Below are 57,067 nucleotides of genomic sequence, written 5' to 3' on the forward strand. Positions count from 1 at the left end.
GGTTCTCCTTTTGCCTCAATACCCTGTACTGTGGAAGGTGGAATTTTACATCCCGGGGGCAAAGATTGAACTGTTGATCTCTCAGCCCCTGTATCTACAAGGAAGGTTATGGGGGTTTTCTGGGGACCCACCTTAAGTTTTACCAAGGGCTCCGATGACATTTGGGTCCCCAATAGATAGAGCCCTTAACCCCCCTAATCCTCTTTGAACATTTTCTCATCCCTAAGCCTCTTTCGGCATTCCCTCTTCATGTGTCCTTTTCCACCACAATAATAGCACACTGTTCCTTCTCTCCCTCCAGTTGGGGGTCCTCCAAAATCCCGGGGACCTCTCCTCATGCCATTTCTTTCTCGTGGTGGAAGGTTGTTTCGCTGTCCCTCCCTGACTGCTGCCACCATCATCCGAACTTGTCTTTTGTGTGCCTCGTCTGCCTGTCTAACATATACCTTCTGAGCCTCCCTGAGCAATTCATCAAGTCCTCTGTCCTGCCAATCCTCTAACTTTTCTAATTTCTTTCAAACATCCTCCCATGATTTGGCTACAAACTGTGTTTTAAGGAGCGCTTGCCCCATTGGCGTCTCTGGGTCCACCCCTGAGTATAACTGAGAACTCTTCCTTAATCTTTCCAACCATTCAGTGGGGGTCTCATCTTTTCCTTGGCACTCTTTGAATGCCTTGCTTATATTTTGTCCCCGGGGTACAGCCTCTCGTATGCCCTGGATTATGATGGTTCTCAAGTCCTGCATATGACCACGATGGTTGGGGTCCCGATTGTTCCAGTTGGGATTTTGCAAGGGCCATTTCACATCAGCCGCGGGACCTTGAACATGTTGGGTGTCCCAAATCCTCATTCCTGCCCTTCTAATCGTCCCTCTCTCCTCTGTTGCAAATAGGATGCCTAGAATGGATTGCATCTCTACCCAAGTATATATGTTTAGCCCTAGGAACTGATCCACTCTTTCTGCTACTCCTATAGGGTCTTCTAATAATTTTCCCATCTCTTTCTTAAACTCGCAGACATCTCCCGAGTTCAAGGGAACAGTGACAAAGCCCATCCCAGCTTGAGGTCCTCCTAATGCTATTTCCCTGAGAGGGAACAACCCACTGCTCTCTCCTTCCTCAATTACTGTCCTCATCTGACTCCGAGTACGCCTCCTGCAATCCGGGGAGTCCGTGACCTGCTGTCTATTAGGGGCCGATGCCAGGGGTGCCTTTGGGAGGGGTTCAGGGGGAGCTGGTGGTATATATGGGGGAGGATAAATAGGAACATATTCCTCCGGTCGAGACTTTTTCTTTTTTTCCTCCTCCCCTTGACTTCCCTTAAGGGGGAACAGCCTAGCTGTTTGCTCATTACTTCCTACCAACCATAATTTAGCATATGCACTCTCCTCCGGGTTCACTGGCTCTTTAGAATTCACATAAATGTTCAGGGCTTGACAGACCCAATCCTCAAAGGATCTGAAAATGGGCCAGTATATACTCCCTGAATCCAGATTCTTACCTCCCCACACTACCATACAATAATTTATCATTTTTGCCTTATCCTTCCCCTTTCTGGAGGGAAAATCATCCCAATACTTAATCATTAATCCTAACGGACTGTCCTTAGGTATTGGGGGTAACTGGGGACCTTCCCCCATGGGATCAGAAGGCTTGCTTTTCTTCTGCCCCATCTTCCAAGGCACCTCCACACACACACACACACACAAAACCCCTCGGTCGTGGCTCGCTCCCTCGTGGGCTACAAGAACCACACTACTAGAGGGTCCCTCTCACGTCGTCCACAGGTGGACGTCTCATTCACCATGCCCTGGGATCCCAACCCCAACCGAGCGGTTCACCTCGTATACTCACGTGTCCTGTGTCGTCGCTCGGATCTTTGTGCACAAAGTTTACAGGGTTACCGGTGTTTTCCTTGCATATTCCCGAATTTAGGTTCGTCAGTCCAGATGAGGGGTTGGGTGAGAAGGCCAGGGCCACCAGGTGGTGGGGCGCCTCCCCAGGATTCTTGAACCAACCCCGTTTTCTGGATCCGAGTCACGGCACCAAATTGTGATAAATGAGTCCACTGGATTTAAGGATCATATAATTATTTTTATTATTATGCAAGTGAGAATAAGCAAAGTTCAGCGCTGGGCGGCCGGGAGTCTCCGCTCCTCTAGGCTTGCACCGTTCCTATCCCCAAAGTTCGCCTTTTATTGCCTTCTTCTCCCGGGTCCAGGGATGATGTGGTCTGTCTTTTGAGCTTGCTCGTTCAGTTGCTAGGGGGTCTTTTTCTGGTGGTCATGGGATGAAGGCTCCAAGTCTTCCTCTTTAACCGCTGAGTGAACTTTCCCTTATAAGGCATATCTAGACAGTGGAATTTTCAGAACACTGTACGATTCCTGCAAGCCTTAGCAATTCTTGCGAGTTTAAGGATTGTTACAGCCTTCCTCTGTGACCTCTGGGTGAACTTTTCCTTATAAGGTGTATCTTTACCATGGAATTCCCAAAGCACTATACAATTCCTGCAAGCTAAGCAACCATATGTGGCTGCACATTTAAGAATCAAGTGGTTTTAGCTATTTAGTCATTGCTTTTATATTGTATAATTATTTAGCTATTGATTTAATTAATGAACAAACATATTGCTACTTATTACAGTCAGCATGATCCTCTGTGCTCACACAGATGCTCCAGGAGGAAGACCTCAAGATACCCAGCGCCACCACCCTGAAGCTGGCTGAGCCACTCCTGCCACGCTTGGAGAATGTAAGGCTCTGTGCCCCCAGCCATGGGCACTGGACGCTGCCCAGAAATGTTGTGCCTTGTGCACTTTTGGGCCTCTGCCCTGATGGACCTGGAATACTTGGTGCTGAGGTCTTTTCCTTTCCTCCAGGACAACAGCCACGTGCAGCTGCTCTCCATTCAGCTCTTCTGCAAAGTGATGGAGCTGGTAGTGGAAGAGGGGGAAAAGCCTCTCACGAGAATTGTGAGCCGGAGCCTCCTCCCTCTCTTCTTGCGTTGGTACGATGAGAACCGGTGTGTGGCAAAAGTCGGGAGGAGAGACCCTTTGTCATCATGGAAGAAGAGAAGAAACCTGAGTCGATGACAAGTGGGGAGATGTTGGGGCCCGAGAGCTTGGCCTGAGGGAAGAGGCCACAAGCTGTGAATTCTCCCAGTCGGTGCCAGCAATGGCAGCGAAGGAAGCGTCCCCACGCAGAGCAAGGAGTGCCCACGAGCTGCACCAGTGGAAGGCGGCTGTGAGGGTGCTGTGGGGAGATGGGGCACAGCAACAGCCCTGCCAGTGGCAACAAAGGGCAACAGTCCAGGAGCGGCCCCCAATGGAAAAGGAGGTGACTGAGCCAGAGCTGAGCCAGCGAGGGGAAGGAAGTGTGAACAGCTGGGAGAAGCAGGCACATTCTCCTGCTCCCAGGGAGGATGATGCCGATTTTTGCCCCAAAAGGCGAGAAATTACTGCTTAAGAGACTCAGTCAAATAAGCAGGAGGTATTTTATTACGACGTCGGAGAAATCCTAAAATGGGATTTCTGAATCTTTACAGCAAAAGCGTACCTTTTTATACAGTTTTAGGTTTGGGATTACATCATATTCATGCATATACATATGGGGAGTGGTGTAGGCGGAGCGTGGGCGGGGACTTCTCTTTTGAGGATCTTCTCAGGGGTCGTTCCGGTCGGCCTTCATCAACTTCGAGGAGTCTTCCTCTTTAAACTTTTGAACCTCTCCCCAAATTTGGTCAATTCCCGGTGTAGTTGGCTTAGTCTCCAGGCCTTGGCAAGGGTCTCAGGGTCAATTTGACATGTTGGCCCTAAACGTGCTTTACCCAACAGTTCTTCTTGACTCTGAAATGCACTGAACTTATCACTGTCTGTCCTTATCTCTTCCCTGTCATTGTGTTCCATACCTTACCCAATTTATTGCTCTATGTGGTTTCCTAACATTGAATATTTCCCATAACTGCTTTATATTCTATGCTTTAACCCATCATCTCTTGAAAGTAACTGTTTTAGGGGCTTCATTTCCCTCCTTTTCTTATAACTTACGAATTCTTTCGTCAAGTTCTAATCCTTCGGGGCGTTGATACGCCCGCACCATCGCCCAAATCATTTGGATCTTACTCATCAAGGATTTCAGCCTCCACCACAAGCATAGGTTCATAAAAGTCAGTATGATACAGGTCGTAGTCTGCATTAATTAGCTGCTGGGTGGTTACAGGAGCGGTATAGTTAAAATCACAACCTATAATCTTGGTAAAATTACATACACAAAAGTTAGTATTGTTAGTTTCCTCTTGGCAACTATCTACAGTTACGTTACTGCAAGTTGTTCTGACGCAGGCGCATCCATTCCCTACATAATAAACCTGCGACCGTGCTCTATTGTGTGGAAGCATTTCAAAAGTGCATACACTATTTTCAGCATCTAAGCATAAATCTTCTGTTTCTACTATAGCATTTTCACATATGTATCCTAGTTGCCCCCTAGGAATACATGCTTCTGTACTAACAGACTGCCACTTATTTTTGGCGTCATCATAACTCGCCCAAACATTATGATCTACTGGCCTAACAAGGACATTCTGATGTACGGTCCCTAAGGTAAGGATAGGGAAAATCGCCCTTTCCTCTGCAGCACTGATGGTAAGAACATAGGCTTCAATGTGCTCATGCTGTGGTACATAAGTAAAGTTTACTAATTGCCACCAGGCTTGATGGTCCCTTTCAAATTGTGTAGTATGACTATCCTTCAGTATCGTTTCTCTTATTTCCTGGGACAGCGTCCCTGACGTTCCTTCTCTTATTATCCCTGCTGCCACTGACTGTACCCACTGTTGTGTTTGTGTGCATTGGATAGCAAGCGCAATTTCCTTGCTAATGTTTCCTGTATAGCCGGCAATTCTAACAAAATCTTCAGCAGTGTGATTCGCTACCAGGGTTAGTAACCTAACTACCAGTGATTGTGTTTCTGCCAATGTAAGCATGGATGAACTCAGGGGCACTTTAAGTTTTCCTAAGTTGGTGGTGACAGTACTCAATTTGTTAACCAATACCTCTTGATCTATGGTATTCAGTATTCCAAATCCAGTGCCGACCCATCCACTTATATCCCTTTGCGCCCGCCTGTGATAAGACCTAGTAGCTAGCCATGCCTCCCATCCTTTAAGGCTTTGTTGTATGAACGGTTGACAGTCCTTTTGCAGATGGGTGATGTTAGTCTGAATATTCATCTGCACCCTTTTCAGAGAGTACGTGGGATCTAGCAGCAGTTTCAGTTCATTTGACCTCCTTACTACCTGGGGCCCGATAAAGGTTAAGTTATGCACCTTTCTACATTCAATTGGTGGGGTAATTTCTTGTGGCAAGTCTAAATTTGGATATAAGGAGATCACGTCTTCCGGTGATGCCACTTCGTATCTGGTAACACGTCTGGGGAGACTAGTACCCTGTTCCAGCGTTTTCGACTCCCTTTCACATGCGAACGTCATTGACTGATCTAATCTAAATGCCATCTCACACTGTGCTTTCCCTTCCTCGGGGCCGCTAGATGCTACGATCTTTCCCACAGGAAAGAGGAGAGGGTGAGGGTCAAAGGTTATATTTTGAGGATGTAGTTCCCCAAGTGAATCTTCTCTATAAATTACCGAGTTTCGGGGTTGTGATCCAGGTGGGTCTTCCCTGAAGTCACTCCACAGACATGAAATTGGGCCTTTTTGCTGGATCCAAACGGTGGGCTTGCCCATTTTCACTGGACTAAAGGTAATCAGATTATGTTTAAAAGTTGGCATCAAGGGTTGGATTGTTAATACCAGCCGCCTTGTTTTTCCTTCTACTGGGTCAAGTTCCCGGCACCCAATTTGGATTTGATCTCCCTTCTGTGCCACTAGATATGTCCGCTTATCCCATTCCTCTTTTGGGTATGGCTGATTGTTACGTAAGGCATAAACCTCGAAATAGGGCCCCTTCATCCCTGACTCCGGGTGAATACACTGGTGTGCATTGGACCATGGGTCTATTGGGGCAGAGTTTCGAGGAAAAACTACATTCTGCCCGAATTGTATGGATGTTAGAAAAATAACTATCATAAGTATGGTTTCCCCCATTGATCTTCCTGCCATTTGTATTTCCTTAGTGTGGGTGGTGCTGGATTCTGACGTCTATATTGCCTAAAATAAATTTGGTTAACTCGTGTAATAACCTTTTCTAATTCTGAGTCCAAATCTCTCTGTTTCTTAAATGGTCCTATTTGTTCAATTGTAAGAGAATGTTTTGGAACAGATGCATGACATCGGGCTGTTAATACTTTAGAGCGACTAAGCTTTAAACACTTTTGAAACCAGCGTTGCGCTTTCCAAAAACACCACCCTAATACCACTTGTTCAGGGGCCTCATATAATTCTCTGGCATCCAAAATAGACTTATCAGCAAACTTTTCCAAAGCTAAATAAGGATCATCATCTCCTATTTCTTTGGAAATACATTCATAACATTGAAGATCCTCTAAATTGCTTTGCACATTCCAAAATTTCCTATCACACCCGCCACAAAGAAAACCAATCTGTCCAACACAATTCTTTTTACCACAGCAGTAACACGGTTGGTCGTAGACGGGTTCCTGTGGGTCCGGCCCCTGATGACTGTATGTTTCAATCCACGTTGTCCACGATAGCGGTGCGCTGTCTAGTGCAGCTCTAGCTTCAGCATTAAATTCTGCTATGGGAAATAAAAGTTTCGGTAAGGTTAATGTCAGTTTGTGCTGGATTCTCTCGTGATCCCGAGGGGTCAGCTGATTCAGAAGGCTCCACATCCAAGGCAGGTCTTATCCATTTAGCTGGGATCCAAAGAGAACTTGGCTGGCATTCATATGGAACCCCAAGGGTCTGATGATCAGGTTAGTAGGGGTCTGGAGTGGAATCCGGGTCACGGTGTCTACTCCTCTTGTTTACTCCCCGGTGCTTTCTTGACCCGTGAGTAATGGATCCACGTAGGTCGCTCCTTAATTCGAACCGCGGTGAAGGTGGTCAGCAGCACTTGGAAAGGTCCCTCCCACTTTTCTTGTAGGGGTTTTCCTAAAAGATTCTTAACATACACCCAATCACCGGGATTAAAAGGATGCAACTTACAGTTAGGTTGTTTAGGTTGGTGGTCAATCACCACCGCAGCATTCTTGTCAAATTGCTTCCCTACCATAATCACATAGTCATAAATATACTGATTACCTATTTGATCTACAGCGTCCCCATTTACAGTTTGCATAGCATAAGGTCTGCCGTACAGAATTTCAAACGGGCTTAGCCTTTCTTTCGATCTTGGCTTGACTCTCAGTCTAAGCAGAGCAATAGGCAAAGCTTGATACCAATGCAAATTAGTCTCCTGGCATATTTTGGCAATCTGCTGCTTAATAAGATGGTTCATCTTTTCCACCTGGCCGCTGGCCTGTGGGCGATAGGGCGTGTGTAATTGCCATTTGATTTGTAGTGCTTTGCTTATTGCCCTTACCACTTTTGCACAGAAATGTGTACCCCTATCCGAAGAAATGCTCTTCGGTACCCCAAACCGTGGAATGATTTCATTCAACAGTACTTTGGTCACTTCCCTTTCCTTATTTGTTCTGCAAGGGAATGCTTCAGGCCACCCAGAAAATGTATCAGTTAATACCAGCAAATATCGAAACCCTCCTTTTCTTGGGAGCTCAGAAAAATCAATTTGCCACACTTCACCTGGGAATTTACCTCGATTTATGGCCCCTGGATGTATCTTAGTTCCTGTATTCGGGTTGTTCTTCAAGCACCTCTCACACTGGGATGTGACATGTTTTACAGTGGTGAACAATTTTGGTCCTGCTATCCGAGCCTGCAAATACTGATATAGCGGGTCCAAACTCCAATGGGCTTTCTCGTGTTCTGCTTTCACAAACTGCCACATCGTATTCCCTGGTATTATTAACTGTCCCGTTTCCAATTGACCCCAACCATTCTCTAACATTTTACCTTTATTTCTCTGAATCCACCTGTGATCTGACTCCTGATATTCTGGCCGAAAATTTGTGTCTAACTCACCTGGTACTAGAGCTGCTACTTTTATTTCTTCAGTTCTTGCAGCAGCTGATTTAGCCTCTGCGTCTGCTTTTCTATTCCCTACCTCCGGGATAGTGTCCCCCTTTAAATGTCCCTTACAATGCATTATGGCCACCTGTGCTGGGAGCTGGACTGCTTCCAGCAGTCGCAGGACCTCTTTTGCGTGTTTGACTGTTTTTCCTTGAGCAGTTAACAGTCCCCTTTCTTTCCAGATGGCCCCATGAGCATGTACGACGGAAAAGGCATACTTAGAGTCTGTCCATATGTTGATCCGCATGTTCTCCGCCAATTCCAGGGCTCGAATCAGAGCTATCAGTTCTGCCTTCTGGGCTGAAGTCCCTGCGGGTAAAGGGTTCGACTCAATTACCTCTTCTGCGGTGGTAATTGCATAGCCGGCCATTCTCACTCCCTGCCTCACGAAGCTGCTTCCATCCGTGAACCAGTCGTCCGCATCTTCGAATGGTTCTTCTTTGAGGTCCGGGCGGCTGGAGTAGACGGCCTCAATTGTTTCCAGGCAGTCGTGCTCGATCGGCTCTGCTGGGGCTCTCCCTTCTAGGAATAAAGCTGGGTTCACAATGTTAGTGACCTGAATAGTCACGTCATCTGACTCAGCCAAAATGGCCTGGTATTTTAAAAATCTGGAAGGTGACAGCCAGTGGTTACCTTTCTGCTCCAACACAGCTGAGACGGTGTGAGACACCAGCACCGTTACCTTTTGGCCGAGCGTGAGTTTCCTGGCCTCTTCGATATTAATGATTACTGCGGCCACCGCTCTCAGGCAGCCAGGCCATCCCTTGCTTACTTCATCCAACTGTTTGGAGAAGTAGGCCACAGCTCTCTTACGTGGTCCTAACTGCTGTGCCAGGACTCCTAGGGCCATCCCCTGTCGCTCGTGGGAGAACAGCCAGAATGGTTTTGATACATCTGGGAGACCTAAAGCTGGTGCTCTCATTAGCTCCTGTTTCAGCTTTTTGAAGGCCCCCTCTGCTTCGGGAGTCCAAACTAGGACACTCTTGGTCTCTTTCAACAAATCATACAGCGGTTTAGCGAGCATCCCGTACTGGTAGATCCATAGCCGACACCAACCTGTCATCCCCAGGAAGGCACGCAGTTCTCTCACCGTCTCTGGTTTAGGCATCTGGCAGATGGCCTCTTTTCTGGCTGCTCCCAGGGATCGCTGTCCTCTGGAGACTTCGTATCCCAGGTACACCACTTCTTTTTGCACCAGCTGCGCTTTCTGTTGGGAGACTCGATATCCACTTAAACCCAGAAAGTTTAACAGGGAAATAGTCCATGCAATGCACTCTTCCTCTGTCACTGTTGCTATTAGGAGGTCGTCTACGTACTGTAGGAGAGTGCCATCTCCCAGCGGCCTTTCCCACTGTTCTAACTCTTTGGCTAACTGATTCCCGAAAATCGTGGGGGAGTTACACCATCCTTGGGGTAATACTGTCCACGTAAGTTGGGTCTTTCTTCCTCTATCCACAAATTCCCACTCAAAGGCAAAAATCTTTTGACTCTCAGGAGCTAAAGGAAGGCAGAAGAATGCGTCTTTCAAATCCAATACGGTGAACCATGTCAAACTATTTTTCAGTTTAGTTAAAAGCGTGTATGGGTTAGCAACTACCGGATGTAATGTCTTGGTTATCTCATTTACTGCTCTCAAGTCTTGGACTAATCTATAAGTTCCGTTAGGTTTCTTTACTGGCAGAATTGGGGTGTTAAAATCTGATTCACATTCTATCAATAATCCTAATTCTAAGAACCTTTTAATTATGGGCTCGATTCCCTTTCTATCCTCTAACCTCAGTGGGTATTGTTTCCTAACCACCGGCCTTGCTCCAGGTATAAGTTCAATAATGATAGGTGTTGCTTGTTTTGATTTCCCAGGTGTATCAGTAGCCCATACTAGTGGGTATACTTCACTTAGGATTCGCCTGATGTTATGATTCTCAGGCTTGGGTTCCACACAGCTGATTGTCAGGCTTAGAGCTGTGATCAGCTGTTCCTCATTTACTTGGAATTCCAATTTGTCTTTGTTGAACTTTATTATGGCTCTCAAATTCTCCAATAGGTCTCTCCCCAATAAGGGCTTTGGCGAATTTGGTAAATACAGGAACTGATGAATTCCCATTTGTTTCCCAATTTTGTATTTGATGGGTTTCAAAAAGTAAGCTTTTTCTGGTTGGCCTGTTGCTCCCACAACTTGCACAAATTCATCACTTTTAGGTACCAATTCCTGATTTAGAACCGAAAAGGTTGCTCCCGTATCAATCAAAAAGTCCAATTCCTTTTCACCTTCCCCTAGCTCCATTTTAACCAGTGGGTCTGCTAGGGAACGGCCCACCGGTCCCCCTCAGTCGTTATCCTGTTGTGTGGCCATAGTAGTGCCCAATAGTCTCTCCCTTAACTGGGGGCATTCCTGCTTCCAGTGTCCCATTTTCAGGCAGTACGCACACTGGTTTGGCCCCACTCTAGTTGGATGGGGTTGGAGTCTCCCCCCCCCTCTTGCCGGATTGCCTCTACCTCTTCCCCTGGTTCCAGGTCCCGAGTAACCTGTATTCTGAGCTGCCACGGCTACAGCCACCACTCGAGCTATCCTCCTGTCCTCCTTTTTCTTCTCCTCAATTTCCCTATTATTATACACCTTCCATGCTTCATTTAGCAGTGTCTCCAGGTTTTTATTTGCTGGATGCTCAAGCTTTTGCAATTTCTTCCTGATGTCTGGATTACTTTGTCCCATCATTAATCCTAACAGGTGTTGTTTCCCTTCTTCCGTCGCTGGGTCCAGGGGTGTGTATTGTCTCATGGCTGCCCTAAGTCTATCCAAGAACTCTGATGGGGTCTCATCCTTTCCCTGCCTGATGTCATATAGCATTGACCAATTGATAGCCTTGGGGATCGCGTTACGCAAGCCCATTGCTATCAATAGCAATAGTGCAGTTGCTCCCTGCCTCGCTCTCACATGTCTCATTACTGTTCTCTTCACCGTATCTCAATTTGGGGACATCACCTCCCGGTGAGTTGCTTTCGTCCCCAGTCTTTGGTGTACTGGTTTCTATTTTACGAGCACTTCTATTCCTGGGTGTGCTACTGTCTCCATACAAGCTTAGTTCGGGGGGCTACGCGTCTCCCCTCGGCTCTCTGCTCCCGGCGGACTGCTTTCCTCTCTCTCAATCTCTAATCTAGGTGGGCTTCCAGCATCTCTGTAGCTTCCCGACCCCTGCGGACTATCCAATCCCTGTGGGCTGCCTTCTCCCCTGTTATCTTCCGACCTTAACGGGCTAGCCTCCCCCCAACTCTTGTCTAACTTATCAGGGCTGCACTCAAACTTAGATTTCTACCATCGTTCCAGTTCTTTTAATGGGGTCGGATCTTCTCGTTCCTCTCCTGGTTTGGGGAGGGGCCCTGGATGGTATTCCCACAGGCTTATTTCACTCTCTTTTCCACTGTCCCTCCTTGTTAGCTTAAGACATCGCTGCCCAATGCTACATGCATCGCAGCAACGTTCTTTAGGTTTTGAGCCTTTCTTATCCTTTTCCAGGGCTAGTACCAGAGGGTCTTGAGGGGCTGCATTAATTCCACACTCTTTTTGCCACTCAGGTTTATTCTTCAGGGTGAAGAACATGTCTGCATACATCACTTCATCTCATTTATTGAGCCGGCGGAGGAAGAGCATTAGTTGTAAAATGGTATTATAATTAATTGTCTCCTTTGGTGGCCATTTCTCACCATCATCCAATTTATACAACGGCCACCACTGCGTGCAGTATTTAAGGAGTGTCTTTTTACTTATATTTCTTCCTGGAATCCCCCCTAAGTCCTTCCAATGCTTCAGAATACATCCTAAGGGGGTTTTCATATTTATATCTTTGCTCGGTTGACTCCCCATTGCTATTTTCTGGGTCGGTGTTTCTTATCCCACCAAGTAAATCTCCTTCCCACAAGCACTATATACCAGTTTATCTTAGCACCTCATTCATACAATATCCAAGCACTTCGTCCTTTTCTGACCTGGCCTCTCGCGAGGGACAGGAACTGCAGAGCCGGACTCCCACTCGCTTCGCAGCCGGGCTGCGTCTCAGACACACTCTCTCATACACGGTGCCAATTCATTCAAACTGTCCTACCTTTCCGTTCTATCAGAATACACTGCTTTACCGTAAGATGTCACCGGCAGACCGTAAGATACCGATATTGGTCGGCTCCAGGCCGTCACACACTCGCAAAACTGTAAATCAATAGTACGGTTTTGCCGATAATATCACAACAAATTTCAGACAACATAAAAACTACTAAACTCGTCCCTTTGCAAAAATCTTACAGTCAATACATCAAAGCATACAACAGGGTTAAACAAAGGTATAAAACGTATACACTCCTTCCAAGTTCCTCCAAGGGAGTGGAGAAAATTGGACCGAGTCCCGGGATTTAGTTCAGTTCAGATAAAAACAAAAACTGACCACTCTTTTTAACCCTTAAATCACAGTTTCAAACAAACCAACAAGATCAATACAAGAAGAACAAGTGCATCAGAGTCTTGCCTCTTTTTTCTTACTCTCCTTATTATTTTTTTTTCTCTTTTTTTTTTTTTTTTTTTCTTTTTTTTTTTTCTTTTTTTTCTTCCAATTACCAAAAGGTACCCACCAAAGGCATCAATTACTGGTTAGCAAAGACACCAATTACCAAAAGGTACCCACCAAAGGCATCAATTACTGGTTAGCAAAGACACCAATTACCAAAAGGTACCCACCAAAGGCATCAATTACTGGTTAGCAAAGACACCAATTACCAAAAGGTACCCAAAAATACCAATTAGGGATTCTTTACCAGAGCGTCCTCTGGTTTACCCTCCGGTGGTCACGTCTGACCCCGTGTTCCCATAAAGCGCTTTATCCTAAAACCAATGAACAATGATAAAAAATACCTCTTTAATTTGGAGCAGGAGAAGCAGGAGATGCAGGGAACTCTTCGTCCACCAAAGAGCGCTTGGTCCGAGGGGGAGTCTCTTCTGACAAAAAGTCGTCAGGGGCGCCCAGAGGGTCCCAGCCCCGGACCCAGCGAGGGGACTCCTCAGATCCTGGATCCCCTGCTTCGTCCCATCTGGGTCGCCAGAAATGATGCCGATTTTTGCCCCAAAAGGCGAGAAATTACTGCTTAAGAGACTCAGTCAAATAAGCAGGAGGTATTTTATTACGACGTCGGAGAAATCCTAAAATGGGATTTCTGAATCTTTACAGCAAAAGCGTACCTTTTTATACAGTTTTAGGTTTGGGATTACATCATATTCATGCATATACATATGGGGAGTGGTGTAGGCGGAGCGTGGGCGGGGACTTCTCTTTTGAGGATCTTCTCAGGGGTCGTTCCGGTCGGCCTTCATCAACTTCGAGGAGTCTTCCTCTTTAAACTTTTGAACCTCTCCCCAAATTTGGTCAATTCCCGGTGTAGTTGGCTTAGTCTCCAGGCCTTGGCAAGGGTCTCAGGGTCAATTTGACATGTTGGCCCTAAACGTGCTTTACCCAACAGTTCTTCTTGACTCTGAAATGCACTGAACTTATCACTGTCTGTCCTTATCTCTTCCCTGTCATTGTGTTCCATACCTTACCCAATTTATTGCTCTATGTGGTTTCCTAACATTGAATATTTCCCATAACTGCTTTATATTCTATGCTTTAACCCATCATCTCTTGAAAGTAACTGTTTTAGGGGCTTCAAGGAGGTGCCATCAGCAGGGACACAGAGCCCAGTCCCTGCTCCAGACAGCCCCTGCTGCCCCCCCAGCCCCTCACCCAGCCCACTGGGAGCCCAAAGCCCCAGTGAGCAGCTGGAAGAGGCAGAGCAGGGCTCAGTGCTGGCAGAAAAGGAGAGTGAGGAGGGCACCTCAGCTGGCAGTGATGAAGACTGGGAATCCTACAGCCAGACTGAGCTGTCCCCAGAGTGCCAAGGTGAGGCAGAGCCAGAGCTGTCCCAAGGAGAGTTCAGCAGCTCCCAAGACCTCTCCAGCTGGGAAGACTGCAGCGAACCAGAGCTCAGAGAACTCCAAGACGATTCCACGGAGGAAGACAGCAGCAGCACAGACCTGCCACAGGACTGCTGTGAAGGTAACAGCATCTTCAGCTTTGGGCCCACTCCCTTGCTGTGGGAGGAAGAGGAGGACAACAGCTGGCATGAAGTCTACGTCCAGGAGCTGTACGAAGATGAAGGCAGGGCCCAAAGGCTGGCAGATCTGGCAGCAGATGGGCTGCCACTGCCCGTCCCTCAGCAGGTCTGGGTTGAGGGGCAGGCAGCGGAGTCCCTGTGTGCCTCGCTTCCCTCGCTGTGCAGCGAAGGCTCCGTGGGCCAGCAGGGGCCCGAGGCAGGGCCACAGAGCCCGGGGCCTGCCCCACAGAGCCCTGGCGGCACCTCAGCTGGCCAGCCAGGGAGCGCAGGCCCGCAGGCAGCAGCGGCTGCCCCAGGCAAACGGCCCGGCCGCCTCAGGCGGGCGCTGCGGGCGCTGCTCTGCGGCCCTGCCTGGCGCGGCAGCTGCAGGAGCAGCGCCCGTGGCCCTGCCCAGCCCGGGCCGGCCGATGGCGGCTGCTCCCTGCGCGGGGCCCCAGGGAGCCACACGGGCGGCCTCGGCCTGGACACGGCCCCGCAGCCTCAGCTGCCCCGGCCAACCTGGAGCATCTCCCCAGCACCCACAGGCACTGCTGGGGCCAGCCCTAAACAGCACGCGTGGCACACGATTGGTGCCAGAGCGCTCAGCAGGGAATCCCAGAGTCATCGAGGTGGGAAGAGACCCTGATGCTCACCCAGTGCCACTGGCACCCTGGCAGCACCATCACCACTGCAAAACCACATCCCCAAGGGCCACATCCTCACAACTCCTCAATGCCTCAGAGACAGCGACTCCACCGCCTCCCTGGGCAGCTTCTTCCAATGCCTCACCCCTCTGTCAGAGAAAAATTCCTTCTGATATTGAATCCGAACCTCCCCTGGTGCCATCAAAGGCCATTTCCTCTCATCTTGAAAGGATTCCACGCTGGTCCTTTGGGATTATATCCCTGAAGAATGGGCACAGATGGGAGCTATTGCTCCATGGATGTGACTGCAGGACTTTGATTCTTCCAAAACAAATTAAAGTTGAGTTTAAGAAATAGTAGTAGTAAAAAAAAAAAAAAGAAAAAAGAAAAAAAACTTAGACCAAAAGTATTTTAAAAATTTAGAAAAAAGAATAGAAATAAGAAGATGAAGAAGATGAAGAAGAAATGGTAGTAGTAAATTTAGTAAGAATAATAAGAATGAGAATAGGAATAAGTTGAAGAGGAAGATGAACAACTAGTAATTAATATCAGAATATTAAAATATAAGAATGACATAGTAAGTGAGCATAACAAGTGAATAAGATTACTTAGAAGGAGGAGAAGAAGAATATTTTAAAGAAGAAAGAATACTAGCAGCAATTAAGAAGAAGAAGGGGAAGAAGAAGATGAGAAAGAAGAAGAGAAAAAAGAAATAATAATAAGATGAAGGATATTAAATCAAAATGCACATCTACATGTCTTCTAGAATCCCAGAATGCAGGAAAGGACCTTAAAAAGTATCTACTTCCAACTGATCATCCTCTGAGCTCTCTCTCTCCAAGACCTCTTTTGTACTTCGATCTCCCTAGCTCCCATTTCTTGTTCAATAAAATCCATGTCCAAAACAATCTGGTTTTGTTCTCCTATGGTCTCATTTGTCCCTTTACTGGGGCAGAGGCACCTCTCCCTCATGGCACCTTAAGCCTGGATGGAAGCATGGGCAAGTTCCTTCCAGCCACAAGCATTCCAGCATTCTGTCAGGGACTCCCTTCCCTTCTTCCCTGCTTCCAGCTGCAGAATGTGCAGCAAAGCCACCTTTGCTGTCTGCTCAGGGAGCCCAGCCAGCTGCTGGAGCTTGACCCTGCCCCTGCACAGCTCCCTTGGGAGGCACGGCAGGAGCAGCACCCTGGCAGCCTCAGCAATTGCCCTCTGACAGCTCTGGCACACACTGCAATGGGCTGCAATTCCAGCTGCCAGCGAGGAAAAGATGGTCCTGCCCTTCAAGGCAAAATTCTGAAGGGGCCAAGACACAAACGGAGCGAGATCTTACAAAGACATTTCACTGCCAGCCTCCATAACTTCATCCAGGGCTGTTTGAGCACCTGGATTGGGAAGGAAAAAAAAGAAAAATCAGGGGAGGGTCTTTGGCTGGGAGCTGCCACAGGTAAAGAGAGACACTAGAATGGAAAAGGAGCAGACAAAGGAAGGCAGGAGAGAAAGCAGGACACAAATGGCAACCAGCTGAGAAGGTGGCACTCTGGAAACCAAACCTGGATTAGGGAATAGGAATGGGACAGAAAGGAAGAATTCTGAAACTTTATTTACTATGCTTGTCTGAGCAACCTGTGCCAGGACTTCACCACCCTGACAGGGAAGAAGTATTTTCTGTATCAAACCTGACTTTCATCCCTGTCACAGGGACATTTTATGAAAAATCCTTTCCTTAGGATTTTTTTCTCTTGAGAAGCTGAGAGGCCTCAGGAACAAAATGTAAACAATGATTATCTGCTGCTGTGGAATGCAACAGGTGCATCTGTGATTGGTCTCATGTGGTTGTTTCTAATTAATGGCCATCACAGTCAGCTGGCTCAGACTCTCTGTCTGAGACACAAGCCTTTGTTATTCATTCCATTTCTTTTCTATTCTCAGCTAGCCTTCTGATGAAATCCTTTCTTCTATTCTTTTAGTATAGTTTTAATATCATATCTATCATAAAATAATAAATCAAGCCTTCTGAAACATGGAGTCAGATCTTCGTCTCTTCCCTCATCCTAAGACCCCTGCGACCACCGTCACAATTGGTGACCTCGAGTGACTGAAGAATTCCTCATTTGGTGAAATCCCACAGGAGCACTGCTACACTGGGTAAACCCCGAGTGTGTGGCATTGATGGTCACCACACAAGTGACCACAGAATTGGATTCTAGCCAGGAGCTGAAGAACTGAAGATCCTGAATTTGGACAGAGTTCACAGCAAGGCTGACCACAAAGAGAACCTTTTGAAAAGTGTTCCAGACAAGATGTCCGGAAACCTTCGAAGCACAGAGCAGCCTGCTGAAGCCCAGAGGACACTGTCACAAGGTACTGTTAACTCTTCCCTTCCTGACAATGCTGCCATTCGCAGAATGCGGGAGGACATTTGGGAGAGGGTTCCTATGGAGATGCAGGTTCCATTCTCCCCCTTAGAGGAGAAAATTATTACCCTCTGGCGAGAATGGGGTCATGAGGACAGAGCTCCTCTGGTGACGAGACATTTCTATGAGTTTTTTAGTTGGACAAAACACCTTGGGTTTTTTGTTGATGTTCTGTATGCTTTTGATATATATATATATATATATGGGAATGTATGGAATCCATTTTCGATGACACTCGTTATCAGGGTTTTGGATATCCTCAGATTTATCTGTCATTCAGAACTCACTACCCAGTTTTGAAATGGAAAGCAGCTTCTTTTCAGTGGATTGCCGACTGCAGGGGTCAAGCTCCCTTCCCGCCGGCCCCGGCAGGAGTGGACCCGGTCCAGGAACACGACCTGCTGCTTCCTGGCCCGCCTGAATCGCAGCGGGGGGTCGAGGCTTTGCCCGCAGCTGAAGGAGAGGTTTTTTCTGCGCCTTTGGAGCATGCTCAGACGGAGCCGCTTTTCCCCCCGCCTCGTTGCCCTCAGGGGAGATCTGAGCTGGGCCTCCGGGTCCTGCCCCGGCCACCCCCGCAGACCCCGCCCTGGCCAGCCCCACAGACCCCGCCCCAGCTGGCTCCGCAGGCAGCGCCAGTCCCCGTGGTGCCGCCTCCCGGGCCTGCGGGGCCTCCCTGACCAGCCCCGCGGGCGTGGCCGCCTCCCTGGGCAGCCCCGCCCGCGGCTCCGGCTGTTTCAGCGACTGCGCCTGCGCGGCCGATCCCAGAGCCAGGGGCCGACCCCCCGGCCCTGCCTCCCCCCCGGCTGTCCCGCTGTCTCCCGTGTTGGCTCCGCCGGTTTTGCTGTTTTGCCCGTGCTGCAGCTTCTGGAACCCGGAGGAGACACAGCTGCTGCCTTCGGCCCAGTGGGGGATGCACTCCCTCTGGCCTCGCCACCTGCCGCCGGCCCGGTCCCAGTTCAAGATGATGCTGAAAATGACGCCGAGCCTGCGGAACCATCACCAGAGCTGCCCGCGGTCCCACCGCCCCCAGTGGCAGCTGCTGTGGCACCTGCAACCAGCGTGACTTCCCCCCCATGTTTTTCAGGCTGTCCTGGGGCTGCCCCTGCAGGGGAGCTGGGACAGGGGAAGGGGGTGTCGGCCTCTCTTTCCATGGAGGAGGCATGGCCCGACAGCTGAGTGTGGGCACAGCCCGGCTGCCTGCTTTCAAACTCAGCGTTTTTCACGAGCCAGTTTGCGTTTGGTTGGCAGTTCCCCCTTGGGGCTTGCAAAGCTCCCTGCCATCCCTCGTGCGCCCCAGTGGCGTGGGGGGGGTGGGTCCTGAAAGTTCTGCCTCTGGTCTCCAGCCCGGAGGGGCTGGGGGTGGTAGCGAGGGGCAGAAAGTGGGAACACCTTTTGCATTTGCATTGCAGGGGCGAGGGAAACAGCGGAAAGCGACCATCGCTCGCTTGCTGTGGGGAAAAAACATCCCCGGATCCGAGATGAAGATTCTCGGGACAGCTTCTATTCCCCCACTGCCGGTATGGGCCGGTGGTTCGGGGGAAGGAAGCGTTTGGTCACTCATCTGCCATTGCATTGGCAGCAGGGTGCTGGTCTGTGACAACGCAGAGCCCACCTCGTGGGTCGGGTCTGGGCCGTTTGGCTCGGTTCCCCGGGCCAGGGCCACTGCCCGGCCGGCTGTTGGGTTTGGGGGCTTTGCTTCCCCCGTCAGGACCTGGGCCAGCATTCTGTGGGCACGGTCTGGGGTTCCTGATCCTTCCAAGAGGGCCAGGGCCCCCTCAGGGCCTCAGAGACTCCTCTCTGCTGCTGCTGCTCTTTCCAAAAATGAAAATAAAATTTAAAAAAAATTAAATAAAAAGAGTTGAAAGAGCTAGCAGCAGCTCAAAAGCATTGAAGAGGCAAAAATTAGCCTCAGCCCAAGTGGTTCAATAACAGGCTGTTGCCAAGACATTCTAGAAATTTTCTCAGAATTGTTTGATGACTATGAATGGATTTTTGATAACTATTGATGGATTTTTTTTTATCAATTTGTTGTTTCAGGATTCTGCAAGCCTGTTTCAGGACCAAAAGAAACTTTCAGAGATGTCAAAGAGGAACATCTTCACTCCATGGACTTTCTCCTGAAACTCGGCTGTTTGGACTTGGAGCAATGAACTTTCTTTGCAATTGTTTTTTGCATTTTCTTATATTGTAAGATTGTTTTAGTGATATGATAGAATTTTATGTTCTCCAGGTGAAGAATTTCCCTGATCATTTCACATCAGCACTTGATTGAGGTTTTGCTTGGCAACAGATAACCTGTCAAGTGTTTGTTCTTTCCTCTGCATGAGCCCAGCAGAAAAAATTACAAACACTTTTCTTTCTAATTTAACTAAAATAAAAAAGGGTGATATGTCACAGACATCTTTTATGAAAAATCCTTTCCTTAGGTAGGATTTTTCCTCCTGAGAAGCTGAGAGGCCTCAGGAATGAAATGTAAACAATAATTATCTTCTGCTGTGGAATGCAACAGGCAGATCTTTGATTGGCCCATGTTGGATGTTTCTAATTAATGGTCAATTACAGCCCAGACAGGGGCTCGGACAGAGAGTCTGAGCCACAGGCCTTTATTGTCATTCTTTCCTATTCTATTCTTAGCTAGCCTTCTGATGAAATCCTTTCTTCTATTCTTTTAATATAGCTTTAATGTAATATATATCATAAAATAATAAATCAAGCCTTCTGAAACATGGAGTCAAATCCTCATCTCTTCCCTCAACCTGAGACCCCTGTGAACACGGTCAGAGGGGACACGCAGGGTCCTGCTGCCGTTCTCCTCCGCGCTGCGTTCTGGGCCCGGACATGGAGGAGCAAGGGCAGCTCAGGCTGCAAAGGTCCCTGTCCTGCTGCTCCAGCTGCACAGCACCATGGAGTTAAAGGTCGTGCTGAGCATGCTGAAGGGAACAAGGACCCTGGGTTTTAGAAGAGCCAGCTTGAGGATGCTGTGAACCCAGCCATGTGGGATTCCATGGCAAGCATCCACTGAGGGCAAAGGAGCTTGCAATGCTGGAAGGTTTCACAAAGAGCTTCCTCAAAGCACAGCAATGCTCCATGCCTACACACGGACAGGAACAGGGCAGAACCAGAGACCACCATGGCCTAGCAGTGAGCTTTGGGTGTGCCTGAAAGCAAATGGAGCAGCAGCAGCAGCAGCAGCAGGGAGTGGCTGAGACTCAGAGGCGCGACCGTCCCAGCGGCCACAGCGCTGTCAGGCAGTGCCTGCACACTGGGTGCGGTTCCGGCGGCTCTGCTCTCCCCACAAGCCAGGAATCGCAGCCCCTGCCTCAGATCCAGTCAGAAACCCAACCAAGCGAGACCAGAGGCAGGGGACCCTTCCCATCTCTCTTGGGCATGGCTGCAAAACAGCTGCTGCGTCTTCCTGCGCCTGTGTTTGGGCTGTGCTGAGCCCAGAGCCGGCCAGCTTGTGCTCCGCTGTGCCAGGAGCGTTCTGGGCGGGCAGGACAAGGGCTGCGTGCACAGTGGGGAAGGGGCTCACCAGAGCCTCCTGTGGGAACAGGGCTCCACTCCCAGGCTGGGAACAGCCTGGTTTTGCTGCCCTGAGCGCGGGCAGGAGCTCAGGCACGTGCAGAGGCAGAGAGCAGCTCTTGTTTATAGGGGCCCTGGGCTGCGTGCTGCAAGGGACACGTGGAAACAGACTTGGGGGCAAGGAAGATGAGCTCCAGCTGGAGTGCCTGTGCTGCAAGAAGCAGAAGTAATTCAGCCTTGCCAGGGTTTCTTAAGTGTGTGTTGGTGTTCCCTGGGCAATGTAGGCATTTGGGGAAATGCCTTTGGAAGAGAGGGGCTTGCTTCTCAAGCAAAGTGCTTCCCCAGGAGCCCCCAGTGAGATCGGTGCAAGTGTCTCCATTTGACTCCCTGTGTCTCCTTCAGTCCTTGGGGCCCCTTGCACTTTGCAGAGGGGCATGCAAAGGGAGAAGGCTGTGAAGAAATACGAATTATGTTCTCTTGATGCAGAGTGTGATTTTATACCCTCTCTCCTATGGTGCAGATGCTCTTCATTTCTACTGTGTTGATTATTCTTATCAATACATATTTTAACTTGCTCTGGCATTCTTCCCATAGAAAAGCTTTCCTTGGGTATTTGATTTACGTCTGCAAATGTTGATACGTAACTTCAGGTATCTGAATTTAGCCCATTTCTCCTCTCGCTTTCATTTCAGAAAATGTCAGAATTACAGACGTACACACTAAAGTATCCAAGATTTCTGTGCAACAGAAAGATGAGTAAACAGTAGTACAGCCCAATCTACATTACCTTTAGCAGTTACCAAAGCCAGTAGGTATTTAGAAAAGTGTGCCTTCTTTCAGCAATATTACAAATCGATTGTTATATACAAATTATAATATTATAATATTATAATTTTGGCTTTACACAAATATTAAAATGGATTCTATATGTGTGATATTAAAGTTGTGATCTTTATAACTTTATTATAAAGATATAGTTTTTATTTCTGTTGTTAATTAAACTTAGAGAGCTCCCAAGGCCTTGAAAATACTTGAGACTGATTTTGCAGTAAACTATCTTTTAAAACTCTGTTTGGAAAGCAGAAGGTAGGAACATCAGTCATCTGTTGTGTTTGCCTTTATTGTTATTTGAGATTGTAGTAAATACTGAGCACGAGCTGGGATGCAGATTGTAATTGCTCATCTTTCCAAAGACAGATATGGATACTATTAAACTGTGCCCTGTTTATTGTTCCTAACTGACTAATTGACTGCAGTAGTTTTATAGCGCTTTTTTATTGTTGTAATGTCTAAATGTAGTGGGAGAATATATATTTGACTTGGGGTAGTTTGGCTTTTGTTTTCGAATAATAAAACCACTCTCTTCAGCCTGGTGAAGAAGAAATCGGCTTCTGTCCTTGTATACAGCTATGGGTTTGTTTACACAGCTTCTCCTTCCCTTCTCTGCCTAGGCTTTCTCACCTGCAGTTTTCAGTAGAAAAGCAACAAACCTTTGAAAGGCTAAACCTCAACATAACTGTGACCCTCAATCAATACTTCCTTCTTCCAATTTCTTAAGATCTCTTTGTCCTGGGCACTCAGTATGGCCTTTTTCCTCAAAGTTCTTTGGCTGTCTTGAATGCTTACAGCGTAACAGGTAATCCCTGATCTATTTTCAACTCTCTGCTCAGATGCAGACTGCTGGAAGGAGGTAGGACTGGTACTGGAGACCTGGCAGCTTGTCCAGGAAGCAAAATTTTTGAAAGAATGGTAATGTGGAGAAGCATGCAAGTCCGGGTGGTGAACTCATAGATGCAAGCACTTGCAGTTTCCTGTCAGGGTTTTACAGTTCAAGGGTATGGTCTCTTCTTATTTCTGTCCCTTAATGCTCAATCCTTGCCACACTTCTTCAACTTCTTTTGCATTGTCATCTTCCGTGTTTTCTTCCTCTCTTCTTCTTTCTGTGACTTTCTGTGCAGGATGGATAACCTGTCATACACTGTCAGCTTGCTCAGTGACCGAGTAGTGAGTGATATGATGGTGTGGAAATTGGAGGTGCACAGTAGGCAAACGTGTCATGCTTCTGTGTGCCCTCTGCAGGCAAACCTGCTTCCCAAACCTTCAGTCAGGCTTGGAAAAAAGGCTTGTCACCACTACTTTGTTGTGGTTTATGCATTGATGAAGAAACACTTCCATCTCAGCCCGCTTAAGCCACTGCAGAGCAGGAATTGTTGCTTTGGTAGCAGATGTGCTGGCAGGGTCCTTACAGCTCCACAAGATGTGCCTCTTCTGGAACAGATTTCTGCATCTTGGTGCAATAAAATCTATGCTTTAAATTGCACCAGGGCAAGTCATGCACTCATGTAGATGTGTTTTCAGACATAGATATTTATATATATGCCTAGTGAATGGCCTCCTGGGGAGCAGGGACAAATGAGGAAGGGGGCTGATAAAACATGCTTCTGCTTCAAGAAAAACCCCCGTCTTCCCTTTCCAGAGAAGGATATAAACTTTTTCTTGATTGGCCTAAAGGGGATAAACAAGTCCCTCCATGTCCTGATCTTTTACTAGTCTCAAATTATTTAGAAAAGTTGTAATTTTTTTTTTTTTTTTTTTGTGGTTGGGGGTTGGTGGTGTTCGGGTCTGCACTTCAGACCTGTTCTCCCAGCAGCCAGGGACCTACAGCTGCTGTGGGTGGGGCAGGTGCTCAGGTAATTACCAACAGGTGCTTGGTAATTGCTAACAGCAGTTGAGGTGAGAAGTTGGCTTGTGCCTGGCTGAGGGCTTGAGGACTGTGGTGAGAGAAGGGATAGGGAGTGGAGTGGAAAATATTAGTTACGCAAGCAAATCTGAGGTGTAGGTGGCATTTAACTGGATTAGGTACTGCATTTCATGGACTTGATCACAATTTATGAAGAACTGAACATTTAACTATGAGATAGGACTATTTAGTTGCTATTCTAAATGTTGCATTTACTAATATGTAATGTAATTTCTTTGTATTTTGCTCAGAAGCTGTCTCAAAAACATTGAAGTCCAAATAAAGTCTTCATAAACACAAGTTAATAGCTTACTTTTTGTTAAAAAGAGAAGCTGAAAGGGCCAATGGCTCTTGCATTCAGTAATTCACACATTTTAAAAGAAGTGGCTCTCTCCTGTTCCTGTGGCTAGCTTGTCTCTTCAGGCTAGGAACCATTTCTGGGAGCATTTCCTTGCTGCTCCTATATCTCTATCCCTGTGGAATCTGATGCTAATACTATATTTTTCTAAAATTAGAAAATTTTAAATTTCTGTAGGCCCTTTCACTTTGTCATTTGCACCTGTCACTTGAGGGGGAAAAAAGGTCTGATAAGGTTTTTTTCTTGTAGGCCTCTCAAATTGCAGCCCATTGCATTTAGCTGCAAAATTCTTAGTCATGCTAACAGGATGCCTGAAATGGAAACTGGTGGAGAGTAAAAGAAATTGCCTGGTGCAGATGTTATCAACTATTTTTAGTTCCTGACAGTCCAGTATTTCCCTTACCCAAGGACTGTTCATATTTCTTTCTCTTTTTCTTGCAGCTCTCAGTTCTGTGATGACCGAGAAACAAAAGTACAAAGTAAGGGTATCCAGAGTAGATGGACTTTATGAGAATTAGGGGGCAATTTGACCATACACTGATCTGTATGATTGCCTTCTTCTGTGAAAGATTGTAGTGGTGTTGTAATATATGTTGGGAAATAATTCATGCTCTAAAAGCATGTATTTCATCAAGATTGTGAAATCCAAACAAGTCTCTTACCACAAGCAGCCCGAGAGGCAGACGTCTATTCAAATTCCGAAATTCCTGAAGGCAGCAGGAGAACAATCAGCACTTAGCTTATGAATAGAGGCACCCAGCACAATGATCACCATTATCCCGAGTCATGGGCAGACACCTCAGAGCGATCATTGCCCTGTTGATAACATCGATCAAGATGGCCAAAGTCGCCAGAAAGGTACATGTGAATACCCGACTTCCCCGATCCATCAGCGCTGGCTATCAACAAGGAAATGGCGATGGTCCAGCTCTGCACAGGGAAAGAACCAACTATGAATATGCAGAATTACAAAAGAAACTGGGACTCCTTCGCCTCGGGCATAATAAACTGTACAAAGCATCCCTGCAAGAAGTGGCTCTCATGAACAATGAACGGGGCAGGGTCCGATGCGATAGAGGTGGGATCCAGGTTCCCCCAGCGCTGACCCCGGGCTCGACGCTGTCTCTTTGGCTGTGGTGGTTTTGAGGACCGTATTTTGGTCGCAGAAAAAGATAAATAAATCTTTTCTCATTTTTGATAATTTGGATTTCGATTGATCATTTAATAGAGTGTGATTGCAATCATTTCTGCTGGTCAGTATTTTTAGTGTTAACACAGCTACCCAGGGAGCCAGACAGGTTTTATGACTCTCTTTGGAACTGAAAGAAAAAGAGAAGAAAATGTGTCTGTGGTATTTTCCTACAGCAGTTCCACATGCTATTGGTGGCATGTAACAACTGGATTTCACCTCTAGTAACTACTTGTGGTGCAGTCTTAAGCGCGCTAGTTGTGAGAGCTGCTTCTGTAGAAAGGTGATTTCTACTACTGCTGTGTTAATTCTTCCTATAAAATTTAAACAACCCAACAATTTCCTAGTTGCTTCTAGTTGTTTACACAAGTGCTTGTATTTGTACCCCTGGTCTTGGATCTTTTAATTCTGCACTCAAGATACCCAAAAGGTGCAAGAGCTGTATGTACCCAAGCCAAGGGTGTGTTTGGATGGTGGTCTGGGACAGAGAGTATTCTCCTCTGGAGTTAAAACTGGCCAAGTTTCAGCTTTGTATTGGCAGGCATTTTTAACTGAAAAAATAACAGCTTAGAGTTTTGAAATCCCCATAGTAGATAATGTAAACATAGAGCATCATTTACAAGCTCACTTTGGGAACTGGTTGCAATTAAGTGTTGCCTCCTGAGGTGTCTCAAGTTGTGGGTGTCTTAAAGAAGAAGAGAAATAGGAATTTACGAGACAGGAAACAGAACTCCAGAACTTTTCACTACACCAGGTCCTGTACTGAAGTGGCTGTTGTGAAAAATGCAGCCAGGACCATGGAACCTAGCAGTCTGAAGAAACTGCTGTACAGCAACAGCTTAACTTCAATGTGCTTGAGCCAGTGCTGCTGGCAGCATTATCTCTGCATCCTGGGACACTTCCCGGTTCCGGTGCCTTGACACTGCCTCCACATGGGCTGGGGATGGAGTTTGGGTCTATGAACTGGCTGGTGGTGAGAAACAGGTTCATTTTTGTCAGATGAGGTGATGGTGTGCACGTCTCCCTGGCTTAGTGCCCTTTGTGAGCTTCTTACTTCAGCCAGAATCTGTGGAGTGTTTAAAGCTTGCTGCTTTTTTGGGGGGGTGGGTTTTTTTGGGTACTATTAAGAGAAATGAGTTGTTGATGTCCCTGAAATGTTCCATTTTCATCCTTATGCAAGAAAGTGAGGAATAGACTCTTTTCATCCCTTGGGTAATTATTTGCTTTATTATTGCACTGAAGTGAGATAGGATTAATGTAGGTTACAGGTAGTAACAGAATATGAAATAAGACAACAAAAAGCACAAGAGCAAAAGATAAAAATAGTCTCAGGAATTAACCTAGTACTTTGAGAATTTATGAATTTTCATAATGCTTGCAATGATGCCTAAATCTATTTTTCCTTTCAGATAAAGAATGTGTTTTCAAGTATTTTGCATACAGGATTCACCGGGGATGTACAAACTTGAAGAATTTCAAGTGTGCAGCTTCAGGAATGAAGTAATAAACTTTTGACTCAAGTTCTCAACCTGAATAAACTGTTGAGTACCCCACAGCAATTGCAAGTTATATATTCATATATATATATATATATATATATATATAATTGCAAGCTAATAACAGTGCAATGAAAATACAATAGCCCCCTTAGCATTTTCTCCCTGGCCTTGTAACATTTTTTTTGTGCCTTGTTCCTTAGTTTGCTTTCCAAACCATTCCATATCCTCAGGAGACCTTGAGAACAATCTCATGAGTAGATCTGGAAAATCAGTTTTGAATATAGGAAATTAAATGAGGAATCACACTTCATAAGCTTGGGCTTCTGGATTGAAAACTTCAGATAATTCAAGCAGACATTGCTGAATGCTCATCCTGGTCTGGCAGGCTCCAGTCTCTGAAAGGTGGGCAACTGAAACCTCTGTGTTTGCACAGAAAGGCAAGTTATGGGATAGCTAGTGAGAGGCATAGTGCATTTGTCTTTACAGACAAGCTGTGGGTCTGCTGGTAGATAAAACTAACAATGGGAAGGGTTCCACTGATTGGTGAATGGAAAAAGAGATTTGCTTTTACAAATAAACTTTAGGTTTGCTGATAAATGAAATTGGACATTGAAAGATAAAAGAAACAATGGGGAAGAAAAACCCCTCCATTCCATAAGAATTAAAAATGAAAAGGGTGGGTTATACATCAGAGGGAAATCTTCAGTATCAGGCATATTGGGGAGTCTGTCCCTCTCAAGTACCTCAGCCAGTGGGGAAAGAGAGAAGGGAAATGGGGCCGGGAAATTGGGATAAAAAGGAGGCTGTGTCCTCCAAAAATTCGAGAGATCCCAGGGGAATGCCCCATGGCCTCTCCCTTTATTCAAATAAAGTAAAAGGACTCCTCTGTCTCCTTTTTGGACATAAACCTCTGGTGTTTGTGGATTAATTTTCCTAACGTGCTGCTGCAGATTTTGGAGACCATTGTGCATAAGAACGGGCACAGGACCAGACTTGGGGCTGGCATCTCTGCATTTCCAGGATGGCCCATGGACAGGGTGAGGTGGTACCCGTGCACTCTGCATCAAGCTGTGATTCTATGGAGACTTCAGCAAGAGAGGGTTTTTTCAGGCTGATTAAACCTTCATCCTTGCTATGCTTGCTGTGACATTTGCATCTCTCTTTTGTAAAACTTCAGAAATCTTAATCATCTTTGGCCCTGTGAAATGTTACAAACATCAGCAAAAGTCATCATAGTTTCCATGCAAAAATACATACATACATTTTGACATTTGGGAACTGGAAGGAACTAATTTCTATTGTTGATGATACACAAAGAGGGCAGGGTGGTGCCTTGGGGCCTATGTCTGCTACTGTTGAGTGGAAAATACCTTTTGAAGTGGCACCCTATGGCCCTGGATGGCCAGAACGGAGGTCCAGGAGGCGAGACAGGTGTTTACTACTGAGTCTTTGACCCTTTAAGCCAAATAAAAGTTATAAATTCTTAGGCCTATGTATTTATAAAACAGAAGTATAAAGAAGAGATGTTGTAGTGTGTGTGTGACACCTTGAACATACCACATTATACTAACAGACTCTCCAAACATCCATTCTTTTTTATGACCATTATCCATTAGGAAATGCCATGTAAAACTTATTTCTTTGTTGAGAAGTACCTCACCTACTGACAACAATTAGAATTGCTTACAGGGCCTCAGCTGCAAATGCAAAACATTCAAAACTCAAACGAATTGGTTACATTAGAAAACACACTTTGCTTTTCTCCAGAGGTTGATTGTGAGCAATTTTGTGAGCTATTCATGAAAATACTCTGGGGCTGTTTGCATCAAACACTGGGATCTTGGTAGCAGTGAAAGAGGGAAAGTGCACCATGTGTGGCAAAGTAATTCCCTCACAAAATATGTGCTTGGAGGCTACTTAGGTGAAAAGAATTTCTTTTTAATTCCATGGGCTGAAGAACTGCCCATCATCTGCTTTTTCAGAAAAAGAGGGTTGAGTCTTTGGGCCCTTTCAGAGCCTTGAATGACTAAAGCTGAAGGGATTTCCCCCAAAAAGCAGGGAGTGTTTTGAGGAGCGGGGCCGCACCTGCCTGCAGAACTGACCATGGGCCAAGGGAAGGTGCTGCTGCCCAGAGCCAGCCCGAGGTGTCCCTGAGGATTTGTCACATCCTCTGCCTCCCCTGGCAGTGCTGCCACAGAGCCCAGCAGGAGGGATTCCAGGGATTTGTCAGCACGGGGAGGCAGAGCGTGAGCTCCTACTGATATTTCCATCCAGGGCTGGCACTTTCAGGCCAGCAATGACAAATTCTGCAGCTCTGGCTGCACAGTTGCTGTTGGCACTGCTGTGGCAGCCTCTGCCACCAAGCAAGAGCATCTGCAGGGGCAGGATGGTGCAGAGATGCCTCTCAGAGAACGGAGAGAACACCTTCAAACAGCATCTGGCAGAGTTAATGAAGGGCTGGTAAATCCCTTTGAAGGGGACGGCTCATAAAAACCTCTCTCTGTGAAAAGAAGAGACAATAGGAGTGAAGAGGGAATGAGAAAGGGGAAGGGAAAGGTCAAAAAAGAGGAAAAGGAAAGAGAAAGGGAGAGAGGGAGAGGATAGAGGCCTTGGAAATTCTGATTTGATCTAAAGGACATTTTCTGACAACATAGATGTTTGCTACAATAAATAGTGCTTTCCCACAGGCTTTGGCTTTCTAGCTCTTGATATTAACTGAGCCCAGTGAGTTTTAGAAGAGAGAGGAAAAGAATTAGTAAAAAGTTTTCCTTCAAGACCAAATATCTGCCAGAGACTGAATGCTATGGTTAATGGCTTTTGAACATTGACAGGAACGATCAAAGCATTAAAGTAATTAAACAGGGCTCTCAGTATCCAGCACAAGTTGTACTGGTGAGGAGATTAAACAGAGATTCTCATTGCCCTGTGTGTTTTATACTCTTGAAAACAGAGGCTTAGTAACAGTATTTCATGCACACACAATAACATAAAGAATGACAGCTCATGCCTTTTTGTCCTGGTAAGTATTTGCTGCAGCAGCCACCTTTCTTCCAAGTCATGATGTGTTCAATGCCATTTTTCCCCGTTTTCTGTTGAAAACTGTTTCCTATCAAAAAAGGATTAGTACCATATGTAGTCTTTTCTTCTTGTCAAGGAACAAGCTCAAATCTCCAGGCAAATATAAAAGGCTACAAGATTTTAGAAGTATCTAAATTACAGTGTTAATGAACCTGACTTGAATTCAGTTTTGACTTCTGAAGAATTAAAACTCCAAATGGGAATGACACAGCCTCACCTTTCCTTAGTGATATGTGAAAGGCCAGAACAAGAAGAGGGAATCTGGTGCCTGCTGAAATCAACATGTCCTGAGAAATTATTGTTATTATTGAAAGAACAGTTTAAATTACAGGAGGGTCTCTTGCCTTGCTGAGCCCTCAGCCCTCTGTGGTACACCTCACCTCAATGCAGACTTCAGGTGGTTTGGGGTTTTCTTTTTCTTTCTCCAAAACACCAAGAGATCAAAATTCTTGGTAAAAACAGGACTTCTACTTTCAGTCCAAGCCAAAGAGAAGCTCTGCAGGGCTTCTTCCTAGATACAGATAAAATACTCTGGTGATCTTATCACACCCTGTTTCTCAAACTTTTGGCACCAGCTTCTACTCTGGAACACCATGACTTCCTTGTAATCTGAAAGAGGGAACAAATCAAACCTCAACAGCTGGTCCTACCTTGAAAACCAGTGTTCCTCCCACCAGAAACTTCTTTTCCTGTTGTGACAGATGAGTAATGTGATGACTGACTCTCACAATTAATAGACAAATATCATGTATATAAGTTAAGAAAAGTTTTATAGATTTATAGTTATGCTGCACCCCATGCCCTGGTTATCAAGGGAAAACTGGGGCTGGGACATCTGGGAGGGCTGGCTTGTCACTATGGCGACACCTGAGCCCCAATCAGAATTTGAGGAAGAGATCTCCACCACTGGACAGCGAAGAAGGGGTTGATGGACAGAACCTTGGGAGGGCTTAAAGGGTTAGAAAGGGAAAGCCTCCAGCATGAGGGGGCTGAGCACATGGCGAGGAAAATCTTTTGCTGCTGGTGCTGTAACCTTTTTTCTTTATTCAGTCTTCTGTTGTATTTTTGATAAGGTTTAATAAACCTTCCTAAACTATGAAAAGTGAGTAGCTATTTCTCACACTGTGGTCTGCAACCCTCACTCTTTATTACAATAAAATGCTTCTTTTTATTAGGTTGCCATCAGTTCCATATGCTTTTATGAGCTTTTTATGCCTTTTTATCTATATATGTTTAAGACCACTATCTGCTTATTGCAACATTCCAGGAATCCCTTTTGACTCTTCTCTCCATACTCCTGCAGAAGGTCAGGTCACTGTGGGTTTTACACCAATAACAATCCAGGTTGTTCAGATCCTAGGTGTGACGGGCAGGCACAATTTCCCTGCTGACACAGGGACTGAAGACAAACCCCTCTGTTGTCACTGAAAACAAAAGAAAGGAGGAAGTTTCTGCCCGTTGCAAAGTCCCCGTTTGCCCTGAAGGACTCTGCCTCTTCTTTCTCAGCAGCAGCTCAGCAGCCGGACGCCAAGAAGGACAAGAGAGGGAGGGGTGGTTGATTTGTGTGACAATTTAACAGCACTTGCACACAAGAGCTGAGTCTGTCAGCAACATCTCTGCAGAGGCAAGTCCTTGCTGAGGATGCAGAGCTGTGTCACTTGTGTTTAGTTTGCATCGAGTTAATGGCACGGTGGCTTTTCATGCTGCAGGTGTGGCCCCTGTGACAGCAGCCTGTTCATCCTTCAGGGGGTTTGCACCCACAGGGACAGTGCGGCTCCTGCCAGCACACCCCAGTTTGTCCTCATGCCAAAAAGCCCAGGCAGAACTTACTTCTTAAAGGAATGTTTTCCGTTTGCTCTCAAACCAAAGATTTAGATGTAATGGTATAATAGGAACAAATCTTTTCCCCTGCTGTCTCTTGGGACAGGAGGAAAATCCTATCACATCCAGATAGCAAGGCACTGATTTCACTTCCACTCTGGAAATGACTTGCAGGAGCAAGTGAATAAAATTCTCTGCTGGAACAGTGAAATCCTGCCACTCTAAATCAGTGTGGTGTCTGAAGGGTTTTGTAGCAGGTTTGCACCTAAGTTGATGCTCAAGAAGTTTATGAGGTCCAACATAGACCTAAGGTTTGCACAGCAGAGTTTAGGCTGACAGCTAAGGGACCATAAATTAAATGGTCTTTCCAGCCCAGAAGGCTGATGAGAATTGTTGGTATTTGTGCTCTCCTTCCTTGTTTAAAGGATAGCAACATATTTGATGAGATTTTGGCATTGCAGCTAAAGATCATGGCCAGATGAAGTCACCTGAGTGGTTGTTGTGCATTTCTAATTGTGGAGGTCAATAATCAGTGTAACTGCTTCTGGTAATCCGGCTCCAGTCTCACACAGAGCATTGCTGGTTGGTCACTCTTATCTCCACAGCCCAGCAGAGATCCTGTTTTGGATGGCTCTCACTGCTCCCAAGGCCCCAGGGACCAGCCACTGCCTCTCCTCCTTCTGCTTTCCCTTCCAGGATCAGAGATTTCCTGCTGCTTCCTCCACGTCTGAGACAACTGGAGGAGATGAGGGGCTGAGGATGTGGCTTCTGACAGAGAGTTGATAACGCTCAGCTGAGTATTTTATTCTCCTGCCACTAAGCTGTCAGGCTGCTGCTGGAATTCCTCCTGCTTGGAAAGGGCTGGTGTGAGCAGCAGGAATTGTTGCTGGCTGGAACTTTTCCAAGAGCTGGACAAAAGAAGCATTTTGTGGAAGGCCACCAGCTGCCCTTGGTCAGCAGCACAAGGTGTGAGGTGCCCTTTGAAGGCCATCCCTGCACAAGGACAGCCTGGCCTTCTCCAGTGCCCAGAGCACCTTCCAGGCTTTTGGGCTGGCCTCGTCCCTCACCCTGGAGAAGCAGGTTGCTGTTGGAACTCTCATATCCACAGTTTCTGGCTGGATTGCCGTGTCTTACCACAGACAGCCCTGGAGACACCAGTACACACTCCATCTGCAATAAAAGGGGACTTTGTTCCAGCTTTTCCCTTGGACCAGCATGCAGCAAGCCCACCTGGGCCTCATTCAGCTCTGTGTGGGCTGGTAGTCAGCTTCTGCTGGGAATTTAAAGCTTTTACCCTACTTTCCACAGCAAATAGTGGAGCAAACCCAGCCGCACCAACCCCCAAATTTCACTCTAAAAACCACAATTTTCATTTTCCTCTATTCAAGCCTTGAAGAAAACAAACTTTACTTGAGTAAGCTGGAGGCACAGTGTCCTCCAGGATCATTCTTGAGTAGGACAATATTGCAGGAGAAGACTGGCAAACCCAGAGGTTACTGGTGCTTAGGAAGCTTTGCAAAACCTTCCCACGTGCGGTGCTCTTGCAGCCTCCTGAGCTCCTGGAGCCCTCACTCAGCTCAGGCACAGTTGGGACAGAAGGGGATGGTTCCGTCTGTCAGATGTGGGGACAGGAGGAGGGAAGACTTTGCAAACGCTGCCATGAGGGCAGGGCTGTTTTCATTGATGGTGCCAAGTGGTAGTACATCATCTTTGATTAAATGTGAGGTGCTGAAGGGCAAAAATTCTCAGTGCTAAGGAGAGAGTGTCTCCACTCACGCAGCAAGGTAAGTGAAGGGGAAAGTGCAATCTGTATTTCATGGGAGGTGTTCAGTTTTTAACCAAACATTTTTGCAGAAGACGTGCCCAGGCAGGGGTGATTCAGAGCATTTTATCAGCCTCACAGAGTATCCCCACATCTGCTTGGCCACATTTTCTCTCTTTTTTCATTGTGAACGATTTCTCCTGCCAGGGTTGCTCCTGCTTGGAGTTCTGCTCTCAGTGGAGCCCTGGAATTTTCTCAGCAGGCCTCTGCAGCGAGTTCTGAGCCAAGGTGGGGCTCTGCTGCCAGCCCAAATCTGCGCTTCCCCTGCCCAGCCTGAGTGCAGGTGGGGCATGTGCTGGGCATGGCCGGAGACTTGCATGGCCAAAATCCTATATATATATCCTATACAGAACTATACAAATCTCAATTTAGGTTAAAAACAGGAATTTATTCTATTATTACAACCTTTCTATGTAATAATATACAAATAATAACTTCAGTTAATTTATATCCAACCTCCACAACAACGCACTATACACAAAGATCAATTAGGTGTTTAACAACTTAATTTATTACATATTACTACAAGGATTAAGCCCATCTAGGAATACAAAAATATCTCCATAGATATGTAACTAGAATTACATCCAGAAACAGATAAATATGCATATAAAAATAGACTTATATACCTATACAAATACCAATATTCCTATTTTAAAAGCCATATAACAAAAATTGTATCAAAAGAGATACCTACACAACTTTACCCACAGGAAATAGAAATTAACACAGATATAACAATATCCATGTCTACATACATAAATTTATACACATATATGTAATTTCAAAAATATATATATATACATAGCATACATTCATAACAAAATAAATACACATAAATATAAGAATATACACATGGAAATAAACACATACAAATAGCAGCCCACATATGGAAATACACATATAATAAACTATGGCTACGTTCAAGTCCATGTATCTTTAAACAGCACTCGAAGCAGAGGGATCCCAGCTGCCCCATCTTCAAAGCCTCTCGCTCGGTCTCCTCCTCCCGTGCAGAGCAGCTCTCCTGGACAGCGACAGCAGATGGAACACCTGGCAAGCAAAGGGAACACTGAGTGAGTATGGGGACGTTTCCCTTGGCAGCAGCTGCACTTCCATCAGGGAAGAGGCAATGTCAGAGCCTCCCAGGGGGGTCAGAAAGAGAAAGCAGCCGAGCGGGCCAGGCTGTGGTGAGCGCAGCCGCGGCGGGACTGTCCCGCAGCCCCGGCAGCCCGGCAGAGCCGGCACAGCTCCCGGCCCTGCCGGCACAGCTGCCTTGCCCAAGGACAGCCCCTGTGCCGGCCGGGGCAGCTGCGCTGAGCAGCCCCAGCACGGGCAGGGCCCGCTCCTGCCCCGCCGGGCAGTGCCCACGGCCACAGCCCACGGCACCCTCAGCCCCACCTGCCTCCCCGGGCCTGTGGCCTCACCCGGGCTCTCTCCAGGCTGGCAGCAGCAGGTCCCCGTTCACTGCTCTGGCTGCTGGCCTTCAGCTCCTCCCTGCTGGCTCCCGTCAGTCTCCAGCTGTCCTCAAGGTCTTCATGGCAGCTGTGGCAAAAGTGGAGGCTCTGGAATTGCTTCCAAGGCCTGGCAGAGCTGCAGTCCCGGAGCCCTCTGTGCTCCCTGCTGGCCCCCTCCATCCCCTCAGCCCCGCCATGCTCTCGGTGAACCCCCAGCCCCCTTCAGTTTCTTCAGCCCCTCACAGTCCTCTCACCCCCCTCAGTCCCTTCTGACCCATCCCGTCCCCTGAGACCCACCACCCTGCCAGCCTGTGCCACTTGCCTGTCACCTCAGTGCCACCATGGCCCTCGGCTGCCCCACAGCCCTCAGCCCCAGCAGCAGCTCAGGGTCACCGTCCCTTCAGCGCCCCCTGAGCCCCCTCAGCCCCCTCTGTCTCACCGTCCTTCAGCAGCTCCTCAGGGGACAGTGCCTGGGGCCAGCGGCAGCTCCCACCGCTCCAGGGACAGCCGGGGCTGGAAGTGCTGCTCCGCCCGGCCCGGCCGCCAGCTCGGACCCAGCACAGGGACGGGGGACACAGGGGGCACCGGGGCAAAAGCAAGAGGTGAAAAAGGCAGCCGAGGGGGCAAAGAGGTAAAAATGCAGCCTAGGCCTACACAAACAGCAATCTATCCATCAATCTCTCCACCTAAACATTCCTATTCCTCTTACTAGATAACTATACACATTCATAAATGTAACTGCATACATATGCATATATATATATATAAATATTTTACACATATAAAAATCTAACTCTGAAAATCTATAAATGTAAATATATAGTAAAATATAATTATATCACATCTATAACTATATACATATCCACATTTAACTATACAGATCAAGCTATGTCCATATAAATAGAACACTATCATCTATAAATTGAACTATAACCACTAATAAATAGAACCATAGAAATCTATAAACATATCTACAAACAGAGGAGTTCTACCTGCCCGATGGTCACAGGCTCTCCCCTGTCTCTTCCTGCCGTGCAGGGCAGCCCTCCTGGAGATGTTGGTCAGATGGCATCTGGGAAGCAAAGGCAACGCCCAGTCAATATTGGCCCTTCTGCACCTTTCCCTTGGGCAGCAATTGTCCTTCGACCAGGGGCTGTCAAAGATGGCCTGAAAGGCAGACTCTCACTTGGCAATTTGAAGCAATCTGCCCTTAAAAGAACAGGGACCATTCCAGGTGTTCAAAAGGGTGTTTCAAAACACTGAAGTATCTTGATAAAGTCTCAGCCCCCGCAGTGCAAAGGGCACCCAGGAGAGCTTGAAACACAGACAGTCCCAGCTGCCACAAGGAAGCCCAGCCTTGTTCTTTCTCTGTGCTGACAGAGAGACCTCAGCCCTCACTGAAATGGCTGAAGCTGAAGGTGCTGGGAGCTGAGTCATGAACCAGCTCCATTACCTGGCATCTACAAACTGCCCTCTGCAGTGAGCAGCAGCTGCTCCAACTCGACCATCAGCTCTGGCAGGAAGGGCTGGGAGGGACAGAGCTCCCTACGAGGCCTGCAGGCTGCACCAGCTTGGCTAAGGAATGGTCCACAGTGCTCCCTCTCTCCTCTTAGGCCTCCCTAATCAGGGGTCATTCAAGCTTTTCCTTCTGATACTGGAGTTACTGTGATTTTTCTATTGGTTGGCCTCTGATGTTGTGCTCCTTGTTTTTCTTGTGGGTCAGGACCAGTACCAGCAGAGTGGTATTACATTTAGTCAGTGATTTGGACTTCTACCCTGACTTTTTGCTCTTTTTTTCCCCTGTTCCTTCAAGAGTCGCTCAGCCTGGCCTCCCCTGGCACCCTGCAGCAAATTTACCCACCCACTTCAGCACAAAACTGGGACACCCGGCTTGGTGACACAACTCCCACAAGGTCAGGTTTATTCCCTGCTCTCTTGCCACAGCAGAGGACTCAGTGTCAGAGCCTCTGGAGAAGCGTGGAGGGCAGGGCTCAGGGAGGTTGTGCCAGTGCAGGATTTGAACTAAAGGCACCAGGAAGCACCAACCCTGCTCAGAGCAGCCATCTCACAGCTCTCTAAATCAGTGTGGGCTCTGTCCTCACCAGGCTCCTGGGGCTCCTGGGAACTGTTCCTGCAGCTCTCGGTGCCAGATGAAACCTCCTCTGCTGCAGCTCTGTTCACAGGCTCCCCTCCTGAAGAATCAGGGGCAACACCAACATTGTCCTGAGCAGAAAAACAGAAAGAAAGGAACCCAAAGATCACTGTCTATTTTGCTGGAATCATATAAGGGATACAATAACTCTCCTTCTCCACTCCCAAAGGACATGGAGCACAGAGGAAGGAACACTGCCCCCACGGTTCACATGACAAGCCTTTTAAACTCAGGATTCAGGGGGCCAAGGTGAAACTGAAGCTCTTACAAAATGACCTTTGAGACAAAACATGAACACAGAAAACCAGAAGACACCAAGTGAGGGGACGTGCCCCCACGCTCTGACCCTGCCTTATCCCAGAGCTGTGAGAAATCAGCCAGCACAAAGCCAGGGGCTCTCCTTGCTGCCAGCACGGCTGCCAGCAAGGGCAGAGCTCGCTCCCAGCCCTGCCCAGGGCTGTGTGCTGCAAACCCACAGGCAAAGCACACATTTCTGCCTGGGAGTCTCAGCACCCGCAGCCAACCGCTCACACAACCCATCACAAGGTGCTGCTTCTCGGAGCCTCTGCTGCTGCCCCACGCGTGTCATCCAGGCAAACATTTATGCACCCTGGGTATTGCCAGGATCACATTTGGGATCAGTGGCAAAAATCTGTACATCGTTAGGGTAGGGAAAAAAAACAACCCAAAAGACAGGAAAAGCCAGACAACCAAGTAGTGTTTCTATTCCACTGAGGAAGTAAATGTCCACAATGAAGCAAATTACCTTTGGACACAAAGATATTCTCACTATGACCAGTTTCAGAATATTCATCTCCTCTGCCATAGCTCATCCATCAGAACCCTAAAGATTCTAAAGATGGTTCAGAGCCTGCAATGTTTCCTTTTCTTATGGAATAAAATGCTTCTCTAAACTGCTATGTGTGACTTTACAGAGGACAAAAGTCATGCCACTTGAGAATAAGGTATTGCTCAATCCAAAAAATCCCACTCCCCCCCTTGAGTCATAATCACAAATGTACTGCAGGCAATGGGTCAGCACATCAACAGAAAGAGAGACATTCTTTGGCCAACACGTGTCATAATCTGCAAAAGGACAGAGAGCTGCAGCTGCAGCCCAGCCCCAGCCACGGCTCTGGGAGCGCCTACACGCACGGCAGGGCTCACACAGTGATAGTGGAGCCCTGGAAAATGTTAAAGATAGACTTTGAAAATGTTAGGCTTTGTGTTTTCTCAGATCACTGCACCTGCGTAAGCAGTATGATAAATGATATAATTGTTAGATGTGATGATTGTTTAGTAACTAAATATAATTATTGTATAATCATAAGAAGAATCATGAGAAACTAGGTTAGAAATTTAAGGGGGAACCAAGAGAAGCTATGTTTAGCTGAAATCTGTGCCTACAATAGAACAATATAAGTTTAATAATTAACATTAAAGTTATATAACGATAGAGTATAAAACACGTTCACCTGGAACGTATGGTTGCAATCAGATTTGGGTGGAAACTACCCCGATTCCCAGAGCTCTTAAGTAAAAAGCACTGCATATAATCGCTTATGTGATTATGTGTTTTTGAATGCTAACAACAGCAGCAGCAGCTGCAGCCCAGCCCTTGCTTTGCCTTGGCCTTCCCACCCAAAAGAGGCACGGCCCACATCTGCTGCAGCTGGGACAGAGGCACCTCTGGCATGCCCCTCCCTGCACGGGACACTTGGCCTTCAGTGCCAATTCTCCAAACACTCTTCTCCTCTTTCCCAGCAAGTAAAACCTCTTCTTCATTTCTTCTTCATCCCCTCTTTTAGAAATCTTTCTTAACCAAGAATAATTCAATAACTAAATAAGAATGAAATAAGTTCAATTAAAGAAGCCTTTGCTTCTCAACCGTGTCACAAGGTTCAAAAGCTCTCAGTCCAGCCCCTTTTATCCCCATCCAATGGAATTACCTGAGCAGAGGGAGATCTTTCAGACAGGGACCTCCTGATCTCCCGAATCATTTTCTCTACGGCAAGGCCGAGATCTGCTGGTGGCCATTCCTCCTCCCCAGGCGCGTTCTGTGCTGAGCTGGAGGCCGTCCATGCTGCACAAGCTGCACTGCCAGCGGGAGCGCTGGGCCCTGAAGTGCCCGGGCTGGCTGCAAGAATCCAAACACATTGGTCAGGCTCCACAACGTGGCTGTGGGACACAGAGCTCTGGTGCTGCTGTGGATCAAACATCACGGGAAGCACACAGGCAAACCAGGCAGAGAATCTTTCGGCCTCCTAGGTGCCCCTTGCTAGTAGGCTTGACAACTTCTGGCTGAGAATGACAGAGCCTTGTGGAAAACTACTTCAAATGGTCACTTTTCACGACCTTTCGGAAAAACAGGGCTACAACTCTTTTCCTACCTCGTGCGTCGTAGGCTGCGGGCTGCTGCTCCCTGTGGAGCTGCTGGAAGCTGCAGGGCTGCACCCCGAGCACCTCCCGCTCGGCCGGAGGCAGCTGCTCCCCGTAGAGCTCCTGCGAGCGGCTGCGGGGCCCCTCCCGCCCGAGCGGCAGCGGCCGCTCCCCGTGGAGCCCGAGGAAGTGGCAGGGCGGGATGCCGAGCACCTCCCGCTCGGCGGGCGGCGGCCGCTCCCCGTAGAGCTCCTGGAAGCGGCTCGGCCCCTCCCGCCGGGCCGGCAGCGGCCGCTCCCTGTGCAGCAGGTGGAAGCCGCAGGGCGGGCGCCGGGCGAGCAGCGGCCGCTCGCCGGGGGGCTGCTGGAGGCGGCCGGGCCGGGGGCTGCGCAGCTCCCGCCCGTCCGGCAGCGTCCGCTCCCTGTGCAGCAGGAGGAAGCCGCTGGGCGGGCGCCCGGCCGGCAGCGGCGGCCGCTCCCTGGGCAGCGGCTGGAAGCGACCGCGCCCGCGCCGCCCGTCCGGCAGCGGCCGCGGCCCGGGGAGCTGCTGGGAGCCGCAGGGCGGGTGCCTGCGGCCCTCCCGGCCCGCCGCCGGCCGCTGCCTGTTGGCCGCGCTCCGGCGCTTGATGCGGAGCAGGAGGTCGGGGCGGTCGCGGCGAAAGCAGGGGTTGCAGTAGTGGAGCCAGGCCCCGGCATCGCCCGGCGCAGCCGAGCCGACCCAGCCCGGCACCTTGCGGAAGCCATAGCGGTAGAGCTGCCGCACGAAGCTGCGGAACTGCGTGGCCCTGAAGGTGTGCGGCACCGGGGCCGGCCCATGGCCACGCCCCCTGTGGGCGTGGCCCGAGCTGAGCAGCTCTCGCTCCAGGAGGCAGCGGTCGATGAGCAGCCCCTGGGCGCGGCTGTCCCAGCGCACGGAGCGGACGCGGGGGCTGTTCACCAGGCGCCAGAGCTTGGCGGGGAAGGTGCCGGCGCTGAGCCCGGCGGGCAGCGGCAGCTCCGCCATGGCGTCGATCGCCGACTGTGGCCACAACGCCCGCCGCGCAACGGCCGCGGCTGCGCCGGCGGCGCGCGGCCTGAGGGGGGCGCTGCGCTCGGGCCCGCGCGCGCCCAGCGCGGCCCCGGCGCGGGCCGGACTTGGCGGGGACGAGCGCGGCAGAGCCGGGGCTGCGGGCACAGCGCGGGCGGGGCGGCTCCGGGGCTGGCCGCGCTCGGCTCGGCAGCGCCAGCTGCGAACCCCCTCTTTCTGTGGCTGCAGGCATCCTTCTGCCTTGGCCTTGCGCTACAACCCCCAGCCAGCAAGACAAGGAAGATAAAACAGCCGCTTCTCTCGCAGTCAGCCTCCTGCAGCTCTTGATGCCTGCTCTTATTCCTGGCCAGGTCCCAGACTTCTCATTTCCCATCCTTGAACTCCATCAGATTCCCCTCAGGCCAGTTCTTTAGCCCGCCGAGGTCCCTCTGAATGGCACAATCATTTGGGCTCTCAGCTGCTCCTGCCAGCTTTGTTTTGTCTGCAGACTGTCTGAGGGTGAGCTGCTCCTCCAGCCCGGCCATGAATGAAGACATTAAAGAGCACCTGCCCCAGCATCAGCCCCTGGGGCTCAGAGCACCCGTGACTTGCCTCCAGCTCTACTTTGTGCCACTGATGACAGTCCTCATCCATTTTTCAGCCTTCCTTGCTGGGCATTTTGGCAGTTTGTGTTTAAGGATGCTGTAGGAGACTGTCTCAAAGGCTTGGGGAAAGCTGGGGTAGACATCATCCATTGCTCCACCCATATCCATCCCTTTGGCTGTCCTATCACGGGCATCAGGTAGCTTAACCATCACTCCCAATCAACTTCTCTGTTTGTTTGGATCGGTTTCCAGGATTAGTTACTCCATCACCTGTCAGGGGATGGAGGCAAGGCTGACTGACCTGTATTTTCCTCTCCTTCTTACTCTCTTGGAAGAAATCAGTCTATTAGAGCAATTCTCGCTGGTTTTAGCTAGGCAATTCCAGAAAAAATAACCAGTAAGAAAAATGAAGCTCTAAATGGAGTCTCTTAAATTCTTCTTTCTGCTACCATTCTAGGCCTCCAGAAAGATCTTGTTTTCTTTCCAGTACTGGACAGCTGATTAAAAAAAAGCCAACAAGGCAAATGTCTCCTTAATAGAATATAATATACCTATTATTCAGAAGACAATAACTTAGATTTTTCTTTCAGGATTAGACTGACATGAAAGGACTTGAGAGGTTCCAGAACTTTGATATTTTCTTGTCTCCAACTGTTTGGAAAACTGTTAGAACATGGTGAAGACACAGTGCTTTTGAAAATGCCATTCTGAAGTCTTGTATGCTTGTATTACATATAAAAGTACCTGCAAGAATTTTAGAAACCTGTAGCTCAGATTCCTTACTTTCAAAATGAGGAAATGCCAGAATTAGTTTGATCTTTGGTTTTTTATGTTGTGTTTCTGATTCCTACATTTTTATATGCATATGTATCTTTTCTTAATAGCATGGTCACATACTCCATTTTCCTTCCGATCCCAAAATCATCAGTGCTCAGAATAGCCAATAAGCAACTAATCAATATTCTTTTTAATCTCTTTTATTTCATAATAAACTCAGACACCACTGGTCTTTTGGGAATCCAGACTTGTATGCAAAGTTTGCAGGGAAGATTCAGGTCTCAAGCCCTGTGAATTTTCTCTTCTCTCCTTTCCCATTTCCTTTTCCTTCATCTCTGGCCTGACCTCAGGGCCCTTTCCCCTCGTGTCAGGCCCTCTGTTTGCTGCACTCCAGGGAAGCTCTCAGCTGTGGGTTCCCCAGCGTGGCAGCTCCAGGCTTGGAGCAGCAGAACCCAACTGTGGCTGAGAGCCCAGACCCCCCCTGGGCCAGCTGGGCTTTCAGCTGCCAGGGCAGCACGCAGGGAAAGGGGCAAGAGAGAGCTGAGGACGCTGCCAGAGCAGCCCTTGGGCAGTGCAGGGTGAGAGTGGCTTAAAGTGCTGCTGAGCCCCACTGCGGGGGCACAGGAGGCTGCTCCGCCATGGCCGTGGCTGTGCCGCCCATCCAGACAGAAAGGCAGAGCCAGCAGGCTCTGATGGGGGAGAGCAGCTCCATCCCTACCAAAACTTGGTCACTCCTGCTAAAACCTCTCTTTGTCCTTCTGTCTGAACACTGACACTGCTTTGGAAAACAGAATGGAGGTGACACGAGACAATCAATTATAACTTGTAAACAAATTTCCATGGGTTTTTTGGTTTTGTGAAAAAGGCGTGTATTTTATGATTGGCTTTTCGCAAATATTAAAATGAATGTTATATGTCTTGTGTTAGAAAGTAATGCTGTATTAATTCTCTTAAGTACTGTGTTAAATATAGTTTTAGGTTATAAAAATTGTTAAAATAGAAACGAAGCTATGTAGGATACTTTTTTTAAAGGAAGGGCTTGCAGCGAGATAGCAGCCACAGAGAACCTAAATCTTTCAGAGAAAAAGAATTTTTGGCCCTCTTATCAGAAGAAATGAACTTCTTCCTGCCTCAAAGGCGCTGTTAGGATTCGGAGGAAGAAGCTGACCATGACCAGACAGAATCCTGTGTTTGAATGGAATTTATGCATCATGTATGAAGTGTATGAATATGCAACAGGCTGTTGCTTTTAAGGGTTAATCCTGTGTTAATCGGGTGTCCTTTTTCGGGCTTTTGCTGCCCAGACAAAGGTACCGTCCGTAACTCTTTGTATTTGTTGTCTCGTATTGTCTTAATTCAAATTGTCCAAATTATTACTACTCTAATTGTATTACTATTTTTATAACCATTTTATTACTATTAAACTTTTAAAATGTTAAAAACAAGTGATTGGCGTTTTTCAGTTTGTTGTGGTGTTTCAGTTTGGTTTGGGTTTTTTGCATGTGTGTGAGGCTTAAATGTGTCCTAAAGTTCTTGTGCATGCATGAGGCTGTAGAGTGGCCTCCACGGGGATCTCCTTGGCTCTGCACAAGCCCAGAGAGCAGCACGGGCACCTCAGGCCGAGCACAAAGGAGCACAGGATGATCTGCAGGGTGCTCTGTGACAACAGGCACTTGGAGCTGTTGTCCAGTGTGTAAGAACCACATCCCCTCTTCTTCAGATTCTCCTAAAAATGCCCACTGATGTTGTTTTGTATGATGCAGCTCTCCTAAGCCCCTATTACACTGTATCTGCACGAGCATTCACACAGGTGTTTGCTAAAACAATTCTGCTCCAGCTGAAAAGCACCAGGTACCCTGAGCAATAGCAGCAGATAAATGGACATAGAGAGACTTCAGGAGCAGAAGCAGCATTAAAACCCTGACAATTGTGGAGATGTGAAAATACAGAAATCCACCAATGGTAGCAAAGCCCACACATCTCCACTGGGTTCTGCAGAATGGCAGCAAATAATGCATGGGTGTGGAGACCATGAACTGGTTGGTGCTGCACTTATTTGTCAGTGAGCAGAGCTGTGGGAGGCAGGGATTAAGGGTGATTTTGGAACAGGAAGAAGAAAGGGACAGACAAATTCCAGGTGGAGGCAGAGTGGCTCTGCTCTGCTGACCCAAGGAGAGCAGGGAACAAGTTGGAAAGGAGTAGGAAAAAAGAGTTTTGTAAAAGGAAACCTTGCTGTATAGGCATTGGTGTTCTTGCCACAGCCCACAGAGCTTAGAGCATGAATATTCATCCCATTTAAATATTCCTGCAAGATGTAAGAAAAATTCCTTTCCATGTGGTTATTTACACAAACATACCCATGAACAAATAAAAAAACTGCACAACTTCATGTATCATTAAGCAGGATACTCTGTAGATTCTCACATTAACACTTGCAGAATTATATATGATACTTCCAAACATATAGAGACTCTTGTTCTCCGTTTGCTTCTTTAAAACTCACAAAATGTAATGAAATTCTCTTTTAAAACTGCAGAGCCTGCTGTGTGGCTAAGCAAGCCATTATTTGCTTGCTCACAATCATCTCTTCCTTGTGTGTTAGTCACTGATGCATTAATTGCTTATCCAAACTTGAAACGGTTCTTGAGTCATTCTGAAGAGAAACTAAATATGAAGGAGCCCATTTGAATGGAATTCATGTCCTCTGCCTCTTAAAGCTGAAGGTCTGTATTTATTACCTGTCAGAATTAAGTCTTGTTGCCTAATAAATGGGAAAATAGGAAATATGCTGACTAGAGCACCATGTTTCAAGGGATCATTGCATTTTAGTTTTATTTGACCAAATCAGTAGTCAAAGAGAGAAAGGACTGGTCAATTACAACAGAGAAAGCAGGTGAAAGAGATGTCTAGGTCTGCTGCAGCTGGAGTCAAAAATGAAGTGTGTGGGTTTTGAAGTGGGGAAGGGATTCCAGATCAGATGATTTTAACTAACTTGCATTACTAAATGCACGATCTTCAAACAAACATGTTGGTATTCCTTGTATTGAGGAAAGGAAGGGTGTTGAGGAAGATGAAACAGGAAAGCCTTATAAATATGATTGTCTGGCAAAAGATTGTGAGAATATAGAAACTATAAGCAAGATTGAAATGAAAGCAAGCTTTGAGATACCTTAGTTAGTGAACAACTGGAAAACAATGGTGTGGCCCAACTGAAGGTAATCCCCTTTTGAGGAAACAATTCCCTCTGCTTGCAGGCAGGTCCAAGGTTCAGAGCAGACCCTACTAGCTCAGCAGAAGGGGTCCAAAGAGGAGTTTTTAGGGTTTAAAATGTAACACAGTATGGTAATGTAATGATTCTTACAGGCTGGATGTAAATGCTATAGGATTTGTATCTTGGACTAGATTGGTTAGTGAGAATTAGAATGTTCAACAGAGAAGAAGATTTATTGTATTGTAGCGGGAACCTCGCTCTCTTACGCTCTTCCCCTCTTACTCTCTCCCCCTCTCATCCTCTCTGCCCCTCTCTTCTCCCGGGCCTGCTCCGAGCTGTGCCTGGCAGCTCCAAGCAGGGCCCTGCACCCAGGCCCTTTGCAATGAGCCGCAGGTTCCACGGCCTGGCTGCAGAGATCTCTCGTCTCCGTCCGTCCCGACCGTCCCACCCCCCAGTGCTCCTACAGAAGGGGAGAAAGAAGGCATGGAGTTTCCAGGAGTATCCAGATAAATCCACTTTGTTCTGGATCAATATGGAATTTTCATGAAGCAAAAGCATTAAGTGGAGGGCTCTTCACCCATTTCTTTTTTTACTAAAATTCTGTGAAAGATAATATTTTGGAGTGTAAAAACTTGCATGTTGAAAACATGAATGTGCTGAGAGAATTTGAAGTCTGGGCCAATGACAATTCACTGTTGAGAATCCAAGTCTAAAACTTTTCAGATTAAATGACCCAGGATGAAGTAGGAAACACAAGTCCTTCCCTTGAACCTTGATTTGCCTCTTCTAGCTCATTCCTGAAAGTGGTAGGCAAAGAGGATCCCACAGAAATCAGAGGAGCATCAGGGTCTATCCCTAAAAGGCAACTGTAGATGGGAAACAACTTGGGAATTAGAGGGACATCAATGAGCCACTTGTGAGTCCAGCTGTTAGTGAAGAGCCCTTTTCCAAAGAAATGCCAGCTTCTCTCAAGGAAGCTGAGCAGCAGGATATTGTGGCTAATGTAGCTGGCAGGTACAAAGCAGAGAAAGCGGGAAATTTCTGGAAATGAACCCTGTATTCACTGATCACAGCAGGATGAAGAACCCATTTGATCAGACTCTGGCTCTTAGTAAGAAAGGAAGAAAGCTCTATTTATTATATCAGGCCCAGCTGTTCATGGTCAGAGGTGGTATCAGCTGCTCAGCAGAAGGCACAGCTTTAACTCCAGCTCATCATGCCTGGAGGCAGCCCTGGAAGTGCTCCTGCACTTCAGCTGGTGCCAGGGCACAGGGACACCCGCACACCCTCCCTAGACCCCTGTATGCCATAAAACTAAAGGCATCTCCCCAGCCAACCATCCAATCCAGCACTTAGCACAGAGCATGTCACTGCCAGTGACATCTGCATGAAAAAATACAGAGAAAAGTGCAATTACAAAACCTATTGGGGGCTCAATATAATACAGGAGAAATTCAGATTTTGGTACTTACCTTCATAAATGAGCATACCTACTAGCTCTTTTCCCTAAATTAATTCATGGTTGAACGTCTGCACTTTCCATAGCAGTGTCCTAAAATTCTTCCATTTATGCATTCCCAGCTAGCAGAGCTCTCACACAACCTGTTTTTTCTCTGAAGTGTATGGAAGGACTTAGTTCAGATGAACTGTGCTGCTTCCTCTGAAAGATATAAAATTATGGAAATAATATCTGCAAAGCCATAGGTTCTTTAAGGCAGGCCTCTGGTATGTAAAATAGGGAGTGTTTACATTTAGCATCATGTGCACATAAGATAACAATCAAACCATGTTTCTTACCTTCATGAAAAATAGTTTTTGTGCTCTCAGATATGGCACAGCCAAATAAGGCCGAGCTCAGACACAAATGCGTTCCTCACCACACAAATGGCCAAACAAATGACAGCTGCCAGTGACACTTTTCCTGCGGTCCCGAGTGCCCCAAGCGCGGATCCAAGCGGCGTCTCACCTGCTCAGCTCTTTCCGGCCCGCGGATCCGAGCCCGTCCCGGAGCGTCAGGAGCAGGGATGGGAGCTCAGCAGCTCGGGCTCGATGCCGTGTGCTCCGCTCGGGGCTCCCGAGAGCTCCTGCGGGGCCGGAGCAGCCCCGGGCAGCGGGAGCAGCTCCTGCTGCGGCAGCCGGGCAGCCTCTCCCCAGACACACAGGTGACTGCACACCCGTGCATTCAGGGCCAGCTCCATTCTGCTGCCCTGGGGCTGGCGCTCTCCACTGTGTTGCTGTTAGTGCACATTGGTGTGTTGGTCCTGGAAACACCCAGGAACAGGCAACTCTCAGGCGCACATTCTGCTCCCCGGGATGTGCTGCACAGTCCCTGCCTGTTCCAAACACCAGTTTGGTTTTGTTCTGAGAGCTGTGTTTTCCATCTCAGTGTTTGACCAGCTGATTGCCCCCGTTGGTTATTTTCATTCAGCATTTGTGGATTTCACACATTTGCAGTTGTGCTGACTGCTCCTTCCAGCTGCGCAAGGACAGCCAGTGTGGACCTTTTCCTATGTAAAATGCATTGTGTGAGGACTGTTGGGCTGGAGGGCCCTTCTGTAATGTTATTGCCCCAATTCCTTCTGCTGAGAAAGATAATTGGATTCAGGCAGTTAATCCATTTTGTAGATGCTGCAAAATCTAATCTGTAACAAACACATGATCAAGTATATGGGAATTGGTGTCAGTTCCTTTCTTCCTTCCCAAACTAGGAAAGCCATTTTTTCTAAAGTCCTCTAGCAAATGGCTGTTCCATAGTGGAACTTCTCAGCATTAAAAAATTGCATTGACATCTCTATAAAATATTTCTCTGGATTTTCTTTCTCTCTTTTAAACTCTCATTGCAATCTAGATGGAAACCAATGTTTAAATGGCAGAATTTCTCTGCCAGTCCAAATACAGCAATTTGCCTAAACGTAATTAAACTGAAGTTTGGTGCAAACCTACACAGGCCTATGTAGATAAGAAAAAGATGAATACTGATTATTCCTATGCAGTATAGAGAAAAAATAACCTATGGTTAAATCACGTAATGTGATATATCATATTTATTTATTTATTAAATAATGAAATCAGTTTATTATTTTCATATATCATGTAGCGCTAAATCCTGGTTTATTGTTTTCCTATTAAAATGTCATTGGTGGATGACATAAAGCAATGAGTCAAATTAAGAAAAAAAATTTTTTGAATATTTTTCTGACAAGATTTTTTTAAGATTCAGAGGTAAATAACAATCATCTGATACAAGAAGTTGGTGAAACTGCATTTTGCCCTTTAGTCAGAATCTTTGATTAGCTCTATCCAGTGGTTTCTAGATCTGGCTGAAATGAAGTAGCTTTTTACAGATAATATATGGAAACTTTGAGGGAGAGATTAAAAAAAGGCATTGACAGATCCTGATATCTGATTTATTGGGGTATTTAGCCATGTGCATAAGCACATGAACTGCAGTGATCTGTGACAGGATTCATTTGCCTAAAGGATCTGGCTTAACTTGGAATGCACAATTTGGAAAGAAGATTCCATGGACATAGACAATGAAGTAAGCTTTAAAAACTTGACAACAGCAGAGGAGAACTAGTGAAAGCCTTACTCAGAAATGAATAGAGAATTTTCTTTTTTCTAAAATTATAAGAGCATATTTGTTTGTGCCTCACCTCTGCCTAATGCTTTCTGTGGTTCAGCACAGGGAGCCATCCTAGACCAAATCCAGACGCAGACGAATCTCTCAGATAATCACAGCTCACCCCCTCTGCTCCTCTGCCTCGGTGAGCTGCGGGAAGGCGTTGCTCCAACCCAACTTGTTTTTCTTTGGAGGCCATTCCAGATTGTGAATCCAATGGCTATGTTTGGCAAAGGACATGTGCTCTGTGTCATGCCATGGTTTCTGTGACATGGGTCAGCCACAGGATCCATCTCCTTTTGCCTCTCTGTTTTGATTTACTCAGCTGTGAAAAAGTAGCCATGTACATATGTTTGGATGTACAGGCATGTGAGCAAATGGTTCATCTTGCTCACTGTGAAGGCAGGTGGGAAAAATTGGAAGAAAAAGACTGCTTTTATACAAAAGTCAATACTAATTTCATAGAAAATCACTGAGGAGCTGATTAATGAAGAAGATCACTTAATGCTTCCTAATTAGATTGATGGCATTTACCCAGCGCCCTTAATTCATTGTGCATTAAGGAGAAATGGCAAAGGTTTTCAATTGAAGGCTTTGTTTACTCCCAGTCCTTAATTTCAAGGTTGTCATCCACGCAGTGGAATTTCCTTTTGTTTTTTTGCATTAAGAGTTCAGTGTAAATAACTTGGCTGGTTAAAACCAAAGTACAAGGAAGGCTCCAAGGGTATTATGGTAAAGATCTATGGGCAGAAACATCATTAGGGAGAAGAGGAAAACACCATTATATAAGGGTTGCAGTGTTGATCCAAAAACAAGGCAACGAGGATGATGGCATCCAAAAGTGACCAGTATGATTTGATGATTATGTAATTGCTGGAACCAGATATTACAAGAGGTGAAAAAAATCTGAAAAACCTAGAGGAAATGCTCCTGGATCTGAATCCTGATTTCCCCACTACACAGCTGCTTATGGCCTCTGTTCTAATTTCCATCTATCTACAAAAAAAGATGAAATTACCACAGAAGCTTTCTTTCCAGACTGATTAAAGGGAGCAGGATAATAGACAACAGAACTGGTAATACATTAGAAGTAGAGACTTGTTGCAATGTAATAGTCTAAGGCATAATTTGTGGCATAAATCCTATTTCAGAAAAGAATTTAAGCATATATTTAAGTCTATCTTTATTGACACAATGCCTTTAAAATATGCTTCAGATGAAATGTGGGCTTAAAGTCAAATTAAATATAATATTGAAATATATGTGCAAACTTACAATGATTTTTTTTAGGATTCCCAAGTGAGGATAACTTCAAAACCATTTTATTTTGTCTTAAATTAACATTGATTTTGTGCACAAGAAAGTTATCCAAGATATTGCTGGCCGGGGGTCTATGTACAAGTCATGAACGGGACAGGACTGCTGAGGAACGTGCCTCGAGCTGTTTGTTTTCCAGCATCAGTCTGTTATAAATGATAATCGAAAGCCAATTTATCAAAAGTGCGAAAAGATTTATCTTTTTGCGCATTCAAAACATGGTCCTCAAAACCACCACAGCCAAAGAGACAGCGCTGAGCCCGGGATCAGCGCTGGGTGAACCTGGATCCAGCCTCTGTCGCATCAAATCCTCCCCCCGTTCATGAGAGCCGCTTCTAGCGACGAGGTTTTATACAGTTTATTGTGCCCGAGGCAGAGGAGTCCCAATTTCTTTTGTAACTCCTCACATTCGTAGTTGGTTCTTTCACTGTGCAGAGCTGGACAAAGGCCGTCTCCTGGTTGATGGCCAGCGTTGATTGAGTCCGGGGAAGCCATGTATTCACATGTATGTTCCTGGCCTCCCTGGCTATTTGATCGCTGTTATCCGCAGGACGATGATCGCTCTTAGGCGGTTTCTGATGACTCGAGATACCGGTGATCATCCTGCTGGGAGCGTCCATTCTTACGCTAAAGTGTCGAACTTTATCTAGCCGTCTCTGGGAATCTTAGAGTTTGAATGGACATCCGTCCCTCGGGCCGTGTGTGGTCAGAGACACGTTTGGATTTCACAATCTTTATAAAATACATTCTTTGGCAGCATGAATTATTTCTAACATATATTACAAGTCTCATTACATGGTTATGACAATGGGAAGATGCCAGCAGCTCACATCCCCAGCAGCAGACAAAGAATGTCTGTTATCAGCAGATGTCCTCTCCCGAGGGAGGTGTGAATGTGGTCACTCAAAGAGAGAGATAAAGCAAACTGCCCACTTGACAAAAGATAATCTGCCATACAGATGGTAATTGAAAACATCTTGCATTGCAATCTTCAACATTATCCACCCCTTTTTCTATTTCCATTTGCATCACAAAGAAACCTTACACACAGTTCTCACTTAAGACTAGGTTTCCCTGTGGTACACAATGGCTTTCTCCATCTTTCTGCTTTACCCACCAAGTGCAACCAGGTCCTTGAGCAAAAACAATTCCACGGATGGGTTTGTCTTTGCCTGAGGTGGGAGTAACCCAAACAGTCTTTCCTAAAATACCTTTCACGTGTACAACAGGGACTTTATCTCCATCCACTGTGTGCAGGGGTTGAGACTGGGCAGGACCAGCTCGATTTATGGACCCTCTGGTGTTGACCATTCAGGTGGCTTTTGCTAAGTTCATTTCCCAATTTCTAAAAGTCCCCCCACCCAGTGCTTAAGGGTAGTTTTAAGTAGTCCATTGCACTGTTCAACTTTCCCAGCAGCTGGTGCATGATAGGGGATATGATATATCCATTCAATACCATGTTCCCTGGCCCAGGTGCTGATAAGGCCATTCTTAAAATGGGTCCCGTTGTCTGACTCAATTCTCTCAGGGGTGCCATGTCTCCACGGGATTTGCTTTTCCAGGCCCAGGATGGTGTTCTGGGCAGTGGCATGAGGCACAGGGTCAGTCTCCAACCATCCAGTGGTGGCTTCCACCATGGTCAGCACATAGCGCTTGCCCTGGCGTGTCTGGGGCAGTGGGATGGAGTCAATCTGCCAGGCCTCCCCATACTTGTACTTGGATCACCACCCACCATACCACAGGGGCTTCACTCGCTTGGCCTGCTTGATGGCAGCACACGTCTCACAGTCATGGATAACCTGAGAAATACTGTCCATGGTTAGATCCACCCCTCGGTCTCGTGCCCACTTATAGGTGGCATCTCTAGCCTGATGACCTGAGGCATCATGGGCACATCGAGCTAGGAACAACTCCCCCTTATGTTGCCAATCTAAGTCTATCTTTGACACCTCTATTTTTGCTGCCTGATCTACCTGCTTGTTGTTTTGGTGTTCCTCATTAGCCCGACTCTTGGGGACATGGGCATCTACATGGCAGACTTTCACAGGCAGCTTCTCTAACCGAGCAGCAATATCTTTCCATTCATCAGCAGCCCAGATCGGTTTTCCCCTACGCTGCCAGTTGGCCTTTTTCCACCTTTCCAGCCAGCCCCAAAGAGCATTGGCTACCATCCATGAATCAGTGTAGAGGTAGAGCTTTGGCCATTTCTCTCTCTCAGCAATGTCCAGGGCCAGCTGAACAGCTTTGAGTTCATCAAGTTGACTTGATCCACCTTCTCCTTTGGTAGCTTGTGCAACCTGTCCTGTGGGGCTCCATACGGCTGCTTTCCACTTCTGGTTCATCCCTACGATGCAGCAAGAACCATCAGTAAAAAGAGCGTATCGTGTATCTTCTGCTGGCAGTTTGTTGTATGGTGGAGCTTCTTCAGCACGTGTCACTGGTTCTTGTTCCTCTTCATCAGTCAGACCAAAGTTCTCACCTTCCGGCCAGTTTGTAATTATCTCCAGAATCCCAGGGTGATTCAGGTTTCCAATACGGGCGCGCTGTGTGATAAGAGCAATCCAGTTAGTCCATGTAGTGTCGGTGGCGTGGTGGGTGGTGGGAACCTTTCCTTTAAACATCCACCCCAGCACTGGTAGTCGAGGTGCCAGGAGGAGTTGTGCTTCCGTGCCAGTCACCTCTGAGGCAGCCTGGACTCCTTCATAGGCAGCCAAGATTTCCTTCTTTGTGGGAGTGGAGTTGGCTTTGGACCCTCTGTAGCTTCGACTCCAAAATCCCAGTGGTCGGCCTCGAGTCTCCCCAGGCACCTTCTGCCAAAGGCTCCAGGACAAGCCATGGTTCCCGGCTGCAGAGTAGAGCATGTTCTTTACCTCTGGTCCCGTCCTGACTGGGCCAAGGGCTACTGCATGAGCCATCTCCTGCTGGATCTGGGCAAAGGCTTGTTGCTGCTCAGGGCCCCAGTGGAACTCGTTCTTCTTGCGGGTTACCAGGTAGAGAGGATGCATGATCTGACTGTATTTGGGAATGTGCATCCTCCAAAAACCTATGGCACCCAGGAAAGCTTGCGTTTCCTTCTTGCTGGATGGTGGAGACATTGTAGTGATTTTGTTGATGACCTCAGTGGGAATCTGACCACTTCACTCCCAGGAACTGGATCTCCCGGGCAGGTCCCTTGACTTTACTCTTCTTGATAGCGAAGCCAGCTTTGAGCAAATCCTGATGGTCCTCTCTCCTTTCTCAAATACTTCCATTGCCATGTTCCCCCACACAATGATGTCATCGATGTACTGCAAGTGCTCTGGAGCCTCACCCTTTTCCAGTGCAGTCTGGATCAGTCAATGGCAGATGGTGGGGCTGTGCTTCCATCCCTGGGACAGTTGGTTCAGGGTGTACTGCACACCCCTCCAGGTGAAAGCAAACTGAGACCTGCATTCTGCTGCCAAAGGAATGGAGAAAAATGCATTAGCAATGTCTATAGTGGCATACCACTTTGCTGCCTTGGACTCCAGCTCGTACCGGAGTTCCAACATGTCTGGCACAGCAGCGCTCAGCGGTGGAGTCACTTCATTCAAGCCACGATAGTCCACAGTCAATCTCCATTCTCTGTCAGACTTGTGCACAGGCCTGATGGGGCTGTTGAAGGGTGAGTGAGTCTTGCTGACCACCCCTTGGCTCTCCAGCTCATGGATCATTTTGTGGATGGGGATCACAGCGTCTCGATTCCTCCGATACTGCCGGCGGTGCACTGTTGAGGTGACAATTGGCACTCGTTGCTCTTCCACCTTCAGGAGACCTGCTGCTGATGGGCTTTCTGATAGTCCAGGCAAAGTGTTCAACTGCTTGATGTTTTCTGCCTCCACAGCAGCTATGCCAAAAGCCCATCTGAGTCCCTTAAGGTCCTTGTAATAGCCGCTCCAGAGGAAATCTATGCCCGGAATACACGGGGCCTCTGGGCCAGTCACAATAGGATGCTTTTTCCACTCTTTCCCAGTCAGGCTCATCGCAGCTTCCAACAGGGTCAATTGCTGGGATCCCCCTGTCACCCCGGCAATGGAAATAGGTTCTGCCCGCACATGTCCCAATAGTATCAGGGTACACTGCGCACCAGCATCAACTAAGGCATCGTACTTTTGTGGTTCTGATGTGCCAGGCCATCGGATCCACACTGTCCAGAAAATCCAGTTTTCCCATGCCTCTCCCTGGCTAGAGGCAGGGCCCCTCTAACCCTGGGTATACATGGTAGAGGTACCTTCCAGGGGATCTGACAGATCATACTCAGCAGCTCGGTCATGGGAGGCTGAGGCTACCTTCACTTTGCTGGAGTTCCCTCGATTAGTGTTTCCCTCCTTGAGTTGATGCCCCCGTGCTGCCAGGACAGAAGCGGGTTTTCCATCCCACCTTCCCATGTCTTCCCCATGGTCACGCAGAAAAAACCACAGGTCAGCCCGTGGGCTGTACCCTCTCTCTGTAGCTGGGGAACGTTGGGCTCTGACTCTGGGGCCTGTGACTCGCACTGGTGCCATATAGGAACTGTTCCTCCTCATCATCTCCCTCATCTCCTCTCTGAGTCCTTGGACCACGGCAGAGACAGGAGCCTGCATCGGGCCATTGATCATACTTTCATAATTCCTAAGCTTGTTGGCCACAGAACCCACAGTCTCTCGGTTGGTATCAGCATTAATTGTTGCAATAAAGGTGGTGTATTGGGATGGCCCTAGATTTGCCAGGCTCCACAACATTTGCCCTGTGCACCTGACTTGCCTGGGGTCATTATCATGCTGTCCATCCTTCCCAAAGGGTACCTCCAATACTGCTCTTCTCTGAGCTGTTGAATCCCCTTCCTCAAGAGTCTTCCAGCGCATTCTGTGGTGCTGCTCCTGAGTTCTTTCCCTGTGAACAAACCTCTCTCTGACACTTATTAAAAGCCGCTCCCAGAGGGAAAGGGACCCTGGCTTCCTTACAAAAATCTGATTGATACCTGAATCCTTGGTCAAGGGTCCCAAATTCCTTGCCTCACCACCATCCAGCTGGACGCCTGTACCCATAAGATCCCAGACCCGGAGTAGCCAGGTTGTATAAGCCTCCCGTCCCCGTTGTACAAAGTCTTTGTGCAGATTACGGAGACTTTCGTACGTCAGGGACTCGGTGATGATCGCAACCTCTGGCTCCCCTGTGGGTTGTGAGAGCCCTCCCCTATCTGGGTGCTCTGCTGTCATCTTAGATCTCCTTGTTTCTACAGGGGCAACTGCTGCTGGCTGTGATTGCCTTTGCAGTTCAGCTGGAACCTGGACAGTTGTAACATCTGTGGGTTCTGCTGCTGCACTATTAGACTCTCCCTCTTCAAGGCAGGGGGAGGGCTTCTCACCAGCTGAGGAAGTGTATTCCTTCAGCACCTGGCCCATCTCATGTATCTCCTTCACCAGAGCCCCCATCCAGTCTGGGTAGTTCACATCTGGGCTGGGCTGTGGGGCAGGGTCAGGCTCTGGGGCAGCAGCATCCCTAGACTCTGGCTGCGTATTAGGTTCTGGGGTAGGTGGCATGGTAGTTATCCAGGTTAGTCTCCCCTTCTCTCTCAATGCTAAATAGAGCAGGCCTACCAGCAACACCAGCCACTGTATGATATCATTAAGATTTAGAATGGATCTGAACCCTTCAAAAACTGGTGGGGCGGACCCAAATAAATGGCTTAAGTCCTGGGAGAAGATTTCACCTGGTGTCATTTCTTTACAGCAGGTGCCATTATTAAAGTAACCCCAAAAACATACAGTTAGTGTGTGATAGCTGTGAATCCATTTGCCTGCTTTCCAGAAGAAGTTAAAAATCCATTAATTCCTCACCTTATTCACCCATAAAACAAAGCGGATAACAGACACAGTAGCCTTGGTTATAGGACCCATGTTTAGATAAGGGCCTATAAATGGGAGAAATACAGCCACGATCACGTGCCACCCAAACCAGGGCAAGTTGGACCACATGGTGTTGCTTAATGAGGTTGCTATAGCCACACACAAAAATTAGATTGCTCAAGAGCTGTTATTCCCTTTTTGTTTCTGTGCCCTTGAGCCCTACGTTGGGCGCCAAAATCTGTCTAGGTTTTGGAAAGACGGGAGTCTGCTAAGGAAGGCAGGAGCCTCCCCTGAAATGGAGAATGTAAACTCTCCCCACCCCTCCGAATTGCTATAAATTTTACATTAAGGGGCTCTCAGGCAAAAATATGGGAGCAGGAAATAACAGTTCTTTATTGGGGAAAAGAAAAAAAAAAGGATAAAATAAACAATGCAGTACACTAGAACAAGACTGACAGAGTCAGAACCTGACCCTGAAACCCTGTGGGCCAGGGTGCTGGTGGCAGTCCAATTGGAAATGTGGCTGCTGTCCTCCTAAAGTATCAGGTGTGGTGCTGTTGGAGCGAGGGGGATCTATAGAGATGGATGTATTCTTCCACTGAAGATCCAGTGGAAAAAGAGGAGCTGCAGTTTCTCTAGGGAATCACGTGGAGAAAGCCGTGTGGTGTCTCAAGAACTTCTGGATTAAATCTGGGGAGCAATGCTTGGCTCCTCCCTCTAGGCAGAGCATCTCACAATGGGATGTTTTAGTCCTTATCAGCCATGCAGTGACATTCAATGGTCTGTAATCAGCAGATGTCCCCTCAGGAGGGGGTGTGAATGTGGTCACTAAAAAGAGAGAGATAAGACAAACTGCCCACTTGAAAAATGTAATCTGCCATAGACATGGCAATGGAAAACAACTTGCATTGCAATCTTCAAAAGGGGGGAAAAGAGAAGCAGGGAGGAAGGGCCAGATGCCGCTATGAGAATGCCATTCCATCCCATAGGTGACATAGTGAGAGGAGGCTGGGAACAAAATGGTCATTCCTGCTGATCACCCTGACATCTTCACGACAAGAGGCCCAGAAAGGAGTGCACATCTGCCTCCTGGTGTTGTCCTGAATGTGAGCTCATTACCTGGCGTTCATTACCCGCAAGTCTGGCAGCTTCCCGCGGGCATTCCACGCTTCAGGCAAGCAAAGCTGCTTACCTCACTATGTTCTTTGGGCCTCTGAAGGGGACCGTCCACTTAGCTACAGCCTGGCAAGGAAGGGAGTCTTACAACACTCTGGATATTTTAGACTTTTATTCTCACTCGGGCTGAAACAAAGTATCCCCTCGCTACTTCTCCATCTTCAGCCTTCTGTCCTGCAGGTGGCCTGTTCAGGCTGACAGCTTGGAGCGCCTGCA

General features: G+C 47.5%; 1 protein-coding gene and 1 long non-coding RNA gene across 2 annotated transcripts; one reads left to right on the forward strand and one right to left on the reverse strand.

Annotated features, from left to right (window-relative positions):
- Positions 1-18,691: 18,691 nt before the first annotated feature.
- LOC129047072 (uncharacterized) lies at positions 18,692-19,673 on the forward strand. Its single transcript, XR_008509033.1, has 2 exons — positions 18,692-18,792; positions 19,313-19,673. It is a non-coding gene; the product is annotated as an uncharacterized LOC129047072 (long non-coding RNA).
- A 14,119-nt stretch (positions 19,674-33,792) lies between these two features.
- On the reverse strand, positions 33,793-40,294 carry LOC118700834 (basic salivary proline-rich protein 4-like). The gene is made up of 6 exons (XM_036405408.2): positions 39,304-40,294; positions 38,863-39,050; positions 36,864-36,984; positions 35,201-35,833; positions 34,732-34,849; positions 33,793-34,357 (listed from the first exon to the last, which is right to left on the reverse strand). The coding sequence occupies exons 1-4, from the start codon at positions 40,292-40,294 to the stop codon at positions 35,823-35,825; spliced, it is 1,311 nt and encodes a 436-aa protein (XP_036261301.1). The 3' UTR covers positions 33,793-34,357; positions 34,732-34,849; positions 35,201-35,822.
- Positions 40,295-57,067: the final 16,773 nt, after the last annotated feature.

This window comes from Molothrus ater, chromosome 38 (genome assembly GCF_012460135.2).
Source record: "Molothrus ater isolate BHLD 08-10-18 breed brown headed cowbird chromosome 38, BPBGC_Mater_1.1, whole genome shotgun sequence".
In the NCBI taxonomy this organism is placed as follows: domain Eukaryota; kingdom Metazoa; phylum Chordata; class Aves; order Passeriformes; family Icteridae; genus Molothrus; species Molothrus ater.

What these genes read in the sequence shown, in the direction of transcription:
- LOC118700834 (XM_036405408.2), bottom strand. Translation starts at nt 40,294, where the DNA reads ATGGCGGAGCTGCCGCTGCCCGCCGGGCTCAGCGCCGGCACCTTCCCC. An exon ending in CGCAGCCTACGACGCACGAG is followed by an intron (nt 39,051 to 39,303) that starts GTAGGAAAAGAG and finishes GGATTCTTGCAG; the next exon opens with CCAGCCCGGGCACTTCAGGG. An exon ending in AAAGATCTCCCTCTGCTCAG is followed by an intron (nt 36,985 to 38,862) that starts GTAATTCCATTG and finishes TTTTCTGCTCAG; the next exon opens with GACAATGTTGGTGTTGCCCC.